At 40.4% G+C, this 71,065-nt stretch overlaps 3 protein-coding genes across 6 annotated transcripts; all 3 read left to right on the plus strand.

The window, feature by feature from the left end:
• The first annotated feature begins 805 nt into the window (after positions 1-805).
• GJA9 (gap junction protein alpha 9) lies at positions 806-5,602 on the plus strand. 2 transcript variants are annotated; one of them, XM_048326781.1, is made up of 3 exons: positions 806-916; positions 1,114-1,226; positions 2,209-5,602. In XM_048326781.1, the coding sequence occupies exon 3, from the start codon at positions 2,230-2,232 to the stop codon at positions 3,757-3,759; it is 1,530 nt and encodes a 509-aa protein (XP_048182738.1). In that variant the 5' UTR covers positions 806-916; positions 1,114-1,226; positions 2,209-2,229; the 3' UTR covers positions 3,760-5,602. The 2 variants fall into 2 exon arrangements, with proteins under 2 accessions (XP_048182738.1, XP_048182737.1); XM_048326780.1 differs by having other exon boundaries at positions 1,114-5,602.
• Positions 5,603-5,954: 352 nt separating this feature from the next.
• Positions 5,955-12,034, plus strand: LOC125337283 (MYC binding protein). Of its 3 annotated transcripts, XM_048326785.1 has the most exons (6): positions 5,955-6,341; positions 6,863-6,935; positions 7,142-7,328; positions 8,671-8,719; positions 9,467-9,596; positions 11,940-12,034. In XM_048326785.1, the coding sequence occupies exons 1-6, from the start codon at positions 6,241-6,243 to the stop codon at positions 11,982-11,984; spliced, it is 585 nt and encodes a 194-aa protein (XP_048182742.1). In that variant the 5' UTR covers positions 5,955-6,240; the 3' UTR covers positions 11,985-12,034. The 3 variants fall into 3 exon arrangements, with proteins under 3 accessions (XP_048182742.1, XP_048182744.1, XP_048182743.1); XM_048326787.1 differs by lacking the exons at positions 5,955-6,341; positions 11,940-12,034 and adding an exon at positions 6,502-6,663 and having other exon boundaries at positions 9,467-9,548; XM_048326786.1 differs by lacking the exons at positions 5,955-6,341; positions 7,142-7,328 and adding an exon at positions 6,565-6,663.
• Positions 12,035-14,039: 2,005 nt separating this feature from the next.
• RRAGC (Ras related GTP binding C) lies at positions 14,040-29,590 on the plus strand. The gene is made up of 8 exons (XM_048326782.1): positions 14,040-14,336; positions 17,828-18,031; positions 18,716-18,915; positions 19,773-19,887; positions 21,375-21,517; positions 22,677-22,825; positions 23,344-27,863; positions 29,038-29,590. The coding sequence occupies exons 1-7, from the start codon at positions 14,070-14,072 to the stop codon at positions 23,493-23,495; spliced, it is 1,230 nt and encodes a 409-aa protein (XP_048182739.1). The 5' UTR covers positions 14,040-14,069; the 3' UTR covers positions 23,496-27,863; positions 29,038-29,590.
• Positions 29,591-71,065: the final 41,475 nt, after the last annotated feature.

The raw sequence follows: 71,065 nt of genomic DNA on the forward strand, positions 1-71,065 counted from the left end.
CTGTTCTCACTATTTTTCCTGCTGCGGTAATGCAGATAGGTAGCTTAAGGTCTGGATTAAAAATGGAACTTGTGTCACCTAGTCAGTTTTTATAGGCTATATGTAAGTCTCACGATCAAGAAGAACAACTGACACCTTTAGTATGTCTGACACTTAAGACAGGAATGATAATGATTTGCTCCTAAAAAGAAATACTGAACTATATGGATGGGGAAAATAGAGTTAAATCATTGTCAAGTTCAGGAGTCTTTTAAAGGTATCAGTATGACAAGTAATATGGCCTCAGAAGAATAAATGAGAAGTGCAGAATCACAGAATATAAGAGATACTGTCTATGAAGAGGGAGTGAGTTTGGAGGGGCCGAAAGTACTGCTATTGATTTGTTTTTACATCAGGAGTGTGGTACTAAGTTTTTGCAGGACAACAGACTGCAGGAATTTACAGTGATACCGTTTGGGAAGATTTACCTTCTTTTGCACAGGCAAGCTCAATGTTTGCTACTACTGAGATATGTAAACTAAAACTTAGTTTGAAAGTTCTGTTTTATTCTGTTTTTCTGAGGCTGAGGCTGTTCTTAAAATTTAGAAGGTGCTATAGAGGCAAAAGAAGATAATCTCAAAGAACTTGAAGTTGCAGATTTTTTATTTCTAGCTTTTTAAAAAGGAGAATCTTTTACCGTTCCTAGTTAAATTATGCTTGGAGCAGTAGTTGAGTGCACAATAGATCGATTTTCCCCTCCCTTCAGCCCTAGCAAATATAAATTCCATGTGCAAAGCTCACACTTATCACTTGCTCCTGTAGCAAAATAAACTGCTTATAATGTGTAAATTTACTCACACAGATGGAAGATGGCAGGGATTGTAACTTTTTACTGGACGTCGCAGATGTTTAGTTTTACACATTTTTGTAAAGAAAGGTATGTTTTATTTTTAATTTACCATTTATTTTTAATTTGTTTCTCTTTAAAAAATGTCTAACTTGCCTATTCATATACTGATTTGCAAAAGTATTTTCATGTTTAGAAGGCTTAACATAAAGATTCCTCTATACACATCAGTATTGCAGCCATAAGATTCCAGCTTCTCGTGACTCATTAGCACTCCTGTTTTACAGGGTGAAAATTAATCCCATTTGAAGAGAAAATGCTATGCTAAAGCACCTTTATCCTAAAAAATATCACAATAAGATACTATTCTACTGAATTGTGCTGTACATACAATGAAAAGGTAAATCTACAGGTGTTTTCTTGTCCCCATACATAAGAAGAATTGTGTTACAATTGTATATGTATACAATGATGTAAATATTGAAAAGGAATTTAAAATCTTGTCCATGATGTAGTATCCTGTTAATGGAGGAAAAAACATATGAAAGAAAGGTGAGTTGTACAATTACACACCTATATTACCAGTTTATCTGTATTCAGAAGACAGTCATTTAGGAAAATGCTGGTAAAGAATTTTTGTGTAAATAATTTATTTTTCAAAGAGTTGTGGCCAAAGATAGTAATGCTTGACACTTAGGCACTCTACTCACTATTTCAAATGCAGGTATCATTGATCAGAGGAAGCTAGACCAATTACAGCAGTTCTATTTGTTTATTGTTGACATCCATAAACAAAAAGGAAATGTCTGCACGAAATGATATGCCTAAACATGTATTTTTAATTAATAATGATATTTTTGTGAGATGATTTATTCCCTCTTGAACTGCTTTATATAACTAATTTTCTCTGTGAAACGGTAATTAGACTGCCATAATTACAGCTGTGACATGGGGCTTGGAATATCCAAAAAAGAGGACAAGGAAATATTCCTGTACCTTGATAAGTGTCCTAAATATAAATGTCCTGCTCTCACACTGCTATTGGATGATGATTCAAATGGATTGCATAATACTCTTAAAATCCTGCTACAAGTCAGGCACTCTAGTTTCCACTGATCTGATGCAGACTGAAGGTGTTTAATATCTTGTAGTGATGTGCTTATCAGGATATTAATAATAAAGTAGACACAGGCAGATGATGCAGCTTTCCATCTCGTAGGTGAAGAAAATAATACCTAGATTGTCAATAAGCAGTTGGTAATGTTGCCATCGTTGCAATGTGAGATACGATAGTTTTTCCCAGTGCTGTTTTTTTCATAATACATTAAGGAAGGAATGCAGCTTTTACAATGTTTGATACTTTTTTATCTCATGCATTTTAGTGTTAATATGGCAGAATAACCATGGGAGACTGGAATTTCCTTGGAGGCATTTTAGAGGAGGTCCACATTCATTCCACTATTATTGGAAAGATTTGGCTAACGATCCTCTTCATATTTCGAATGCTGGTCCTTGGAGTGGCAACTGAGGATGTTTGGAATGATGAACAATCAGAATTTATATGCAATACTGAGCAGCCTGGTTGCAGAAATGTCTGCTATGATGAGGCCTTTCCCATCTCTCTCATAAGATACTGGGTCTTGCAAGTTATATTTGTGTCTTCTCCTTCCTTGGTGTATATGGGTCATGCCTTATACAGACTAAGAGCCTTGGAAAAAGAGAGGCAAAAAAAGAAAGCTCAGGTAAGGGTGGAACTTGAAAGCACTGAATTAGAAATGACTGAAAATCGTAAAAGACTGGAGAGAGAACTCCGGCAATTGGATCAAAAAAAGCTAAACAAAGCACCCCTAAGAGGCTCTTTGCTCTGCACTTATGTGATACATATTTTCACAAGATCTGCAGTGGAAGTTGGCTTTATGATTGGGCAGTATCTTCTTTATGGCTTTCACTTAGATCCTCTTTATAAATGTCAGAGAGACCCATGTCCAAACACAGTTGACTGCTTTGTATCTAGACCAACAGAAAAGACGGTGTTTATATTATTCATGCAATCAATAGCGACTGTATCATTGCTTTTAAATATTCTAGAAATTACCCACCTAGGATTCCGAAAAATTAAAATGGGTCTCTGTGAGCAGAATAAAAACAAGGATGACTCTGACAATTTCTATATAAACAAATCTAAGAAATACTCTTTGATACCGCACTCTTCTTTTGGAATATCCACCACGCCTCAGAAAACGCTTCCTTGTGCACTTAGTAGTTACACCTTTTTGATGGAGAAGCAAACTGACACTATGCTTTACCCAGTTTTAAACTCTCCTTCTATGTTTCGGTCTGCGCAAAATAACCGTACAAAAAGCAGCAGCAATTACACCCATTGCAATCAGGAAAATAAATCTCCAAAGAGGCCAGCTACAAATGCTTTAGACAGTCAGACTCAAAATACTAGCACAAGTAATAACGAAGGCTTTCTTGGTGAGCTTTGGACTGAAACGCATGATGCACAAAAAGAGGCTGAAAAGAAACATTTTCTTTTTGTTACTCAGAATGCAAATACAGCTTCAAACATGTACTTGAGAAGCTTTGCTGAGATGCCATCTCAAACTTCATTGCAACCTGATACAACTTTCTCTAGTACCAGTTTTAGACGACAGGCAATGGTTGGGAGCACAGGAGCACCAACAAATTCTCTTCCAAAGAACAGTGACAGAAGACAAAGCAGTTTCAGTGTAAACAAAGCCAAAATTCCTTACAATGCTGATGTAAAAAATTCCAGCCTACCAGACACTTCTGATTCTATGGGGGAGGTGAGCTCAGAATCTACACAAAGCAGAGTCTGGAACAGTCCTAAGCTTTTCGCACTGTCTAGGCAACTGTCACTGTCAAGTAATGCCAGCAATAAGCGTGCCCCCACTGATCTTCAAATATAGTGTGAGTTAACCCATTAGCTGCACTAACCAATGCTGGGATAATTCCCGAACAGAGACATAACCCAGACCTGTGTGTAAGTGTAGCTAAATTATTCAACTTTAACCAGCTGTTTACACAGATAGGAAAGTTGTGTAACCCTCTGAATAGTAGCTAATTTTAAACAGTCTCTTTATCTTTACTTCTTTTGTAATGAAAACGTGGCATACACTTCAGTGTATAAACTTCTACCCTCCAGCTAAAAAGGAAAACACATATCCTCTCAATCCACATATTAGGAAAAGTCAGGTATAAAATCACAGCTGATACTATTTAAACTGAATGAAAGTAGAAGATAAAATTTACAGTCTAACAATATTTCTTACAAAGACCAGTAAATCAAATTAGGCTAAAGACGGCATTGGTGCTCTCAAAAAAACTTACTGGTAAACATGTTTCCTGTTATCAGTCTGAGAATTCAAACAGACATTTGATAGCTGTCTGAAAGCAGCATGTCAAACATATTCCACTGTTCAAACTGTGTTAAATACAAAAAGAAAAAACACTTGAAAATCAGATCGCTAATTCTTTGACTCCATGGTACACCTTTTTTTTCCAATGTATCGCCACTGATGTCCTCAGCAGAAAAATCAAAGTGAATTTCTCATAGTCTATTATCAGAATTCAATACACCACTACATTTTTAAAACATTGTGAATTACAGACGTTGTGAGCTTTAATTATGACATTTTTCGTAACACTAATGAAATAGCAAAATCAGAAAACAAGTTACTGAAATTTAATAATCAGATATTTTGAATTTCACAAACCAGAAGGCTTACTATGGAAAATAGAAAAAAAACAAAACCAAAAAGAGAGAACAAAAAAAAGCAAATATGGTAGTACCTTCCTGCTTTCAGTTACAAATGTCAAAAGACACATAGGAGGTTTATCAAACAGGAAAACGACTCCTTTCCTGTTTGTCTCTCCCCCAAATTCTGATAAACTTTTAAATCAAACAAAGCTTATACCTGCTTAGGAGGAGCATTTGTGTTTATGCTTTTTATGGGAATAATAAAATATTAGGACATTCATCCACTTGCTGTTCAGGTCCATATAGTGTAAAGGAAGTTCCATGAAACATCTTGAAACAATAAAGGAGGCAAAGATGAACAAAATACTATGGTGCATTGTAATCAAGCTTTCTATGTATGAAATACATTTATTTGAGTTCCACAGCACTGAAACACTGTAAATACTTGGTGAGGTGGTCACAGCTGGAATGCATTAGTATTTTTGTGTGTATTTTTTACTAGCGCATTTGACATACTATACATGTACTGAAAAAATAATTTGTGAGAGGTAGCATCATGATGCTACAGCACAATTAAATTCTTAAAGTGCATTGTCACTATGCTTACCAGACAGCCATGTTTCAGATTGACTGAAAACTGTATAATACTAGCATAAAAGGAGCCATAAAACATAAAAAGCTTTTTGCTTGTAGCAGCAACATTAATTTGGTCCTGTCCATGTAAGAAATACACACTATTAAAACTATTCACTGTAGATTTCTCTCCAGCAAGTATCCTTTTCATCTCTAGTATTGTTCTATGTATATACATAAATACAGCCCTATGTAATTGTGTTTACACTATAAAATTTAAGATTGCATAATGTACTGGAATGTACATAAATATATAGTGTGATTTAGGCAAGTTAGTGCTGCTGCTGTGGCTTTGATTCTTGCATTTCTTGATCTGTAAGATTCTGTGGGCAATAATTGTTAATGCTTGTTTTGCATTTGATCTCTCCATAATAAAAAGCCTAGTATTTAACGCAGTCTGTTCCTGCTGTCTAAATCACAGAAAGTCAGCATTTAGATGTTCATGTATGGGATACGACATTTGTATTTTTGTTGTTCAAGACAAGTTACAAAAGAATTTTTCTGCTGCTTCAAGAGGAATTTTATTAACTTTTTTTATGTCTGGACATGAGTCAAATATTCTGTTTCATCACAGCACCTTGCCAATAGAAGAGTGACTTAATTCCATTGAAAAATATAAACATTTCAGAAGAGCATGGACAAAAAACGTGGAAAGTCTCTAACATCATACATGCAAGATGATTTGGTTGGTTGTTTTTTGTTCTTTTTTTTTTTTATTTCTATAATAAATAATTTTATCTGTCAGTAGGTACCACAGTGTTTCAGAAAAATAAACCGGTATAACTGTTTCTGTTTTTTTAAAACAGGCTAAGGCAAAAGACTTTTCTTTTGATGCGAAGATTTCACCACATATCACTCTTTCACTACTCTCGGGTAGGCACCTCTGCAGGTGCTGCTTGCTGCAACTTTCTCCTGTGATTTCAGTCAGTTGCAACTACTGCTCCAGCGACCAGCAGGACAGCTCGCCGCTCCGACCGAACACCGCGGCACCCGCCGCTCGGAGACACGGCGGCCCCGAGCCCCGCTCACGGCCGCGCTCCGTCGCCCTACGGTCCAGATGATTCCTGCTGCGTCAGCTCGCCTTCTCACCGGGGAGCTCCGGGGGCGTGTGTGGCGGCGTCCCCCGGCCAGCGGGCGGCACAGCCCTTGCAGGCAGAGGTGAGATCCGGAACCGTCGAGTATGAAATGCCGTTCTGTCCCCGGCCAGGACAGCAGGGCAGAGCGGGACAAGGGCCAGAGCCGCGCAAGAAAGGGGGCACAGCGCCGGCTTCGGCTTCCCCTTGGGCAACGAGCGGGACGGTGAGGACGCCCTCAGGACAGCGAGAGCAGCGCGCGGGGTCTCGCGCGCGGGGCGAGGCCGAGGGCGTTGCTGCTGCCCCGTCGCTCCGGTAACTGAGGGGAAGCGGTCGCGCCGTTAAAGCGCAGAGCGCAGGCGCGCAGCTGGGGCAGGCGTGGTGCGGGTTAGATGGCGCACTACAAGGTAGGGGGGAGCGCGCCGGCGTGGGCGCGGTGCCGCTCTCTGTGCCGGCTGCGCGGAGCGGCAGGCCGCGGACCGACACCGGCTCGGCCCTTCGTGCCGCCTCCGCGGCGGAGAGCGGGACCGGCCTGGGCCAAAGGGCCGCCTCCGCAGTCGAGGCGGGGCGCGCCGCCGATCTGACCGTGTGGGCGTCCTCCCTCAGGCCGCGGACTCTAAGCGGGAGCAGTTCCGCCAGTACTTGGAGAAGTCGGGAGTGCTGGACATGCTCACCAAGGGTAAGTCTCCGGCTCGCGTCGCACCGCCCGAGGGGCCAGCGGGCGCTCTTCGGGGGCGTTGCGGGCCGGTGCCGGTCCTCTCAGGGTGTTCCGATCCCTCGGAGCATCTGCCGCCGTGCACGGCAGTGTTGCGATCGTCCCTTGGGCTGCCTTGCCGCTCTCCATTGGCTTCCCGCCTCGCCTCGCCGATCGCTTTTTCTCCTCAGTCGGCGAGGCGGCCGGCAGAAGAACTCGCCTGGAAAACTTGGTGCGGCGTGGCCTGGAAATGGAGTCCGAGCTGGGCGGCGAGGTGGTGCACGCTGGGAGAGGGCAGAGGGCCTCTGGAAACGTGCCCTGTGAGCTGCAAACCGTTCATTCCTCGCACGTTCATCGTGTGGGGGTCGATTGTCAGAGGTGCGTGTAGAACAGGAAGGCGGTTCCTTTCCCCGTACGTGGTGTATTGGAGACCTCTCTTCCTTGACCAAAGTGCTTCTTTCAGTGCGTGCTTTTTGGTTAATTTCTTTTCTTTCAATGCATGCTTTTCATTAAGTTCTGGGGACTGTTATTCTGCCAGAGTTCTACAGAGGAAGTCAATGCTTGAGACGAAATAACAACAAATGTTATCTTAAGAAAACTTTGTTTGTTTAATACCCTTTCTTCGGTGGAGCTTAGTGCTTTTTCTAAAATTAATGAAACTAAGTTCTGGAATAATGACTCCATATCAGACTGGGGAAAATGATGATGCTGAACTTGACACATGTGACTTAGCATCTTTGAAATCCTTCTAAAGTTTTTTTGAGAACCTTCCAATAGTATGTGGCAAAAATCTGTCAATATTTCAGTTAATATTGAAAAAATTAATATTCTGTTAATGTTGAAAATATGCTGTTAAAGAGGGAGCAGCAGATCTAGGATGTCAAGCAAATAGCTGCTGCACTAAGACTCTTGGCCTGGTGTGTGAGTACCGTTTGATTTTTCAATCCCAATCCCACCCTATGGGATGGTGAAACAATTCTTCCAAGCAGAGAGGCATCCTAATTTTGCTTTTAACTTAGGAGGTACTTAGCTTAAAACCAATTTGGCGAGTAGTTCAGATATCTGAAACTGGCACATTGCCCCTGTGAGGAGCAGGGAGTGGTTATGTTTGGGAACTTTCTGGGTATTCATGTGACTGAAGTCTCCAGTTATGTTGCCATGTGTACGGCTAGTTTTATTTAAGTTGTTGGGGTATTGCTGCTTGTATCTGGCGTTTTTGGCCATTAGAGCCCCCATCCATAAAGATTATCCATGTCACCTAGTCTACTGACAGTAGCCAGTTAGTTTTGTAACTGGATGTTCAATAGAGGTTTGCTCTTATGCTGAAAGTTACAGAACTGCTGATGTCTTGTGGTTCAAAGATGTAGCTTAAGTAGAAGTTCTATGAACAATATAGCTAAAATTTCAGTCTTATGGATGAAAGCTATTTTAGGGTGCATGTGTCATATATAAAAATTGTTCAGGCCATTTTGTGTTCTGTGCTAGAATAGCCAAAGACTATGTGGGGTTAGGGATCAAGAAAACTCTATTTAGCTGTTACTAAGTAGAATGCTCTGTCCCCTTCTGTACAGCAAGCCTGTTGCTTATGTAAAAGTATACAGGTGAAAATCTTGTTAAATGGAAAAATGCAACTTGTATGCTTTCTGACTGCTGGTATGTGTTTTAAAAACTTAAGAGTTGCATGAGCTTCTTGCAATTATTGAATATTTTCTATTTGCAGTGTTGGTAGCCTTATATGAAGAACCAGAGAAACCAGATAGTGCACTGGAGTATCCTTTTTCTTTGCTGTGATTTATTTATTGAGACTTCATGCACAGTACTGCTTCTGACTCATGAGTGAACTGGATAGGCTCATTTTGAAGCCTTGCATTGAGAATAAGACTTTATTGATGCATTTTGCCTAATAATTGCCCTTTCACAAGCTAACAGAGTCTGACATGATGCAAGAGAACTGAGTATTTCAGTATGCCAGCAATTATGAAGCTGAGTTATAGGCCATTACAGAGTGTTGTAGACCTGCAGCATTAGATTTGAGTACCTGCAGTGGCTATGGGTTCTGAAGTTTGCTTCTTCACACTTCCTTTTTTTTGTAGTTTTTGGTTGTTTTTTTGGTGTTTTTTTTTTTTAATACAGGAAGAAGGGGGGAGTGAACATGTTTTGTTTCTTGCTGTTTTTAAGTAGCCTCCATTTTTGGGAATTGCTCTTTTTTTCGTTATTTCTTTTAATTCTTCAAAACTTCTGCATTTAAGAAGAGAAAGGAAAAGAAGGGGGTAGTAACACATAAGAATTTGTACTGATATCTTGGTTTTTTCTGTTTGATTTTAAGGAATATAGCTATGAATTTGAAAAGCTCTCTTACTTTGGTAACTTTTTTTCCGTAGGATGAAAAGCACTGTAGTAATCTCAATGGTTTACTGCAATTCTAGTCATGTGTACTGCAGTGTTAACTTCAACATGGGTGTTAAAACTAAAATATGGTTATATAACTCAAGAAATACTTAACATCAAAATACCAGTTTTCTGAAGCATCATCTGGGAGCTTCAGCTCCTGAGAATCCGGAAATAGAGGCACTTCGCTTGGAAGTGGCAGAGATGAAAGAAAAATATGAAGCTGTGATGGAAGAAAATAAAAAACTGAAAATCAAGGTAAAAGTCTGCTTGGTGTTCCTCTATAGTTCCATATTATACAACAAAAAAATATTTTAATACTTAGAATAGAACTAACCTTCTTCCATTAGAGTAACTGATAAATGTTGTTGCATTGTTTAGCCTCATGACTGAGACATGCTGATAGAATTCATTGTAGTAAAGATTATTATTTGTTATGGAACACTTCTTATAGAATATAACATGAAATATTGCTAAACTAGAGATTTTATTTATTTAGGGAAAGTCTATTACCAAGCCTAATACGTTGTCATTCAGTCTTGTCTGGATATGTTTAAGTTGTCTGATATTATGTAGCTCATGCTTTCAAGACAGTTTTGAAAAGCAAGTAAGGTAATGTATCCATTATAAAGGCTTTCAAAAGGCAAATTGAAGGAGGAATATTATGTATTACTTTGTGTCACTTGACACAGACTTACACATGTCAGGATCTTATACAGGCACTTAGATCCGTGTGGAGCAATAATTTGTGCTTTTACCTAAAATGACCCTGGTACTTACCTGCAACAACAGTGAATCTGAAGTGCTAGCTAGAGCAGGGCCATTCTTTAATGGGTCTGCAGGCTGAGAGAGCTCTGAGGTGTGAACAGCTTCCTAACAACACTGAAGAAGGAAACCCGTGAGATGCTTAATATGCTAGTAGCCTCTGTGCCACCACAGGTTTCCATGCATTTGTTGAAAGAGGATGGTGGCCATTACATGTGAATACCCCTGAGTTTTTTACTGGGAGACAACCACCTCGCTTTAGTTCTGTGAGAATATGTTCTTGGTCATTATCCCTTTGTATTTCTTGCCCAGACTGCTGTCTTGCGGTCCTAGTAATTCCACTTCTTCCCCGTTACCCGTTATGAGTCCTCAGCTACATTTGTTATTTCTTACTAGGAAATATGGCAAAGAACAGAATTTAGGCAGAGTAGCAATAGACCAGCCACTTGTTTTAGCAGACTTAAAAATGCAACTGATAGTAAGTAGAAGATGAGAGCAGAGTAATCTGGGCCTTTGTTTAAAGAAGTCTTTTCAAGAAGTCAAAACTTGGTGCAGGAAAGTAAGCCTTTCTGTTATCATGGGTTCATTTGTGCTTCCATGTTCTTTATTCTTTAAATGATAACTCCTTCTTTACATATTTTCCAGTATTAGTGGGTTTTGTTTTTTCCCTTTCTTTCCTCTACGATGTAATGTCCATCATTCTGACATGCTGTGGAAGTTCACACAGGGAGAGAACATGTGTGAGAGATGCAGGGAGAACACCACTATTTAGCTTTCTTGTAGCAGTCCTCTAACATAAAATACGTGCCTTTATCTGTGCATTTATTGGTAACTACTGTTGCATTCATCTGAAGAGCTGTCTTTTTCCTTACGTTTATTACGCAGAATGTCAGATATTTGTGTGTGTGTGTGTGTGTGTGGTGGGAGGAGGACAGGAAGTCAACAGTTAGGCCCTTGGTGGAAAAGAAAACGTGACTGTGGGTTGTGTACTAGTCATCTGCTGTAGTAAAATCTACAACAATGAAAAAAAAAATGTTTTTAGTGGTTCTTGTTAGCAGCAGAGTGATTGCTGCGATTTACTGTTGCTGGTAGGAAGGAACACATCGATATTTTAGTTTATTTTTAATTTTATTCTTTTAAAATTTAATTTATTTGTATGTACTTTGTTTATTTTTAACCCACTCTGCAGTTTGCAGAGGGGAGGAATCTTAATTGAGTAAACGGAACCAGCATATTTCTGAGAGATGCCCCTATTCTTGAACTGGTTTTGAAGCTTGAACTTACCTTCAGTGCCACTGAGGTCAAGTGAACACCTTCGTATCTGTCTTTGGTAGTAACTTTACAAGTAAAGGTTATATTTAAGTGCATAGTTGCCCAGGCTATACTCTCCAGAAAGCATAATGGAAGCTAGAATGATTGCAAGAAATCATTGGGTTGGATACTATTGCAATGAGAATGACTGACTGTTTCATTTAATCATATTTCAGTGAAAGCCTATAGGACACTAGTCACTATCAACTGCTATTTAAGATGAGAAGTACTTAATACTGCTAGAATAAGAAACAGTAAAAAGTTAAGGGCAAGACATACGTGCTTCAAGGTGCATTTAAAATCCACCTTGTTATGGCTACATGGTTATACAGTGTGAGAAATGGATGTTTTGGGAGAAGGGTTACTTTATTGCCTGACTTGAAAATGGACTTGCATAAAGATGAGTGAGTTAAAATGCACAAAGTAAATGGAACGAGTCCAGACCACACATTTTCCTACACTTCTTAATATAAAGTGTTACATGGAATATTGCGACTAACTAAATTGCTTTCTTTAAATCCACAGCTGGCTCAATATGAACCACCTCAAGACGAGAAGCATGGTGAATAAGAGTAGTTTTTCCTTTAATGCCTTGACTTAATAAAGGGCTTCCTGAGAAATTGGTCTTTTGTGTGTGTGTGAGCTCTGCATTGTCTACTTTGTTCCTTCATCATCTTCAAGAAAGAATGCATTACCGTGAGCATGCAGATGCTATGGCAACTGCTGAGTTAAGCATACCTGGCCAACGTTCTTGCTTTCTGTGTTTAAGAAAAGATGACAGTTATGATTAACTTTTAGATAACTGTGCTTGCCAACTTTGTGTAATTTTCACATCATGGTCAATGGTCCTGTTGAACTGCTGATCTGTCTGTTTGTTTTCTTTTGTTTTCTTTTAACTGAAAGGGATGACATGACACTGATGGACCAACTGTAAATTAAAACAGGACCTTCAAATTACTTTCTCTGTTTGTACTCAGCACTGAGGTGAGACTTCTGCTGAAGCTGATTAGGGTAATTCTCTACTCAGAGGGGTATAAAATGAGCAAGTATAGTTAAGTGATGGATTTAGCACAATGTTGAAATGAAGTACCTACTGAACTTACACCTTAATTTGCACAAGGTGTAACTCCTCCCATGCAGTTCATGCCTCTGCTCCTATTTCAGAGACTGAGCTTTGGGAATTGATCCAGGTATTGCCCGTGCAGTTCTGAACATAATACAAAATTCTTACTTGTAATGAAAATCCTGTGTAATAAGAGTGGCACATGTAAGACTATAGTGTGAAGAGTTCTGCTTTCTGATTCATCTAACAGGGAAAATAAAATCCAAGCGGGGTGGCATGTGACTTGTGATCATTAATTTTGCCTATGTTCTCTCTCCCCTTTCCCTGAGTTGGTTTCATGACTCTTCTGAAATGCAAAGTAGACCTTTATTAAAAAAAAAAGAGTGATAATATTTTAAAGAGCTGCATTTGTTTCCTACTCTAAAACTAGGTACTTTAAAGGACAGCTGATGACAGGAAAAATAAAGGAAGGGGGAAATGAAATGCAGTTGTCTTATGTATTAGATTTATTGGCTGTTAGTCTGCAAAACCCATCTTAAAAATAAGGAAGCTAAACTATCTTGAAAATGTGGTAGGATGGATCAGAACTTTGGTTAGTCATTGTAATCAAGGGCCGGTGAGTGTAATAATTGCTTACCTTACTATTGTATCTATTGACCTAAACAGACCAGAAGAGAGGCAAATGAAGGGAAGATACTGTTCTTAGTCTGTAAACCATTCATTAGGAAAAAACCACCCTGAACCAACAAACCAAAGCCAAATGAAAAAAAAAAATTTCCCAACCTCTGGAACAAAGGACAGAAGAAAGCTCACTTGAATGTAAGATAAACAATAGCCCTAGCATTAAGTTACACCATGTGGAAGTAGGGAGAGGTTAATGCTGTGGGAAAGGTATTATACAGCTGAACATGTTTCTGGGTAATGTGACTGACATGTCTTGCTAAAGAAAGCAGCAAGGCAGGTACAGGTGTTAGTCGAGCCCATCACAGGCCATGGACTCCTGACTTGAGCTGCCAGGGAAGTAATGCAAACTTAGTTTTCAAAACTGTATTTGCTTCCCTCTGAAAGCACTTGGATCTTGTGAACCTTAAATTAGGATTGTGATGAAATAAAAAATATGTTAAAACTTCAGTTTGTTTTGTACCAGGGCTGCTAGAAGAAAATTAATGACTATTTAATGAAGAATCTTGCTTTGCGAAAGCTCCCCTGGCCCGGCTGACGGCTGGGTTTGCACTGTGAGCGAAGCAGGAGGGGCGGGACCTGCGGCCTCTCTCCAGAGCAGGGCCAGGGCGCTGGCGTGCCGCGTGCTGGCTGCACCGAGCGCGCAGCGCGCCTCTGGGTGCCCGGTACCGCCGCTCCACCAGGGCCGTGCGCGCCCCGCCTCTCCCGCTCACGTGCGGTAGCGCCGTCAGGTGACTCTGGTCGTCTGACCGGAGCCATCCTGCCTCGCTGCTTTCCTGAGCCAATCGGCGGCACGGAGCTTGACAGCGGCCAATCCGGGACAGGCTGGGCCGTGTCGGGTTGGGTTGGGCGAGCAGAAGGAGGCCCCGGAACGGGCGCTGGCGGCTGTCGGGTGGCGGGCTTGGGCGGACATGGCGCTGCAGTTCGGCGGGGCGGGCGGGCCAGGCACAGCTGAGGAACCGGCGTTGGTGGGGGGGAGCTTCGGGGCTGCGGATTCGTTCCCCAAGGACTTCGGCTACGGGGAGGAGGAGGAGGAGGCGGAGCTGGAGGGAGGCCCAGGGCCCGGTGGGCCCGGGGGCGGCGCGGGCGGGCCTGGCGGCGGCGCGGGCGGGGCAGACTCCAAGCCGCGGATTCTGCTCATGGGGCTGCGGCGCAGCGGGAAGTCTTCCATCCAGAAGGTGAGGGGCAGCCGGCGGCTCCCCGCCTCTGCCTGCCGCGCTGCCTCTCTGGCGCCGAGCTGGTACTCCCTGCTGTGCTGCTGTTCGGGCAATTTCTCCTTTTTATTGTGGGCCCATGTGGCGAAGTTGGAGCGACGGGAGCCTCCTGCTTAAAGACGTTTACTTTCCAGAATGGACTCTGATCATCTGCCCTAGAGAGGAAGGTTGTGTAGCGTAGGTTATATAGCCTTTGTATTTCTTCACTTTTAAGGCTTCAGAAGTAAAAAGTGAAGATACTGGGGTGAAATTTATCATGAGGTATTTTCTTACGTGGTACAGGTGTGTGGTGTTTAGCTGTGCTTCCACTTCGAAGAAGACTTGAGCTGTTGTTCTGCCCTTGGATGCTTTGAAAGAGACTTCTGCTTTTGTGTGAGCAGAAAGACAGCCTCTGGTTTTCATTAGTCTGCTAGACAGAGTAAACGAGAGTCACTTGTCAAGGAGGAAATACAACAGTTTCAGTGCCTTAGGTTTGTTGGTAGCTTTGTGAAGTCACTAGTGTTTCTTAATAAAAATAAGACAAAACTGACTATTTTCATTTGCCACATAGCTCAGTAGAATTGTAGCACTCAGAACAATCCTTGTTCCTCAGTGAGAATTTTATGTTTGCGGTCCCTCTTGTGAACTTTTTAGGTGATACTTTTATGGGAAGATGTTACTAGTGAAATGCGTGAGTCTCAGCTCTAGACTTAAGGGCCTCAAATTTGCTTCAGATGCAAGTGTGAAAACCTACAGAGATTTCTATAAAGGTTTTGTGCAGAGAAGCCTTTTTGGACTTTGCAGTATAGCAGGTATGAATCTGCTTCTTTTAGCAATCTTATGCAGACTGCTTGGTAATCCATAGACTGCAGTAAAGCAATGAGTTCTATGCTGATTTCAGACTCTTGTTAGTGAGAAATCTTTTCCATTGTGCTATGTGGAAATACAGTGGCAGACTGGACTGTTGTTGCTTTGTAGCCTTATCAGTTATTCCCCATTATTTAGGTCAAATGCTCCCACTGTATGTGCAAATGTAGTGCGTTCACTGAAAGCCTTTTTCGAAGTCCTTTTAGTCATGTGAATGGTATTTGTTGAAGACTCTTAGAGATCTTACTGTAGTATCCACTCTTGAAAACAGCGCATCCTAAAAGCTAGAGGAAGACAGGAACTCCAAATTGCAGATAGATTTTAAGATGTTACAAGTCTCTGTACAGATGTAGCTTTTGGACATTTTTATGGCCAGGTTTGGTAGTCTTCAGTTCTTTTGAGGGCCTATTCCAGTAGTCGTATAAGAAAGAGATAGTGTCATGTTGAATATGCAATAAGAGGACATAGAATTTATCTTTTGCCAGTCAGTTACTAATCTTGCTTAGGAATTAGAAGCTGTGATTCTGATACCTAGGGGCTCATTGTGATGCTGCCTGAGCAAATTCTAATATCAAGAAATTTCTTATTAACAGCATCCCTGCTCTTAAATCTCTCTAGTTCAAAAATGGCCATAACTAGACCCAGCCCTTCTATCTGGGCAGTAGCTGTTGATCCCCTTGCCAGAAAATAGGGGTATGTGCAAGATAAACACTGTACTGGGGAAAGTATTGGCTTCGTGATTATCTAGAAATTTCTGTGAAAAACATGAACTAATAAATCATTGCATGCTTCTGTTGAGAGCAGTATTTACAGGAGACCTCTTGCAAAAGAAAAAAACTACGACCCTAGGGAGGGACTCTTTTTTTCCTTAGGACAGTTGGGTTTTATGTACTGCTGTAACCTGTGAATCTTCAGTAGCAGCAGGTAGATTTTGGGAATGCAGTGATTGCTTCAGTTCATAAATAAATTTTTGTGCAGACTTGCATAACTGGACTTACTGTACTGTACTGATATAATAGGAAACTGGAGAGAGTTCTGGTGGAGAACATCAATCTGATGAAATGTGCTACTTTGGGAAAAAAGGAAAAAGGAGGTGACAGTGTTGCTTCCCAGAGAGTATCAGCTTTAAACTGAATTTACTAATTCTGGCTTGCTCTTGTGGGAGATGCTCAGTTCCAAAAGAAATGTTGATTTCAGAATGCTTTAAACTATGCTGCAAACCCAGAAGAATGCAGTACAGCTGCTATGTATATTCTGTTCTTACTTCTCCATACAAATGTCCTGCTGTTTAAAACCTTATTTAGACCGTGGCCTCCTAAGATGTTTGCCCCAAGGAAATAAATTCTTTCCCTTGGCCTTAAAAATGTAGGCTGAAGTATTAGTTTGAACCTCACTAAACAATCCATTAACTGTACTGGGTATGGAGCTGTTTGTCTTGGAAGTTTTTTGACAGTTTGCTGCACCAGGTCTCTAATGGATGATTTCTGTAACTGTATGAAACATCTGAAGAAACCAAAATTATCAGGGTTGCAGTCCCTATTATGAAGTTTTTAGGTTTACCAAGTGCTGTATATGAAACTTCTTTATTTTTGCAGTCCTAGTGTTTGACTGCATTATTTGGAGTACATTGTTTGGAGTAACTTTTATATTGTCCAGTTGAGTTACATTAGCACAATGTTCACTGTTGACACTGACTGCTTTTGCTAAAGGCTGCTTTGCTGTGGAGTTACACGCTAGTTCTGTACAAGGAAAGGCTAAAATCCCAGTGGGGCTTTTTGAGTTCTAGCAGTGAGTATGGCTGTCATCCTGCAGCTAAACTGTTTACCATCTAGTGTGAAATCTTTTATCCTTTCTTTAGTGAACTTTCACAGGAAGTTTCACCTGCATATGAGGAAGTATTTATTTAATTTACTGTGTGGGTGACTGAGCCCTGGAACAGGCTATCCCGAGAGGGTGTGGAGTCTCCCTCACTGGAGCTACTCAAGAGCCGTCTGCATGCAATCCTGTGTCGCGTGTTCTGGGATGACCCTGCTTGAGCAGGGAGGTTGGATCAGATGACCCCACTACGGTCCCTTCCAGCCTTACCCATTCTGTGACTCTCTACTCAAAAGGAATTGTTAATAGATGGCAAACTACCTAGCTATTCGGATCTCTGAAACAGAGATGTTATTTTTGTACACTTCTATTGTAGTTTAGGAACCATCTGATTATATTGTGTTACAACACCTGACACCGGACTAAAAGCGAAGTTTCCTTTAGGAATTTCTAAGACTGGAAAGGAAAGGTTCTTAAAAGCTTGCAATTATTTCATTAACTGGCTTTATACCAGATCTGAATATAACAGAATTGAAAACACTGTGCTAGCCTTGCAGGGAAAGAAACAGTAACTTGGACGTCTGTGTCTTCAGCCAGTAGTGTTATTTGGACTTGTGAAAATGTTTAACTGTATTCAGTTGCTTGGTTCTTTTAGGGGGTAGGTAATTTTCTTACCTAATGCAGGAAGCTATTTCAGAATGGATAAATCTATTTGTAGAATTCCAATCACAAATCTTTCACTAATTTCTTCTAATAAGGTAAAATCTAGACTATTATTTGTGTTCTTTTAACAGGTGGTGTTTCACAAAATGTCTCCCAATGAGACTCTGTTCTTGGAAAGTACCAACAAAATCTACAAGGATGATATTTCCAACAGTTCATTTGTGAACTTCCAGATATGGGATTTTCCTGGACAGATGGACTTTTTTGATCCAACATTTGATTATGAGATGATCTTCAGAGGAACAGGTGCTCTAATATATGTTATTGATGCCCAGGTAAATATAAATCACGAGGAAGCTTTACTTTTGCTTTTTTTGTGAAAGGAATGATCGAGAGGCCTGTCATTTATATTTTTAGATAGGTTTGTAAGACTTTTGCTGTGTATGAAGAGATGTATTGGCAATCTTACTTTTGGTGTGTGGTTTTATTTTGGTAAAGTGATTGGCACATATGCTACTGGTGGAGAGAGGAAAAGGACTCATACTCTGAACTTACACGTTCTGCAATAATAGCGAGAACCTCTCGGTTAGGTGGTCTGAATTATCCCTTTTTTCTGCTGTGGAGTTCAAATAATAACAGCCCACTTCTGACCTCAGTTTCTAGTATTGGTACTACTGGGTATCTGGTAGCTTCTAATAAACCTAGGAATTGCTCCATGGGCGCTTACCTGGTTATTTGGACCATCTTGGAGATCACTGCTGCCTTGTGCTGAAGTGTAACCCACTTTTGCTCTGAAGTCTAGTTTTGTGTAGCTGAGCCTTGAGCTAATGAACCTTAACTGACATAAAGAATCTAAGCTGCTAGGATTTATGATGTGTCAAGGTATTCTCTTCTCCTATATTACTTCTGTTTAGTTACAGAAGTGAAGTTCTTGCACTGAAATATTTTGTCTTTGTGCAGAATGGAATAGTTATCAGACAGAAACTTTGTCATTCATTCCTGCCAAAACTGATTTACAGGATGACTACATGGAAGCTTTAACAAGACTCCACATTACAGTTTCAAAAGCCTACAAGGTCAACCCAGAAATGAACTTTGAAGTTTTTATTCATAAAGTTGATGGTTTATCAGATGACCATAAAATAGAAACTCAGAGGGATATTCATCAGAGGGCTAATGATGATCTTACGGATGCTGGGCTTGAAAAACTTCACCTTAGGTGAGTTAAAGACTCTGGCATATGTGATTCTACTGTTGCTGATATGCATACAGATTAAAGGCTTTTAGATGTAATACTGGAACTGGAGCAAGGTCTGGGTAGTTTCTTAATATTGAGCCAACTTGTGTTAATAAAATAACACCTCTGAATTTATGGACAAACCTCAGCTGTTAGGCTGACTGAAAAAAGGCAGGCTACTTTATCAGATTCCAATCAACAGATTTATTCATACTTGGTGATAATTCAAAGTCTTTCTTATTCAGCGTAACAGGCCAAATTTGTACATGTAGGCTGGAGGGGCAGGGAAAAGAAAGGGGAAGCTCTCTGCCTTCTAGTCCTGACTTGCACTGACTTTTCAGTGTGATTGGTTCTAAAAGCTCAGTCTGTTACTTGAGATTTGGCTCACTTTAAGGTATCTTCTACAGACACCTTTAAAACAAGCTATCTTTTCTCTAGTTTTATTGTTCTTTTGATTCTTGTGGAGCCAGTATCTCTTGATGTTAGTGTGAACAAAGTGGAAGGCCAGGAACGGGACTTGAAGAAATCTAATCAAGTATTTTTACACCTTTGTGATAAGCATTCTGTGGGCTAAGTGTGTTCTAACAATGTTCAAATTTTTATCTTTGGTCTCCCATCTCTCGAGGATGGGGAAAATCTGCTTAATGTGTACTCCAGCTGCTCAGAACTTAGATTCTTTGTGCAGTGTCCAGACATATTTGTGATAAAGGCATCCCAGGCAAAATAGCAGGCGTGAATGTTAGAAAACATAACTTTACATTTCTACTGCAATTCTGAAATACTCTTGAATCTTCTTTTTCTTTTTTTTATTCTCTCTTTGCCCTCTCTCCTCATCTCAGCTTTTATTTGACCAGTATCTATGACCATTCAATATTTGAAGCCTTCAGTAAAGTGGTACAGAAGCTCATTCCGCAACTGCCAACCCTGGAAAATCTACTTAATATCTTCATATCAGTAAGTGTTCATCTAACAGAACTTTGAGTGAAATATGCAGAATGGTAAATCAACTCCTTCTGCTAAAGATTGCTGGCTAGATCTGCCCTTTGAGAGATTTTGGTGGCACTCATGTAGGTGTACTATGCTGACTTGGTTTTCTGTATTAAAAGCTCTTTACCACAGCTAAATTGTACTGGTGTGTGCTTTGTGGGGTTTCTCTAAATATTGACAAAGTGTAGTTTGCCTGGTTATAACAGCTGATACAGAAGTTTCCTGCCAGCAGGGTCTACTGATTACTTTGCAAGGCACTTAGTAGTCTAATATAGCTGTACTGGCAAGAGACTTTTTTGATAATATGAACTTGGCCTTGAACTTAGCTGTCTAATTTCATATGATCTGTGAGACTTTTGCCCTTATTCTTTTAGTGTTTGCATTTCTTATGGAATTAGTGTCACAGAAAGTTGCTGCTCTATACTTTTAATCAAATAAAATATCACCCTAGAGACAAGACAGTCTCATATAAGTTGTCTATGAGGCTGTTGCCGGCATGTGGACAACAAAGAAAAAACCATTTATATCCAAGAGGAGCTGTACACTTAGACATGTCGCCCCACACTACCATATAATGCTTGTTTGCTGCGTTTGGTAGAGGACTAAAATAACCTGGCCCGGTAGATAAAGGGCATATTGACCTTGCTCTCAGTACCATGAGGATGTGGAGTGTAATCCTGATGCCAGAATGACTGTCTGTATGTCCTCAGGACACTGTCCTGGGTATTCAGACTAGGTAGGAAGAAGAGGTAAGGAATGCGTCTGGTGCATAAATAGAATAGAAACTTTGCCAGTAGTGTGTATGTGGTAGTTTGAACTTCAGAAGAAGGCTTCTGAACTTTGTATGAGCACATGCACTTTGCCAAAGTGCTCAGTTCAAATGGTATTGTGCTTTTCCATACTCATAACTTCATAATGTGGTACTTTTCAGGATTTTTAAGTTCAGAAGCTGACTTAGTTGCTCTGCAGGTTAAACTGCATGGCAAATGCTTTGCACAGAAATTGAATTGCCAAGACACTACCAGCATAAAATTTAAGTGTCAGCATACCACTATGAAATATCTTGTCTCTGAGCCCAATCCCTTAGGTGGATGTGAGTTATGACTCTTCTGGAGTTAACAGAAGCACAGAAAAGGTAAATTGCTGAATATGGATTCTGGAAGCATAGTAAAATGTAACCTTAACAATGATCAGTTAAATAATAAACTAAAAAGAACTGTAACAGAGTCCCCAGTTTTATTTTTGTCAGCTATGTGATGTTGATATGTACGATGGCAACAAGGGTATTGTATTTATAAAGTATATGCTCTAAATCTTGAATGTCTTAAGCCTCTAAATTGCTTATATTTAAACCATTTTCTGCTACTAAGAATGTGAAAATGTATGAATTCTACTTGAGATTTTAAAAATTCAGTTATTTTAACAATTCATCCAAATTCTTTCTCTTTCTGAAGAACTCAGGCATTGAAAAAGCTTTTCTCTTCGATGTAGTCAGCAAAATCTACATTGCAACAGACAGTTCCCCTGTGGACATGCAGTCATACGAGTTGTGCTGTGACATGATTGATGTAGTGATAGATGTTTCCTGTATATATGGGTAAGTGATGAATAATCTTAGGAAAAAAAGTCTTCAGAAGTTGTAGAATAGGTTGCAAACTGTGTAAGTGGTGCTGGCTTTGTCATGCAGCAAAATGCTATCAATTGGTCTTTAGAGCACATTGGTTTTGTAAGTAAGTAAAACAAATCCAAATGATTTGGCAGCATTTATACTTGGTTTGTTTCCCTCCACTCATGGCCCTAGACAGCTATCTAACATTTGTAGAAGTCGTGTTTCATATAAAATATGAATACTGCTGTGTCTTGTTTGGCATGGTAGATGCAAGTATATAAATACCTGCAAATGACTGGGGTCAATAGCATGCCATAGCTCGTAAGTGTAACTTGCGGTGACATTGTTTTGAGACTTGCTGCAGTCTGAACAGAATAATGTTTGCGAGGTCAACTCGTCTTCTGCTGACTTTCTATGAGGGATGCATACAGTGTTTATATCTCACAATTTACAGCAGAATTATACTTCACACTGGATTTTTGAAGTGGTTCTGGAGAAGTGGTAACTTATCTTAGAACTGTGGTTGTAGCCTGGAAAATGCATTGCTACCAAGAAAATACCACAGCATTTAATGGTCTGTCTCCTAATGGGTTGATCCACAGCTGTATAACTGTTTGTTTGGGGGTTTTTTTCAGGAGTGCTTAGAATTAACTTGTGATACATTGTTTGTTTCTATAGTAATTTAACACTAATCACTTGAAGATAGAGAACAGCATGCTCATCTTTTCTTGTAAATGCAGGCTGGTTTAGCTTAAGACCAAAAAGTGTCTTGTTCCGTGTTGCATCCTCTGCCCCAGCCTCACTAAGGAAGCCTTTGTATTCATTTACCAAAAATAATTTCACTGAGATGTCACTCCATTGACATCAAAAGAATGCACACTGGTAGCTTGCTCTTACTGTCTATCGTAGATGAGCAGTTATCTGATGAAGGCCTCTGCTCTGCTTAGATCTAGCTTTCCTGAGAAACTTAAGGTCTGATAATGGTCTTACTCACTGATAGTATTAAGACCTCCACTGCAGGTTCTCCATTTGCTTAATGTTCAATATGAGTAATACTCTTCTAACTGCATTTAACAGCTATTTGTCTCAGAAGTCACGTATGTATGCCTATTTAGATTATGCCTTGGGTTAACTTGTTCTTTTTTAGGTTAAAAGAAGATGGCACTGGAAGTGCTTATGATAAAGAGTCAATGGCAATTATCAAGCTCAATAACACAACAGTCCTGTACTTAAAGGAAGTAACAAAGTTTTTGGCATTAGTTTGCATTCTTAGAGAAGAGAGTTTTGAGCGCAAAGGTAAGGACCTCCCTGCCATTGAACAGCTTTTATCTAATATTTTTATGAGCTGTAAAATATTAATATGACTTTACAAGTCGGTTTGATTTTCAGTGACTCAATTTGTGTAATTTCTTATGGGAGGAATTTTTTTATTTCTTGGAGATAGACATAATGAGGTCTTATTTTTAAATTTGTGGATCATCACTTTAATCACTGTCCTCCTGCCAAAATGACTTGTGTAGCTAATGTGAGCTCTGTCACTACCATCTGTTCTAGTGGAATCAGTAGTATGGAGTAATGGTCCCCTTACCTACTGTTTGATCATAGATATACACCTTGCATTCCAAATGAGTACCTTGTTTTCAAAAAAAATGAGACAGTCCAAATAAATACTAGCATCAGTAAAACTCGGTTAAATCTTCTGAGTCCAAGCTCATACTAAATAAGTAGCAAAACTGGTTAAATTTTATATTGATTTTGAAGCTCTGTTTACACAAATATGCCAGTCTGAACAGAGTTTTTCCTCTCCTTGACAGGTTTGATAGACTACAATTTTCATTGCTTCCGCAAAGCCATTCATGAAGTTTTTGAAGTAGGTGTTGCCTCCCACAGGATCTGCAACCATCAATCGAGCACCTCAAATATGAAAGCAGTGACTCACAATGGCACACCTAGGAATGCAGTCTAGAGGAAAGCTAAAGACCTTGGATATACTTGTCAGCTCTTCACTCCAAAGTTTTGTGGAACAAGAGAAGAGTAGTCTGAAAGCCTGAAGTATGTTTCAGAGGAGAAGAGTGGTCCTAACTGTGGAACAGCAGATAGTAACTCATGTTGGGCAACTGAAACCACTGTGAAAATACTTTGAGGCCAGTGGAGTTAGAAATACCAGTTTGAAATCAGCTATATTGCAAATGCAGTAGGTTTTCAGTTTGGAGTCCTCTTTTAACAGTCTCTGTCTGACTGATTGCTTGGTCAAAACTTACAAACAATTGAGTTGAGTTTTGTGTGAAACACTGAGTAGTCACTTGCTTAACTTTTAAATTTTTTTAAAAAATTAATCTGTAGAATATCCTCTTTTGCTTAAGTTTACCTCCTGTCACGCAAAAAAAAAAAGTTCGTGTTATTAAGGCTTGTGAAACTCAGGCTTTTTGCTTGCTGAGGCCAGTCTCACAAATCATTCCATTAAGTAGTTCTTGCTGGTGTGCTCATAGTTCTCATGAATTCTGTGCTTGTTAAGTGGATGCAAGATAGAGCTCTGTTCTAGTGATCATGTGTTTGTTTAGAGAACTGACCTGGAGCGCCATTTTAAGAGATTGTGATACTTTGCTTTCAGACCACACTTCTTGGTATGTCGCCTTTGATGGAAGGGAAGGATTAAAATCAGAAATAAACTACCTGTTCTCTTTTGCAAAAAAATGGATGTCATAAATCTGTGTGATTAATCCTATTCATGAAACAGCTGCATGGCTAACTAAACTGAAATGTCTGCCATCTGTTGGAATAAAGCAACCACTTTCAGCTATTCCCAAGCAAAGAAATGACAAAGTTACTGACTTTTGATGGTGGATTTTTCTCCACTCTCTGACTGATAATCAAGACAATTCCTAGCAAAATGTCTGAGGGTGTTATCTGTGCATGACAATTAAGTTCACTGTGCCATAATTTACTAATAGTACTGGACTTCGAAAGTACACTGATTCTGTACTATGACAAACACCTTCTTGTTTATTGCTGTGCAATCTGACTAGTGATTTTTCTGATTTTGTGAATTCTGCTGACCTTCATACTACGGGCAGTATATCTGAAGTCTTTAATTTACTGATATTAGTACTGCAGATGTCATACTGTACACCAGCCTCGCTGTGCAGTAAGCCCAGCCAGTGGCCCATAAAGACCTTGCCTCCTTTTACCTGTCTCTATGTGTGTGTAGGTGTTGCAAAGCCATTGGACCAACTACACAAGTCCCACTATAAAAGTTCCTGCAAGATGAACTAATTGAAGTGATCCCCACAACTGGTGTATTTATGTGGTCAGAAATAACCATGGGATTGCTTCTGTGCTTATAGAATGAAATTCCATTGAACTATGTAGAAATGAATATACTTGCAGTAACACTGGGGTGTATGCACATACTGCGTAGATGTTTTTTTTACAGCAGGAAACTGGAATTCAAGTGCTCTAGGTCTGTTCTCTTAAATCTAGGCTGAGCCCCTTTTTGCTAATGAAACTGCAGAGCTTTTTTTAAGGAAGTGCTGCAGGCTCATAAGATTGTTTTGTAGTTTGCAACCACTATCACAGTTCAGATTCTAAAGGTAAGAGGAGAAGTAATTGGCAAAATAACAGGAAGAAAGAATCTCCATTTGTGCAGTGAGTTTTCCATGTTTTAAGTACGTGCATATATTCTCTTTCTTTTCACCTACTACAGGATTTTGTGCTAATAAAATGAAAAAAAAAAGTCAAACTGTAACACTATTATTCTTGTGTTTATAGAGAAAAGTCTGTAAAGGCCTATGTGGTTAAGCAAACTTTTAAAAGCTATGTTATCTTTATGGTATACTTAAAAACAGTTAAATACCACATTCCCATTTAGTCAGCCTTAGCTTTTCCTCTTGATTAAAGGCTGACTCAAAATTGAATACTCAATTTTCAGTCAATGACTTTAGACAGTAAAGGCATATAAGTGATAGAGTGACTTGTCCTTTTCATTAATAGTGAGCTTTAGACTCTGTTCTGACATTCTGCCTTCTGGTGTGCATGTTGTGGTGTTTTGATTTGTTGGGGGTTTTTTGGTAATTTACCTTTTTCTTGAATGGTTGCATCTACAAAGGGAAATGGTAGCATCTCAAAAAACAATACTGTCGTTTTCACTATTACCTGCACAATATTAGCTTTAAAAGTTAAATTTGTCTCTAGTATGGAGTACAGTATTTCTTTAGTTTACTGGAACTAGTCTTCTGAACTAAGTCAGATGCTGTTATACAAGGAGAGTGTCACTAACCTGTTGCTGCTTTAGTGAGACAGTTTTTGGCTTCTGAAATTTTTATGGTGCCAAGAAGGAGGAAGGATAGGAATAAGGTTTTATTTTCTCCCTTGTGAAGGAACTTGTCTTTCCTTCCTGTGGTGACCCGTGGCAGGGAGAGATCCTGTTAGAGAAAAGGGAAAGCAGTATCACAGTATCTCCAATAAAAGAACTGAAATTGTAGAGGAAACCATAAATTTGGGCTTCACCTTTCTGCCTTTTTTTTTTTCCTTTTTCCTCCTCTGAACCTGTTGTGGTGTGGATGTTCTGCAATTTTTTTTGCAAACAACTAAGGACATGTCCTTTTAAGGAGAAAACCAGTGCTGACAGGGGAGGGAATAGGGAAAATGGTAACCCACCTGCCAAGAGAAGGAATAAAATTTCTTTCTGTTGATGCTCTAAAGATAGGGTGGAAATAAATCCCCATAGACTGATATCTATAGAGCAGGTACTTGTTTATTGCAGCGCTGGTGGTGAGGGGGATTTTTCCTCTTAACTCACCCACCTTTGTCAAGTGCTGTGGTATATTTATACAGTAAATTTTGCTTAATGTTGCTATGTCATTACAGCATCATCACATATGCGCTGGAACTAATTTATATAGCATGATCTCATGGTTATCAGATAATTCTTTGCACTGCGCATGCAATTCCCCAATTCGGGGGTCTTCGGGGGTCTTTGATGAAGGCTTCTAAAGTCTTCTTCACACTTGAACTTTTCAACTTTGTCTTCGGGGCACGTGCAGTTATGATGCTCTTTGGTCCATCTCGTCTTAACTGGCCTAAATTCTTTGTTTTGTGGCTAATTGGCTTTGGCTTGCCAATTTCTCATTAGTACTACACTTATCTATCTCTAAAACTATACACTTGGTAAGTTGTTTTTGTTTTTTTCTGTCTCTTTTTCTGTATTCTGCATACAAGCAACTAGTTACTATATACTAGCCATTACATTGTATAAAAAAGTTATTCATATCAGATTATATGGGTATCAAAAATTATGATTCAGGTTATATAACCGTCAGGTTATAGGTATAGAAGTTATGATTCAGGCTACACAAGTAAAAGCTATGATTCAGGCTATATATGTATAGAAAGCTATGCTTCAGGTTATATTGATAGAAGTCATGATTTAGGTTATATTGATATTAAGGTTACATAGATAACCCAAGCTACATAAGCACTTTCTTACTTTGACCTAAGTTATATAGACATCACTGTTGAAGAATAAAGCAATCCCTTGCAAGGTACCCTTCAAAGCTTTGCATTGTTTGGCACCAGGGAGCTGCTGATGACTGGCTGAATTTCCCGCTGACAATTACACCAGCTGTAGCACAGGAGAGGAATGGAGGGAAAAGCCAAACCTGGGAAGAGGGGGCAGAGTAACCAAAGGTGGTATCTCTCTGCTGTCCTGAAGGTCTAAATACGCCCATCGTTTGGCTGGAAGACAGAGCCGTCTTTCTCCCCTCTCAGACCTCCCCAAAAATCCCTCCTCACTGAGTCTCTTGCTCTCTACCTCACGGACAGCTGTCCGCGTGGGCCTGCACAGAGCGGGATCCTGCCTTCACGCAGCGGGAAGCGAAGCGTGGGGGAAGCTCTGGTCGGCTGGCGGCCTGCGGCGAACGCCTCCCGCCGAAGCGCCCAGTGCGGCCGCTGCCAGAGTGCCGCCCGTCGGCTGCGGCTGGCGCAGCCGCGGCTGGCCCGGAGCACCGGTCTCCCCCGCCGCGGCGGCCCCAGGCAACGCAGGTCGCGCATGTGGGGCCGGAGCGGAGTTTAGATCGGCCGCTGCTGTTGCTGTGCGTGGTGGCGCGGGCAGGTTCTGGGCGGGCTCGGGGCGAGCGGCCGCGGCGGGTGGGCTCAAGACCGGCGACCCTTGGCCGTCACTTACCTGAGGTAAAACGCCCACGGAAGCTCTGCGTGTTGGCGCTTGTACCGGCGTGGCCCGAAGTGCCGGAGGCTGGGAATACGCCGTCTGGCCCTGGCAGTGGCTGTTGTGACTTGGGAGTTGTCGGTCAGTTGGAGCGAGTACGGCCGGACACCTGTGAGTGCGTGGTCTTTTCTCATTTAGGAAAGATTTTGTGTTCCCTTTGGTGCGGAATAGCGGGTTTGAGTTTTGGGCTTTGAGCACCTACTCGTGGTAAGACAGCGCTGTGGTAACGTGTCTGCAAGAAGACTTCAAAAACGCGTTTCCACTGACTCCTGCTGCTGTGCATATGGCCATCTTCTCCCCTCCTTTCCTTATCTTGCTATGCTTTGCCTTCCCAGCACTGTTTTCTACCCTGACAGTTGTGGAAACGGGTAGCAGAAGAAACATAGCCTTTAAAACAAGAGTTCTAGAGGTGCCTTTTCTGAATGCTTGTGTTTTTTGAGGTTTAGATTTGGTAAAAATCTCTTGCACTGTCTGTATAAACAAGCTGGACACGGGCCTTCAGGGGATACTAATTAAGTTTGCTTATGATACTAAATTTGGAGGAGATGTCAACTCCCCCAAAGGCAGAGGCCCTGCATCAAAATCTTGACAAATTAGAGGATGGGGCACTCACCAACTGGGTGAAATGCAACAACGTATCGGATTTTGCACCTGGGACGGGTAACCCTGGACATCCAGACTGGGAAACAAAAGGCTGGAAAGTGAAAGTTGCTGCTCATAATATATAGTTAAATCTGTAATTAACTAACAAAACGTTTTAAAAACATTTTACCCTACGATATAACAAAGATAAAGGGAATAATGTTTCAAAAACATTAAAAATTGTGTTTAACCAGGAACTGACAACTGTTCAGGAAATGTAGTTGAATGAGCATGATGCCTTAGGTTTTAACTTTCGTATTTTTCAAATCCTGTACTGCCTAGTGCATAACTCTGAAGTGTTGTGTGGCCTCTTAACTATTGTTCTCTCGTGCTGGTTAGACATAACAAAGCCTCTCTAGGTCTGCTTTCCAAGGCACTTTGATTGTCCCAGGCCCCAAAATGTGTAAACTAAAAACCTTTAAAGAGGAGGGGCAAACTTGGGGTAATTAAATCATTAACTGGAGTTATAATTGGAGAATTAACCCTGATATGCAAATGGACCAAACTTATAAAAATGTGAAGAACCTGTGACGCAGTGTCCATCTTGGGTGTAGCCTTTTGACTGCCCAGGGTGTACCTTTGAAGGGCCTTCAAATAAATGCCTACTTTTATTCTCTTATTCTTGTCTATCCTCTGTTTTCAGGTAGCCACTTCAAGGCATCAAGCATATGGTGAAAAATTTCTTTGCATTGTTTAAAAAAGGATCTATAAATTATGCCTAACCAGGGCCCAACAGATGTTCAAGAAAATGTAACCGAATAGGTAATGCCTTTCTAAGTATAAAGGGTACATATCACTTAAAATAAATAAGCAGCCAATCAAAAACCAACCTTCAAAGCTGTGAAGCAGGCCATCCAAGATGATAGGAAAATAACACCAGAAAGAATCAGCTTTGCAATTTGAATACAAGATAACAGAGACTGAGCGTGTGACCAGAAGAAGTAAACAACCACTATAGAGACTGTGTTCTTGAATCTTGAATCAGTAAATAGCAGCAAAACACCATAAATGACAGCAAATGAATAACTATGGAAATAGGTGTATTTAAGTAAAATATATCCAAAACCTGTCATGAATATGTAATAACCTTTGTAAATATAAACTACTTGAAGTCACTATTTCAAGGGGAGCACTCATAGAAGGAAAATCCCCAGTGCTTCCCTGGGGCCTCTAATAAAGAACGCCTGCTTAAAGCTGATCAAATCTCGGTGTAGAATTGTTTCTTTGTTTCAAAGGGGACCTGGGAGTCCTTGGTTGATGGCAAATCAAATGTGAGTCAACAGTGCCCTGGCAGCCAGAAGGGGGCCACTCATGTCCTGGGAGGTATCAGGCCATCACTGGATGGGTGAGGGAGGGGATTGTCCTGCTTGGCTCTGGACTGGGGTGGCCTCACCTCAGGGGCTATTAGAAAATGTCCAAGAGGAGGGCTATGAAAATGGTGAAGGGTCTAGAGGTGAAACCGTATGAGGAGTAGCAGAGGTTACTTGGCTTCTTCAGCTGGAGAAGGGGAGATTGAGGCCAAACCTCATCAGGGTCTGCAGCTTGTGACAAGGTGCAGCAGAGGGACATCTCCAATCTCTGCTCTCTTTCACCAGGGACAGGATCTGGGGGAATGGCTGGAGCTGTGTCAGGGGAGAGTTAGGCTCAATATTAGGAAAAGATTCTTCACCCAAAGGGTGGTTGGTCACTGGAATGGGCTCCCCAGGGCAGTGATCATGACCCCAACCCTGCTAGAGCTCAAGAGAGCATTTGGACAATGCGTTTGGACAGAGGGTGGGATTGTTGAGGTGTCCTGTGCAGCACAGGAGTTGGACTTTGATTATCCTTGTGGGTCCCTTCCAACTCAGGTTATTCTATGATTCTATAAATAGGATTTTGTCCTCCTCTCTATTCATTCAAGCAGAGAGTAAATGTTCTTTTTTGACCAAGATCCATTGTGTTAGGAATTTCTCATTTGTGTTATGAGCAGAGAATTTTTCCATATCTAGAACTATTATTATATTTCCTTATTTTCAGTATAAGTGTTCACTCATTTTTGCAACCACGTGATATCCTTTTTACCTTCAATGTTTGTGCCGGTTTGAGACAAATTTGGAGGAAAATATCCTGATAGAAAGCAGGTTACAACCACCCCTGCCCCACCAGGTTTGGGAAAAAAAATTTCCTTGGACGAAAGTGAAGGAAAAAAACGCTATTTATTTAACAAACAGGGAAAAGAATAATAGTGCTAAATAAAACCTCTCGCTGTGGAGAGAAACGTGGGAAGATTTCAGTCCTTTCTGTGGGTGTGGTCTCTTTCTCTCTCTCCCTCTCTTCTCTGGAGCTGGATTCAACGTAGGCCCCTCCAGGCCTTGGTGGGAAGCTCTCCCAGTGAGTTCTGGTGTTCTCAACAGTTCCAGAAGAGAAGAAGAAGAAACCAAAGTCCCAGGGAAAAAAAAAGTTATTTAACTCTCGGTCTCTCTCTGGAGAAAACTGAGCTGGAAGCTGGCTGAAAAGCAAGCAGGGTGGTTCCTCTGCTCTGCCGCAGAAGCAGCTACCTCTGTGTCCTTGAACACAAACTGCTTTGAAAAGTCCACTCTTTTTTTTTCTTTCTCTCGCACCCAGTTTTAAAGACACAGGCACAAAATTAATTTGTGGGTTTAGAGCGGCGATAGGGGATATAGTCATAAAGTCATATATAGTCATAAAGTCACCCCAAGACAATATTTGTTCTTGCCATGTGAATGGACCATCAAAAGGGAGGTACAGAGATTACAGAGCCAAACTATTTTTGATAATGGCTGATGGTGTGAAGAAGGAGAGGGGCATGAAGCTGCAGCATGGGCAGTTCAGATTTATGTAGCAATGGGGAACAAAGGTACATGGACCTCCTTGCTTGCTCCAAAGAAGGTCATTTTTATTGCAACAAACCAAGGCTCTGAACTTAAGCAAAACAAGCATGCATTGGCTGACTGCCACTGCTGTGTCCTGCATCCCTCCAACCACCTCCTTGATCACATAGTGTCCACACATCTCGCCAACCAGTCACTGCCCCACGCATGAGGCGACCACATGCCAGCCATGCAACTTGTTCTCTAGTTACGGCTGAACCTTTCCCAGAGTGCTTTTTGGTGAACAAGAGTGAACAGAAGTGAACAGGATTTAACAAAGGTGAAAAAGGTTTTTCTTATCTCCCACAGATTTAGATAGTAAGTAAAAAGGTCTTCATTGTGAGAAGGTGATGCAGTACTTGAAACAGGTTACCTAAAGAGTTGTGGGTCTCCATCCTCACGTGTTTTCAAGTTTCAGCTGGGAAAATCTAGGGCTGACCTGACCTAGTGTTGGTGAAAGTTTTGAGAAGGTGGTTAGACATCATGACATTCAGGAGTTCCATACATCCAACAGTTCTCTGAGGCTGCAAAATATTTTTACCTCTGCTAGTATAAGTAACACAGGATACCTTTTCTAAATTGCGGCTTATGTGCAATTCAAAATACAGTATCACTGAAGAGAGATCAGTGGCAGGGCCACCAGGCATAGATGTGTGGTTTGTAGCATGCACTGTGTTTAAAAGTAATGAAATGTTTGGGGTTTTTTTCTCAAAGTGTTTTAGTATTATTCCCCAAGGAGCAAGCAAATGTTTGATTACTGTTAGGAATAGAGCTTTCTATTAATGTTAACATTGTACAGGATTAAGCAGTAAAGGCAAAATAAAGAATATACAATATTTTTAAAATTAAAATAAAGTGTACATCTGAATCTTTATATCTATTTCTTTACATGCTAACTGCACTTATATCTGGATTTAAGAATCCAGATACTTCACTGCTCCTGAGCTTTAAAGCTGTATGTTGCTGCCCAGTTTGGTCTTAATGTGTGAAGAAGTATCTCTTAAGCATGATTGTGGAAGGTATCTTTTCAGCTTTTTACCAGCTAAGCTAGTGGTTTAATGCCTTAGAAAGCCTTGAGCAGCCTAGAGAGGTAGCACGGGCAATTTAGCACTTTAGTAGCTCTAAAATCGGTACCTGTATCAGCTGAAAAGCAAATACCACCAGCAGAAGCAAAGAGGGAGAAATATAACTCCCTGCTCGCTCAATTTCCTGCAGTTAGAAGCTTTCAAAACAAACAGACAGCAAGAGATGTTCACAGGAAGGTAGCTGAGCCAAGAGAGGGAGGGGCCTCCCTTGATCATCTCTTTTATTAGGAGAAGGGGACAGGGGAGGACTGGGGGCAGACCCGGGGTGACTGGCCAATCAGACACTGCTAAAGAGTTTGAGTTACATTTGGTTTTGCCCGCGCTTAGAACAAAGGAGCTCGGAGCACATGGCAGGAGCTAGTGTCTTTGGGAGGGGGAGGGGAAGCTCAGAACAGGCAGCAACACATGATACCTATTTCTTTGGTTTTAATTAACTCTGAATTAACCCTAGCTTGTTTTCTGTGTGCATTTTGAAACCCATGTAAATACGGTGCTAGTGGGTGTTTATGTACAGCTTTATTAATGGCACCATTATAAGAATGTAGGCTTTGTAAAACTAGGAGGGAAAGCCATATAACAGAGAAGATTCCTTAGTCTTGGTATGATTTTATTTGAACTTTTAAATTCTTCCCAGTTTTAGTCAGGAAGCAGATGGCTTTATGAGTATAGGAGTTTGTTTTAAATACAAGCATTTTTGTAATTCTAAATAGAAGCTGAAGTTGCTACTTTTCAGTTTGGATATTTTCCTCCTTTGCACTCTGCTCTGATACTTGTTTTGAAAGATGTAAATTTTTTGGGCATAAGCAGCTACTGTTTTGTTTCGGTGATTTGTCTTCCAGATGGTCGTGTTTGGGGAGAAATATTGACTGAAGGTGTCCTGGGTTGCAGTGTATTCTATTACCATCCTCATGAGCTGTTGAAATCAGGTGGGGCAGTGTTTCCTTGCCTCTCCCCCCAGACTATCTTCTGTTAATGAGCCTTATCAACACTTGGCCTCATGACTCATTACCCCATTGTGAGATGCTCCACCCAGAGGGAGGAACCAAGCATCCCATCCTGGATATAATCTGAGATTCTGAACACCAGACACAACTCTTCCACTGGATTTCCAGAGGACAGGAGCTACATAGCCACCACTGGACTTTCTGAGGAAGAGCAGACCCTTTTCTACAGGATCACTGCTTCAGAGGACTGCAGCCACCATTCTACCAGACTGCTACCACCACCCTGACTAACAGGGACTCAGGTTGTATCTTTACTCTGTCAGTTTGAACCAGTGTTTTCTTTTACTTTTTTTTTCCCTTTTCTTTAATTTCCATTAAATTGTTATTCTGACTTGGTGCCTCCCACTGGTTTGTTTTCAAACTAGTACAGAAGGATTTATAATAACATATTTGTCATGAAAAGAAAGGTCACTGAAACAAGAAGTAGCTTATAATCTGCTTTTTAAAACCTCAAATTTCATTATTTCACAGATGAATAGATCAATATCCCATCATTTACCTTTGAGTTTCAAAACCTGCTGTGAACTGAAGTAATGGATCCTATACTGGATGTAGGCTACTTTGGTGTTAGTTCGTGCTTTTATGTCACTTAGGGGCAAATAGAAGCTATTCCAGTCTGTCCACATCTTGCTTCTGACTTTGATTTTTATGATAGTGTTTTTATTGCTGATGTTGTGCCCATCCTTCTCTCCCACCATCAATCCCCCTGCCCCCAGATATTTTTCAGGCTGCTAACTGATTATTCTTTACCTGAAATCTGTAAGAGAAAAACAAAGAGGAAATATTTGCATTTATAAGCCAATCAATTGCAAGTGTTTTGAGAGATTGATAATTTTGATTTCCATTGAAAGCAAGGGAAAAATCTCACTTCTCCATATGCATGTTCACTCTTAAAAAATTCTGTGAGGCTCCAAGTGTCACCCTTCTTGTGCCCTGGATCGCAGGGCTGTTGCTGTTGTCACAGGTCACATATGTGTTAGCTTGCGTTCACTGAGCTGGTATGAAAACACGCTCCCAGGCTGGTCCTGTTCATTGCTCAGAGTCATCCTATGAGCTGCTGCAGTCACTCAGGGTTTCAAATTTCGTTTGAAGATCAACCACGTGTGAGGCCAGATACTTTTTGACCTGGAAGGTGATCTGATTTGCAGTCTTTCCTCCCCTTCACCCCTTCCCTGTTTGTTGTTGGTTTGGTTTTTGTTGTGTGGATTTTTTTTAAAATACACCTTTTGATATATTCGCTACATATACTGTTTGATATAAATACTGATGTTAGTGGCTCTTGAAAAATGACACTGTATAGAGCAGAGGTTTTATTACAATTTGGAGCTACTGAGTAATGAGCAGATGGGTTTTTATCCCTTTGAAGGATGACCTAAATGTTAAACAGATAATTATTTTTAGACAGTGTCTTGGTTTGAGCTTATCATTTCAGTTCACTACTTTTAAAATTCTGTTCAAAGACTAATAAGAGATTAAGGAAAAAAAGACCAACACCAAAATCAGAACAACAGAGGAACCCCTAAAAGGGTACTGTTTAAAATGAAAGAATTTATTTAAAAAAAATTAATTGGCAATATCTATCTTTCTTTTGTCATCCAAGTACAAGGCACACACTTTATCAGACTGTCTGCTGAAGGAGTGACTCTGTAGCAACCTACTATTGGCTGATAGATGCAAACCCCAACTTTTATGGTTCCTGAGGGAGTTTAACTTCTTCCCGATAAAAATTAATAATAAAATTTAAAGCTATTATCAGGACGAGGTGGTTTACTTTTTATAGCTATACCAGTGATGAAAAAAGCCAGTTGAAACTGTTGAAAATTCAGGGAAGATGTCATAATTAGAGGACCAGTGTAAATAATATTCTAAAGAACTCTTTTGGATGTAATTCAAAGACTATTTCTTGCTGGTCATTAAGCAATGGTGTGAAATGTCTCAGGCTCATCCAGCAATTCAGGGGATGAAGTACCTCAGTGTGAATAGTCGTCTGTAGACTTTTTCCTAATCAGTATACAGTAGAATTAAATATTCTTCCACACCCCATGCACTCCCCTATCCCCCCAATTCTTGAGTGACAACTCAAGACCTTTACTCCATACGGTGTAAATAACAAGAGAGGTGAGAGAATTTTCTATGTGTTTGTCTGTACACAATGAAAAACAATACCAGGTACCTGTAATAGACTTAAGAGATGCCTGCAGTGTCACAGTGGGCTGGATACACTAAGAACTTTTAGATCTCTGGCAGGGTAGAATATGAAACTAGCAGAAAGGAAACTGGTCCAGACAGAGAGAAAAGCATTACTGATTAATTATTTGTTTTATTCCACCATCTTCCCTTTCCCTATTCTGAATCAAAACTCTAGAAGTATTTTTCTCTGTACTTTGTTCTGATAATTCTGAACTGATAATTTGGCTCTTCTGCACATTTTTCTTCATCCATAACATCTGTTCCAAACCAGCCAATTAGAACTGTACTAAGCTTTCTCACTGCCAGGAGGAAACAGTAAGAATTATTTAGAATCCTTTCCCACTGGCCTATAGTCCCCATATTTATCCTATTTTCTGATGTATCAAGAAATAACTACTTGCGAAGATGCTTTACTTGGAAATCCCAATTCTCTTTCTTCCTGTGTGTCTCAGTTTGAGACAAATTAGGAGGAAACATCCTGAGATGAAATGTATCCTCTAATGGAAAGTAGGTTTCGGCAGCCCCTCCCCAACAGGTTTGAAAGGAATGCCTTGGAGGAAAGTGAAAAAAACCATGTTTATTTAACAAGCAGGGTGCACACAGGCACAAGAAGGAAAAAAAATGAATAATGTTAGATAATAAACCTCTTGCTGTGGAGAAGACCTAGTAGATTCAGAGTACTTTCTATAGGTGTGGCTCTTCTCTCTCCAGAGCTGGGATGCAGCATGGGCCCCTCTGGACCACGGTGTCGGGCCTCCCGGTGATGGTGTTCTGGACTGGAGCAAAGCTGAACAGTTCCAGGAGAAGAAGAAGCCACAGTCCCAGGAAAACTTCTTGCCTCAGCTAATGAACGAGAAGCTAGCTAAAAAAGCAAAAGAATGCAACTCTCTTCCCTGCTGCAGAGCTGAGAGCTGGGGAGAGAGCGAACGAATTATCTGTGGTTTTGAACACAGGCCTTCAAAATAATTCCACCGGCTTCCCCCCACCTCTCCCAGACCTAGCTTAAAGGTGCAGGATTCATGTCTGGGCAATAAGCACACAATAGGGAATACAGTATCATACAGTCACCCCAGGACACTGTGAAAGTTCACAAACTTAGAAGTTGCAAACTCTTAGGGGCAGTATGGTCATAAATGCTGGTTTACAATACTGCTGCAAGGAAACTTACTTCTTTTGCCGCCTTTTTGTGCTGTGTTTTGTTCTGTACCAGAGTCAGTACAGAAGCCGGAAATGACGAGTACCTACTCACTGTAGGTATGAAACTAGACAGAACTGACATGTCTATCCCTAATTATGGATCAGTGCTTTTAATTTTTTAGATGTCTGTATCATATAGTGAAGATCATTTTGCTTTAGAAAAATCCGTACTTTCTGTGTAAGTTATCACCCTAAAAGTAAAAAAAATGTCACTTTTGGAGTTCAGGGTTTTTGAGTAACCAACTCATGTTGAAATACCAAGTGAAATTAAACCCCTGGTAGATAAAAGTAGTCTGGATCCATTTAACTCTTTCTGGTTTGCAGTTTGTTAATTGGTTATTCAGTGCTCTGCTGTGATCTAAAGATAGTTTATCTTTCATGCCCTCTAGATGGCTGTATTGGTCTCTTTGAAAGAATATTACACAGTCCAGTATAGCTGTAAGAGAGAAAGTTTATCTAATTAGTCTCAGTTTTTACACATTTGTGTATTTGCAATTTACTTTCATGTTTATGAACAAAAATTATGATATGTGACTATTGAAAATTTGTTGTGAGCAACTGTCAGCTGATATGTCTTCTACTTCCGGGCAGGAGATGGATAAGCACTAACTTGTTTCAGAGAATTGAAAGTATTTCCTAATAAACTTTCCATTATATCAATAAGCACAAGAAAACTTATGTAAATGATAATATAATTGCCAAACAACAGCTTAATAAAACCACATTTTGAATCACCCATCAGCAGTGCAGAGTAAAAACTTCCTGAGGTTTTCAGTTTTTCCTTGTTAAAAAACCCTGAAATTTTTGGTTCTTGAAGTCCTTCATTTATTTTGTTAGATAAACTGCTTAGTACAGGAAGGAGCGAGTCCAGTGTTAGCTATTCATCTGACATCATCACCTGTAAGTAAATCAACTTAGAATGGGACCCTGTATTTGCTGTGAGTAAGTACAGAGAGGCATAAGCATCTATTGCCCAGTTTTCTGAATTGTGATTGTCTTGGTTTGAAAGACAGGTGTCTGCCAAGGAATGCAGTTAACCTTGGAATGGAAAATATGACCCCCTTCCCTCCAAACTATTATAACCTTGAAATTATGGGGCTTTCAGGCAAAGATATGGGAAAAGGAATGAAATGTTTTAGTAGTGTGTATGTGTGTGTGTGTATATATATGTATAACAAGGCAAACAAGCAACAACAGCAGCAACAACAAGCAGAAACAGACACCCAGTAGCAACCTTCTCTCAGCAGTCAAGCACTTTTCCCTTCGGTGTAGTTACGGTCACAGCCGGCAGGGGCGCTGTTCGCTCCCGGCCAGGTTGGGCAGGTGTGATGGCTCCCCCGCGGCTGCAGGGGGCGCTGTGGCGCGAGCTTGGTCATCTCTCTCCATGCAGTAATGGCAGGTGAGCTGGCAGAAGAGATGAAAAAGAGGCTTCCTTTGCAAACCCACAGGGGCAGCTGGTCCCAGTGCCCCTCCGGATGGTGAGATGGGCTGTAGCAGGGATTTCGGAGCAGCAGGCTGGAATGGCAGAGGCGAGCGGACCCCAGGGTGGCAAACAAAATGTAGCAGAAACTCCGTGGCCATAGCAGGAGCCAGAGGGGATCCGGCGGACACAAAAACCCTGAAGCAGCAACAGAAAACAGCGAGGCTGGACAGCGGCAAAGAGCCGGGAGATGCTCTGTTGGAGGTGAATCGCACCGAAACCGGGCCAGGAGACACTTCAGAGACAGAGTCAGAGAAGTGGGTATTTGCTTTATTCGGTGTGCCGGGTGTGTGGGGATTGCTTCTCCAAAACACACACACCGGTGCTCCCTACAACACAGTATTAAGGGTTAAATTATGAATATTCATCACATTCTGTGGGACAGGTGTTGTTACACAAATTATTTCTTGGAAGTCATTAATATCATTAGCATACAGGTCACACATGCGCTGTGTGTCCTGGTGGTCGCACTGAGGAAGCTCCTCTTCTTCCTCAGGGGTCTTTCTGATGAAGACCAGTAGTCTTCCTCACACTGCACTTTTCACCTTTCTCCCTGGGCATGCGTAGTCCTTTGAGGAATGATTCAGCAGTCTCTGAGATAATCCTTGTCCCCTCTATCTTGACAAGATTAGGGTGAATTCAGCTTCTTAGGTTTTTTAATTAACATCTGCTGTCTGAACTAACATTTGCTGTCTCCCAATAGTTAACTTGTGCTTACATGAATTAGCTATTGACTGCCCTTTCCTCAGAGGGCTGGGGAGGGTGTCAGGGTCCCGGGTTTTCCCTTGAAGCACCTGAGTAGATGGTGAGGGTCCTTTCCAGTGAGATCGGGTGTTAATAAGGTCCCAGTTCAACAGCTGCTCTTAGGAGCAAAGCCTCACCCACAGTAAGGAAGAAGTAGTAAAGGACGGAACTCCACGGTGGTGGCAAATTCTCCCCACAGCAGCAACTGTCTCCTCCAGTTCCGAGAGCAAGAGAAAGCTAAGAGCTGAGCCCAGTCCCTCACCCCTCAGCCAAAATCTCACGGTATCTCTGCACTTCCCAAGAGAAAGCCCCTGAGCTAAGAGACTGTAGCCAGCTGCATCCTTCTCCTCACCTTGGCCACTTTTTTTGTCTCTTTAAGTACCGGTCGTTATCGTCTCTTAGGCAACAAATGCGAGAAAATTCCCTGAGAGAAAGGGAAAAAAGGAAAAAATCCTAACCTCCAACAGTGATGAAGAAAATTTCACAGTTTCTTTTGTTTCTTAATGTCTTTACATATATATTCTTTTCTGCTTCTGAACTACTGAAAATGGAATTTTCTCAGTAAGTGTCACACTGAATAGGAAGTGCCCTCCTTTTTACTGCAGCACTGATCTTAGGGTGTTTAGAAACTACTGTCTAGTTAATTGCTGTTAAAGACAATTGTTAAGGGATGATAACTTACATGATTTATCATTGATTAAAATAATTGCTTTCTGGAAAAGACTCCCTAATAAATTAATGCTTCTGAAGGGGAGATCATAAGATTATTAAACATCCTTCTGTGGTCACAAAGAAAGATGTAATTTTCCGTAAGTGACAGTCTGATATCACAGTCTGATAGCAACTTCGGTTAGAAAGTGACTGCCTTGCTCTGCCTCTCCTGCATTCAACAAAGGCAAATGCAGGGTTCTGCACCTGGGGAAGAATAATCCCATGGACCAGTAAGGGCTGAGGGCTGACCTGCTGAAGAGTAGCTCTGTGAAGAAGGATCTGGTAGTCCTGGTGGACAATGAGCTGTCCGTGAGCCAGCAGTGTGGCCTTGTTGCTAGGTAGGCCAATGGGATCTTGGGGCATATGAAAAAGAACATTGCCAGGTGGTTGAGGGAAGTGATCCTGCTTTGCTGTTCAGCCTTACTGAGGCGTATCTGCATGACTGTGTCCAGTTCTGGACTCCTCAGTTCAAGAGAAGCCTGGAGCTCCTGGAGCAGATCCAACAAAGGGCAATAAAGATGATGAAGGGAGTGAAGCATCTCTCTTATGAGGAAAGGCTGAGGCAGCTGGAGCTGTTCAGCCCCAAGAAGAGACGACTGAGAGGGGGTCTTATCAATGTCTGTCGGTATCTGAAGGAAGGTGTCAGAGGCTAGAGCCAGCCTTTGCCTGGTGGTGACCAGCAGCAGGACACAAGGCAATGGGCAGAAACTGATGTACAGGAAGTTCCACTGGAAGAACTTCTTTCCTGGGAGTTTGACTGAACACTGGAACAAGTTGCCCTGATCTGTTGTAGAGACTCTCACTGAAGAGACTCCAGAACCATCTGGAGGCAGTGTTTTCTAGGATGACACAGCTTGAACAGGGAGGTTGGACCAGACAACCCATTGTGGTCCCTTCAAACCTTATCCATTCTGTGATTCTGTGAAGGATAAGCAGTTATCCTTACTGCACGACTAAGATGAATCATGGTTGAAAAACATGATGTAAAGCATTAAGTGATCTTATCAATCATTCATAACAACTCCTTTATCAAACATATTTTTTATTAAAAAAAACGCGAAATAATTGGTATCCATCACATGCACTTTGTGCATCACAGTTTCCATGACAGTAATGTGCATTAAATAGAGTCTGTCAGCTTAGCCTGGCTGGTAATGGCTCACAGCACATCAGTCTTAAAGAATACCTGCATCTATTAGTGAAAAAGTTAACTGCATTTTTACACAGAATTATATCACAGAACTCTCTTAGGGACAAAAAGTTGTAGTGTAATTAGGTCACCCAGCTTCTCAGGTAGTAGGATAAGGATAAATGGTCAGTTCACTTAAAATCAAAAGTCACGTAAGAGTCTTTTGAGGTTAAGAAAAAAATATCACGAGGTTTACATTTGACGTTATTAAATGATTTGTTTTTATAGAATTTTCAAACCTACCTTATTTAAATATATTTCCAATGAAGTAGATATTGAAGTGAAGAAAAAAAGGGAAACATTGCGGGTACAGAACTGCAGTTTAAATGGCTTGGTAATATTATTAAATTCAAATAATAGGTATATTCAAAATAGGTAATATTCAAAACCTACATTTGTTTTGACTTTCAGAAATGCTTGATAACCTGAGCTGCTTATTATAAAAGAAAATAAATCAGAAAACTCAAGGAGCGGGAGAAAGTTTAAGGTTTACTCATTGCGCAGCTGTGTTTGTGAGAATGATGTGTCACCAGGCGTAGTGACAATGAAAGCAGTAGTGTTTGAAGAGAGGATGATCCCTGAAATATGTCAAAAGTAAATGAATGTAAGAGTTGTTGGGGGATGTCTTGTCTTTGGAAAAAATGTTTTCAACACACAAAAAAGGTGATTTTTTACTTCAGTGTCTGCAGCAAATTCCTTCAGTCAAAAATTGGGTAATCATTTTTCTCTGTGTTGCATTCTTTCTGTTTTTTCTGATAGTGCCTTTTGCAGAATATACTTGTTCAAAATGACAAGAGATAGACGAGACAATATCCTTTACTCAAAACTTAATTGAAAATACCATGAGGACAGTATAAATTTAAATGAAGCTCTGAATTTCATGGTCCAGCTGTGCACCTTTCAGACCAACAGATAGGAGAAGACATACCAAGCTGATCACGTATTTTCCAAGTTTTTGCGTTATTCCTTCCTTTTAATGCCGTATAGATAATGTGAGAAAAATCATGCTGAAAATATCAGTGTTGTAAGACTTTCAGTGTAAGGTAAGCACACTAGGCAATGGTTAACTTTTTCACAGCCTCATTGTTTCAAGGCTTTTCTCCCCATGCATATTTCATTCTGCTTTCTTATGTTTTCTGTCTGTGAAGCTTACTCCTTTGCACCCACCATGTGATTCTAGTGTGAAAGTATGCTTGATACTGAAGTGAAGAAAAAAGGGAAATGTGGGTATAGAATTGCAGTTTTAATGGCTTCTGTGACTGCAGCTTATGTAGATCCACCAGAGCCATCTTTAAATGAGTTCACTTGGATGACACTAACGTTTTGACAGTGTAGTGGAATTGCAGTACATGTTAGAGAAGTGCAGAAAATAATAATGTATTTGGAACATGCTAAGATCCATCTGAACTATACAGTGCGCTTGATTGATTTGAAGGTAGCTATGTCCCAAGGAAAGATGTATGATTAAAACACCTGAGGTTTACAGTTATGTAAAATTAAGGGAAATGTGAGGTTGTGCTGTCATATTCAGTGTTTCTCTAGTGCTGCTGTTCTCTGATTACACACAGATGCTGTTCAAGATCATTGCTAATTTAAGTGTTTTTTTTCTTTAACACTCTGCTCTTACTCTTTCTAATGACAGTGCTGTTAGGGTCTGTGTATGAGAAAATATGCAAATTCTAGTGTGTGCTCTCTTTAATTTTTTCCCCCTGCTTAGCTGGAAAGTCAAAGGAAAGATTTGCAGCGTTTGCTGTTATTGTAAGGGAACTGAGTGGTTTTTGACTTACTCTTGCCTAATTGCCAGGACACACAAAAAAAGCAACTGTAAAAAAGAGAGGAGAATGATCAAAGTCAGACACCACACATGAATGTTCCATATGTCCTGTACATGTATAGCTCTAAAAAACTTGGTTTTCAGAAAATTTTGTTATAAAAGTTGGAAGTGAACTTTAAAAGTTTCACTTTTTTTTTTCAGATTAGTGGTATACTTTACATGGATATTTGACTCTGCAATGTGTTGGAACACATGTCCCTTGTGGGTCTTGCAGTCAGCCAGTTGGGTTTTCACGTTATGCTAACCCTGTACAGAAGCTACTATGTTTAACTCTTGATAAAATAGGATAAAATGTGTGTATGTATATACATAAAAGTATGTAGTTCTGTAGAAGATTGGTGGTAGCTCCTCTTTCTGTTTAGTTTTAAACATGTAGATGGCATATCTGTAAGGCAACTTCAACATTCCTCATATGATACTCTAGTCATGCTATCTATTTACTGTCTGCTCTATAATCACTTCTTTATTTCCTGGTTTTGCTTGGGGATTCAGTCAATCAGAACTATATGTGTGTATTCTAAATCTTTCATTTTTTTTACCGTCATGCTTCCTCTCTAGAAAAGTAATTATGAAGTGTGCTAGTACTCAAACAAATCTAGATCTTACATAAAGAACATTAAAATAACAAGAGTTTTCTAATTACACAACGAATGAACCAGAAAAAATAGTATCATCATCACATGACACTGCATGTAATCCAGGTATATCCTGAAATAGTGGGACATTTTATTAGAGTGGCATAACAGCATGAAATATTTAAAGTCTGGTGTCGAGTTTGTCCAGAATGTTTGCTGAGTTGATGCTGCCAAACGATTAATAAATGGAAAATTAGTACCACTCTGTGTGTGTGTGTGAGATGTAACTGGTACAACCACATTTTGGTTTAAGTAACGTTCATCAAGTTCCAAAGGAATTCCTGTTCCAACAGTGCATAAGAAAATAGGTAGGGGGATAAAAAGATCTGGTTTTTATCCTAGCTGCTAAGGTGCAGCTAAATAAGTGAGTCACCTTTCTTTGTTTGTTTTATTTTTAATTCTGCATAATTCCATTAACAAAAGAGAAATGTGTAAAGTAACAGAGGTTGTAACCTCTGTTGCTTGGAAGGAGGATGTCTACATCTATTTATTAGGATGTGACAGAAGACTGTATCTTTATTTATTCTTCCACATATTATTCTGTGTAAAGTTGTGCGACTACCTTACACCAAAAGGTTATTAAACATGAGCATATGGTTTCTGTCCTGGTGGTAGCACTTAGTACTCTCACTGCAATGCACCAAGCATTTGGAGGAAGGAACAGGAATACAAAAGAATAAAGAAAGATAAGTAATAGACAGAGCACTGTAAAATGATAATGAGGGAGTATTCAGTCCCTCTCAGCAAGCAGCTCACCAGAGCAGAAGTGTGGCCTCAGTCACGGCACTGTGACTCATTATTAGAATCCTTTGCCTAAAGGCTTGGAGCAGTGATGCAGGAGAACTTCACGCTGAGAAGCTGATAGCTCGTTGGAGTGACTGTGAAACTAATCAGGCAGGCACGGCTGCTGAAGGCTTGCGTTTGTTTCCTGACAGACATATTCAGAATCAAACATTAAGACTATCAGGTTCCATGCATTTCTGTGAGAACACAAAGCATCCCAGCTTACTGAGTATGAAATAGTGTTGTTGTTGTAGCAATAATAAAAATTATTATCATTTTTACCAGCTTCAGTTCTCTGGGGAATAAGAAAATGTCCCTCTGGAACTGCTGCAAATCTGACATTTTATTTTGTAAATTATTTGTCTGATTTGGACAGGGCAGGATGCTCATTTTCAACATTAGAATAATATTTTTCTATTCGCCTAGGAAAGGCATTACTAGAATAAATATTCTTCTAGTGCTGCTCTCCATCATTATAGTGACAGCACAGGAATTATATATAATATTAGCCTAATTCTAAAAATTTTCTACCTTGTGCTCATTTTCTCTTCCTGATTGTTTCAGCATCTTTGCATAATGTGGCTGCCACACAACTCCTCTTGTGTAATGATAAAGGTGTTCATCCTTGGTCACTTAATAACGCTTCAGATTCTTTACTGTTATATCTAAAAGCCTCTTGAAATTTGAATAGAGTTCCTGCTTCTTTATGGTCTTTACCATGTTGTGCCTTCTTAGCTAGCTATCTGTATCTATAATGATTCATAAAGAGAACAGGATTTGATGTTAATTGGAAGCATGGGAAGCCTTCGGGGATGGAAGACTAAAGCCTGAGAAAGCCAAAAAAGGTGGGTTTACAGTAGGCTGTTATTTCAGCATTGTAGTTCTCATATCTTATGTTTTATGGCACAACATATAGTCTGTCCTTTTTCCAATGATGATACTGGAAAGGCCTTGCATTTCTTTACTTTGACGTGGGGAGTCCAGTCTTAAATATCTTATGTCCATTGTACCATATAAAGAAAATGCCCACTGACCAGAACTGGGCTTTGCAAACAGCTTGTTTACCAAATTGCATTAATCAGCAAAGAAAATTATGGGCTTAAGATTCCACTTTGTTAAGGATTTGGGTGTCTTACTTCATTAAGCAGCTGAGGCAGGCTAGTCTTTTTTTCGTACAGAATACAGCAAGGAGAAGGTTCACTTATACCCATTATTGATAGGCAGAGAATTCAGAGCTGACTGGCAATTGAGTGGAGCATTTGGGAATTAGGCTGATAGGTCCCACTTACAAATGTATTGCCAAATGGTTCTTTTGTGAGTTCTGTATTTCCTTTTTCTGAAGATCTGAGAGAGGAGCATGTGGTTCTTTGTGCCTGTGTACATGACTAAACCAATAAAACTTATTGATGCTAGGAACAACAGTTATGGGTTCCCACCATTTTTAATTGTCTACTTTGGAAACATGAACTCTCAAGACTGAGTATATTGTTTTCTAAACCAAATGGTCAAGACACATGCATTTCCTATCTCATCTCCTCTATTGCTTGCATTTGAAATATATTGAATCCAGGAATGGTTTGAAGAAAAGCACTGTAGGTTGAAAGGTGATTAAACCAGAGAGAGTATAAAGGAGAGAGTGTTGGAGGCTTTGGTTTGCCTTGTCTGGCTGAAATTAATTTGAAATGTAGGATAAACTCCACCCTCATACATTCCTGTGACAACCTACTTGACATAAACAGCAGTTATACAGAATTATGAATTTAACCTTCTTGTGGCTGGGTTTAAAATCTGAGCAGAATGAAGAGCTAGATTTGGATGCATTTGTGTGAATTTTTATCATTCCTTTATAACTCTGCTGAAGCACGTGGACTGCATATGCTGATTCAGATGCATATAATTTTGAACTTTAAGTATTTAAAATAGTGTTGGGTAATCATTTAATTGTTTGGAGTTTGGAAAACATTATTTCTGCATGTGTGTACTTTGTTTGCTTTGAAAACTTTGTTGTGGTTTAGAATGGTAACTTACCAGAGCACTGTACTTGGCTAGAAACTTATTTGTGTATCTGGACTTACTGAGTGCTAAATAATAATTCGTGAGCTGTATGGCCAGAATACTTGCCAATGATTTGCAGGTTTCAATACACAAACTTAAGAAGTTTATAGAAAACTTTAAATTTGAGGATTTTGGCTTTGTCTCTGCTTTGGTTTTAGTGAAGCTGCTAGTTCAAATGACATGTTGATAGCACCAAATAACAGCAGTAATTGGAATATTTTGCTCATCAGTGAATACTTTCAAATAGTGCCCTAAGTAAACTTAATCAAGGAACATAAATACAGTTTAAAGACTAGGCTTAATGCAAATACAAAGAAACTGTAATTCAGTATAACTTAGGACTACAATATCTATCAATTGTGGTATTTCTAGTTGATGTGAGGCTCTTGTCAAGTCTTGCATTTCAGTGACAGTCATCTGATCTAATCTCTGTATCTTGATAATGTTTTAGTGACTTGATAGAGTCTGATCAGTGCTGACCACAGCACGTAACGTAAGTGACAGGTTTTGCTCTTCTTATCTGCACCATTCTTCCTGGGCATATCTTGCTTGATTTCTGTTTGTATTTGTTTTAATTCTCTAATCATTAAGAGAACAGTATAGACAATGTAATTATTGTCTGTGCTGCTGTTCTCCTTTCATTTTTGTTGGTTTTTTTTTTTTTTTTCATGAAGAATTGCACTACAGTATTTGTTTGTTTCTTTTGCTTTTGTTTTTTTTACTGGCTTCTCACAGCAGGAGATATGGTAAATGCTTTATTTTCTGCCATCTCTTCACTGTGTTCCCTCTCTGAAATTTCTACTCAGTCTTTCTGAAGAATTTCTAGTTTTATGTCTTAAAAATGGATTCATAAAAGATGGTTTAAATGTGTTTACAGTGCATGTCTTAAACATCTAAGTGGCCAAAGCATTTGTTAGGGCTTTTAGACTTTTCTTCTGCTCTACTTACTGCTTTGGGCAAATAATTTGAGAGAAAATATGGATGCTTTAGTGAAGGGCAATAAGTTGAAAGAACTTTATTTCTTAGTTTTAAATATATACTGAACACAGGTAGAATGTTATGTTTAACATATATTCCAGTTTAGTTATTGTATAACAGAGTAAGAAATCCCAGAGGAATTTTTTTAGCAAGGTAAAATAGAATCACATACATTCCTCACTATTGCAAAAGTTTCCTTAATCACATTGTTTAAACTCTGCAATACATTGTGATGCTTATTAGTGGCTTTTCATTTTCAACTGTCAAATCATTCCTTTTGCTAACTCTGGATAAATAGCACTCTCAATACTTTCTGTTTTAGTTACAGATGATTTATATATGACCAGACAGTTGATAAAATAAAGAACTACTGTGTTTTCCACTGTGTTGCATTTAGAGGTTCAGATGTGTTAATGTAATTTATTTGATTTGTAAAATTTTATAAAAGTTTCTTCAACTAAAATTCTGTTAGTGATTCTTGTTCTCAAAAGTAATGAAAGGAAATTAAATATTCTTTGACCTGTAATGACAGCAAATGGTCAGGGTCTAAACCAGAAGAAATAGAAATAGTCTCATGGTCTCTTTTTGTTCCTATTTTCCAAAGAAAACTCTACATTATCAGAAGTCTCTATAATTAGAGGCAGTGAAAGGTACGTTCTTTTCAATGGGCTTGTGCAAGGAAATAAATTTGGAATATCAGTTTGCTATGCCATTTCCAATAATGGTTCCCCTTTTCAGATTTTCCTTGTTATTCCTTTGTTTACCAGTTTGAAATCTGATTTGTTTTCAAGTCAGAAGTATTCTGAGAAAAGTGGAGAAGGATCTTCAAGAGACCTATCAAGACAAAAATGAGTGTTTAAAAGGAAATATATAAATAAGTCTATTTTTTTGTTGTTTGCTTACTGGTTGTTTTTTTTTTGTTAGGAGAGAGGGAAGCACTAAACCTGGGGCTGGTTAGGATCCATATCCTTTGGTATGGAAAAGTCTTTAAGCTTTAAACTTTATTGGTTACTTTTTTTTTTTCTTTCTTTTTTTTTCATTTGAGGCAAAGGAAATAAACTGGCATAGCTAATTATTAAGATATAGTCAGGTTAAGTGGTATTGGGTAAAGGAGTTAATAGAATTTAATATGAGAACAAAATCTTAGCAATTCTGAACTACTTGAATTTTTAAAACCTTGAAGTTTAATGTTTTAGGAGACTTCAAGACAGATAACAATGGAAATGTGACACACTAATACTGTATTTCGACCATTAATGCCTTCTTGAACCCATTAACTTTTAAAATGTGCCCTGTACTCAGCTAAATTGGGTTGTCTGGAGAGGAAAATGTTCAAAAGTATCAAGAGACTGTGGACAATGCACTGTTGAAAACAGATCACCTCTACTATTAAAAAGTGCTGATGCAGGGCATTTGTGTTTTTTCACCATGTCTAATTCGCACATATTTAGTCCTGTCTCTTTTCTTTTCAGACCAGTCTTCAAAAGCCTGCAGAATGTTTGTCATTTTCTTTTCTTTCCATGATGATCCTTGTACATGATGAAATTAATTCTCCAAGTCTTTTCATAAAGTACTGAATTCGGCAAGTCTATTGTAATGGTGAAGTTATTTCTGCAATTCTTTGTTGGTCCTTTTAAATAGGAAAACCTATTTGTGTTCCATTTGTTTTGATTAATTGATGCAGACTGCAATAACAGAGTAGTTTCCTGTTGTCTTCTCTATTCTTATGTGCACCCAGTTATTGTCTTCATCCATTTTTCCACAACATCGCAATGGAAGCTTAAACTGGTCTTCTTCCCTAAGTGTCCCCTAATCTGTATCTGTATCTGTATCTGTATCAATCCCTTTTTGATATCCACATTTTTACAGTTTGTTGTATTAGAGTAGAATAAAATAGAATATAGGGGTGATACTTTTTAAAAAATCCACACCACTTTTTATGCCTGAGTGAATGTCTTCATTATAAATGATTTTGCTGGTACTATAAACAATGGAGAGAGACAAGCTGCAGAGAGGTGTTTTTATTTAAATAGTTTTGTGCATAAGACTTTTCCCAAAGTAGAGGTGCTTGAAGAGAAATTGTGAAGTCTTATACTTTTATAAAAAGTGTTTGAAGCCTCCTGGATTGATGGAATTTTAAGTACTGAAAGTATTATGATTTATTTTATATCATAAACTCTGTATAATAAATGTTATGGATCAACCTTGGGATACTGCATTGGATTTGGCTAAGTAGAGTTTCTAGAGCTATATCAAGTGCTTACTTGAATACGTAAAGAAAGACAGAATATGCTTTTCCTTCAGCGATATATTTCAGTTATTGATCCTTTTCCTTTAGTGAGTACGGCCAGTGTTGTTACTTGGAACTTTAATAAAAGTGCCCATGATTCGAAGATAGAAAAAGCAGATAAACATAAGATCAATCAGAAATCACTGCTTATAATTTCTTATACTTGTTTTGGCCAGTGAAAAAGGAAGGGGTGATCCTTATTGTCTGTCCTACCTCCCTTAACCTTGTTAGTGGTTGTCTCGGTTTTGAAAGACAGGTGTCTGCTAAGGAAGGCAGAAGCCCCCCCTTGAAGTGGCAGATATAACCCCTTTTCCCTCCAAGTTATTATATTTTGAAATCAAGGGCCTTTAGGCGAAGATGTGGGAAATAGGAATAACAGTTCTTTACTATATATATATATATATATATATATGTATATATATATGTATATAACCAGTCAAACAAAACAACAACAACTATGGCAGTAACAGCAAACACAAACCCAATCCCAGCCTTCTCGGCTGTCGGGCCCTTTCCCCTCGGGTGCAGTTCCGCTCGCAGCCGGCAGGGGCGCTGGCGGCTCCCGGTGAGCAGGGCAGGTGCGATGGTTCCCCCGCGGCTGAAGGGGGCGCTCCGGAGCGAGCTCGGGAAACCCGCGGCACCGGTGCCCTGGGATCCCGGGAAGGGATGGGACAAAGGCTTCACAAACCCCTGGGCAGCCGATCCCGGACTCTCAGGAACAGCAGGCTGGAACGGCAGGCTAGAACGGCAGGCTGGAGCGGCAGGGACGAACGCAAATCCCGGGTGGCAGGCGAGATGTATCCAGATGGGAAAACCCCACGGAGGCCCAGGCAGGCAGGGCGAGCAGGGCTACAGCGTAGCGAAAGCTCGAAGCAGCAGCGGAGCAGGGCAGCCACAGCTCGGTCTCCAGCAGGGCAGGGAAAAGCGGCTTTTAGGGTCCCGGCGTTGTTTCCAGCAGGAAGAAAGAACGGCCAAAAAGAAAGAAGCAGCAGCTCCTTTCTCTGCAGCTTCTCTCTCCGGATGCTCAGAGCGAACTGACCCCACACCCAGGTGTAGACAAAGGAGTAGCCAGGCCCGCCCCACCCCCCTTTTTGTCTTTCTTAAGTACAGCTATTTGTCCCCTAGCAACATGCATATGGGAGAAAATTCCTTTAACAGAAAAAAAACTAAGACTAAACTAAAACCCCAACATTATCCACCCCGAATTTTTTCCCATACTAACATGTTACATGAAACTTAACTTTTTTTAACCATATGAATCTATGCATCACCCAGATTATATACAAATATACATGCTGATACTGATACAAGTACAGAGCCATGGGTAGTTCACCCTAAAACAAGGTCCCCTTGAGGTAAGCATCGGGTCTCTCCATCCTTTTGCATCACCCACCAGGTGCAACCTGGTCCCTGAGCAAAAACAACCCCACGGATGGGTTTGTCTTTGCTCAAGGCAGACTTTACCCAAACAGTTTTTCCAAGCATACCTCTCATGTGCACCACTGGAACCTTATCTCCGTCTGTTGTTTGTAGGGGTTCGGATTGGGCAGGGCCTGCTCGGCTGGTGGAGCCTCGAGTGTTAACTAACCAGGTGGCTCTTGCTAAATGCATCTCCCAGTTTTTGAAAGTCCCCCCACCCAGTGCCTTCAAGGTGGTTTTAAGCAGTCCATTACACCGCTCAACCTTCCCAGCTGCTGGTGCATAGTAAGGGATGTGGTACACCCACTCAATGCCATGTTCTCTAGCCCAGGTGTTTATAAGGCTGTTCTTGAAATGAGTCCCATTGTCAGACTCGATTCTCTCAGGGGTGCCATGCCTCCAAAGGACTTGCTTTTCCAGGCCCAGGATGGTGTTCCGGGCAGTAGCGTGAGGCACAGGGTAGGTCTCCAGCCATCCAGTGGTGGCTTCTACCATTGTGAGCACATAGCGCTTGCCTTGGCGGGTTTGAGGCAGTGTGATGTAATCAATCTGCCAGGCCTCCCCATACTTGTATTTGGACCATCGCCCACCATACCACAGAGGCTTCACCCGCTTGGCCTGCTTGATCGCAGCGCATGTCTCACAATCATGGATAACCTGGGAGATAACTGTCCATGGTTAGATCCACCCCTCGGTCTCGTGCCCACTTATAGGTGGCATCTCTGCCCTGATGGCCTGAGGCATCATGGGCCCATCGAGCTAGGAACAGTTCTCCTTTATGTTGCCAATCCAAGTCTATCTGGGACACCTCTATTTTCGCAGCCTGATCTACCTGTTTGTTGTTACGATGTTCTTCATTAGCCCGGCTCTTGGGGATGTGAGCATCTACATGACGGACCTTCACGGATAGCTTCTCTACCCGAGTGGCAATGTCTTTCCACTCCTCAGCAGCCCAGATTGGTTTTCCTCTGCGCTGCCAGTTTGCCTTATTCCACCTTTCCAGCCAACCCCACAGAGCATTGGCTACCATCCATGAATCAGTGTAGAGGTAGAGCTTTGGCTGCTTCTCTCTTTCAGCTATGTCCAGAGCTAATTGGACAGCTTTGAGCTCAGCAAATTGGCTCGATCCACCTTCTCCTTCAGTAGCCTGTGCAACTTGTCGTGTGGGGCTCCATACAGCGGCTTTCCATTTCCGGCTAGCACCTACAATTCGGCAGGAACCATCAGTGAAGAGGGCGTATTGTCTTTCACTCTCTGGTAGCTCGTTATATGGTGGGGCTTCTTTGGCACGTGTCACCTGCTCCTCCTCTTCTTCTTCAGAAGATAACCCAAAAGTCTCACCTTCTGGCCAGTTCGTAATTATTTCCAAGATCCCAGGGCGACTTGGGTTTCCAATTCGGGCGCGCTGCGTGATGAGGGCAATCCATTTGCTCCAAGTAGCGTCGGTGGCATGATGCGTGGAGGGAACCTTTCCTTTGAACACCCACCCCAGCACCGGTAGTCGGGGTGCCAGGAGGAGTTGTGCCTCTGTGCCGATTACTTCTGAGGCAGCCTGGACTCCTTCATAAGCTGCCAGGATTTCCTTCTCTGTGGGAGTGTAGTTGGCTTCAGATCCTCTGTAGCTTCGGCTCCAGAATCCCAGTGGTTGGCCCCGAGTCTCACCAGGCACCTTCTGCCAGGGGCTCCAGGACAGACCATTGTTCCCGGCTGCAGAGTAGAGCACGTTCTTCACCTCTGGTCCTGTCCTGACTGGGCCAAGGGCTACGGCGTGAGCAATTTCCTGTTTGATCTGGGCGAAGGCTTGCTGCTGTTCAGGGCCCCAGTGGAAATCATTCTTCTTGCGGGTAACCAGGTAGAGAGGACTCACGATCTGGCTGTACTCGGGAATGTGCATCCTCCAGAAACCTATAGCACCTAGGAAAGCTTGTGTTTCCTTCTTGTTGGTCGGCGGAGACATTGCTGTGATCTTATTGATGACCTCAATGAGAATCTGACGTCGTCCATCTTGCCACTTTACTCCCAGGAACTGGATCTCTCGGGCAGGTCCCTTGACCTTGCTCTTCTTGATGGCAAAACCAGCTTGCAGGAGAATTTGAATTATTCTCTCTCCTTTCTCAAACACTTCGGTTGCGGTGTTCCCCCACACAATGATGTCATCAATGTACTGCAGATGTTCTGGAGCCTCACCCTTTTCTAGTGCAGTCTGGATCAGTCCATGACAGATGGTGGGACTGTGCTTCCACCCCTGGGGCAGCCGGTTCCAGGTGTACTGCACGCCCCTCCAGGTGAAGCCAAACTGAGGCCTGCACTCTGCTGCCAGAGGAATGGAGAAGAATGCATTGGCAATGTCAATAGTGGCGTACCACTTTGCTGCTTTGGACTCCAGCTCGTACTGGAGCTCCAACATGTCTGGCACGGCAGCGCTCAACGGTGGAGTCACTTCATTCAGGGCACGATAGTCCACAGTCAATCTCCATTCCCTGTCAGACTTGCTCACAGGCCAGATGGGGCTGTTGAAGGGTGGGTGGGTCTTGCTGACCACCCCTTGACTCTCCAGCTCGCAGATCATCTTGTGGATGGGGATCACAGCATCTCGATTTGTCCGATACTGCCGGCGGTGCACTGTCGAGGTGACAATTGGCACTCGTTGCTCTTCCACTTTCAGGAGCCCAACTGCAGAAGGATTCTCAGATAGTCCAGGCAGGGTGTTCAATTGCCTAATGCCCTCTGCCTCCACAGCAGCAATCCCAAATGCCCACCTGAGTCCTTTTGGGTCTTTGTAATAGCCATTCCGGAGGAAGTCTATGCCCAGAATACACGGGGCCTCTGGGCCGGTCACAATCGGATGCTTTTGCCACTCCTTCCCAGTCAGGCTCACCTCAGCTTCCAAAAGGGTCAACTGCTGTGATCCCCCGGTCACCCCAGCGATGGATACAGGTTCTGCCCCCACATGTCCCGATGGCATTAAAGTACACTGTGCCCCAGTATCAACCAATGCATCATATCTTTGTGGCTCTGATGTGCCAGGCCATCGGATCCACACCGTCCAGAAAACTCGGTTCTCCCGTGCCTCTTCCTGGCTAGAGGCAGGGCCCCTCTAGCCCTGGTTATCATTCTTTCCCTGGGCGTACATGCTCGAGGTACCTTCAAGGGGATCCGACATATCATCCTCCCTTCTGTAATACCTGGCAGCTCGGTCACGGGAGGCTGAGGCTACCTTCACCTTAGCGGAACCCCCTCGGTTAGTGCCTCCCTCCTTGAGTTCACGCACCCGCGCTGCCAGGGCAGAGGTGGGTTTCCCATCCCACCTTCTCATGTCTTCCCCATGCTCACGCAGGAAAAACCACAGCTCAGCTCGTGGGGTGTACCCTCTCTCTCTAGCAGGGGGACGACGGGCTCTGACTTGGGGGCCTGTGACTCGCACTGGTGCCACACTGACCCTCCTCATCTCCTCCCTCATCTCCTCCCTCATCTCCTTCCTCATCTCCTTCATCTCCTCTTTGAGGTCCTGGACCACAGCAGAGACATGAGCTTTCAGCGGGCCATTGATCATGCTGTCATAATGCCTGAGCTTGTTGGCAACAGAGCCCACTGTTTCTCGGGTATTGTCAGCATCAATCGTTGCAATGAAGGTGGTGTATTGCGATGGCCCTAGCCTTGCCAGGTTCCACATCATCTGTCCTGTGCACCTGACCTTATCGGGGTCATTATCATGCTGTCCATCCTTCCCAAAGAGTACCTCTAATATTGCCACCTCTCTTAGCTGTTGGATCCCTTGCTCGAGTGTCTTCCACTGCATTCTATGATGATACTCCTGCATTCTTTCTTTGTGAATGAACCTTTCTCTCACACTCGTTAAGAGCCGCTCCCAGAGAGAGAGAGGCCCTGGCTCCCTCACAAATATCTGGTCCACACCCGGGTCCTGGGTCAACGATCCCAGATACCTTGCCTCACCACTATCCAGTTGCACACTTGTGCCCATAAGGTCCCAAACCTGAAGCAGCCAGGTGGTATAAGGCTCACGCCCCCTTCGCACAATGTCGTTTCACATAGCACGGAGACTGTCATGCGACAGGGACTCAGTGATGATTTCTGGCTCTGGCTCTCCTGCTGGTTGTGAGGGCCCTGGTTGCCCATCATCATTAACTGGTCGTACTGATTTGGTCTTACACTTCCTCCTTTGCACAGGGGCGACTGCTGCTGGCTGTGGTTGTCCTTGTGGTTCAGCTGAAGCCTGGACGGTTGTAACATGCGTGGGTTCCACTGCTGCACCATCGGACTCACCCTCTTTGGGGCAGGGAGAGGGTTTTTCACTAGCTGAGGAGGTGTATTCCCTTAGCAATTGGCATATCTCCTGGCGCACCTGGCCCATCTCCTGGCACATCTCCTTGCGCACCTGGCCCATCTCCTGACATATCTCCTGGCACATCTCCTGCATCCCTTTTGCCAGTACTCCCACCCAGTTTGGGTAGTCCATTTCTGAGGTGGACTGTTGGGCGGCATCAGGCTGTGGGGCAGGGTCTCTAGTGTCTGGGGCTGTGTCAGGCTCTGGGGCAGGATGGGGCTCTGGGGTAGGATCTCTAGTGTCTGGGGCCGTGTCAGGTTCTGGGGCAGGATCAGGCTCTGGGGTAGGAACTCTACTCTCTGGGGCCATGTCAAGTTCTGGGGCAGGATCAGGCTCTGGAGTAGGATCTCTAGTCTCTGGGGCTGGTGTCTGGGTAGTTATCCAAGCTGATCTCAACTTATTTTTGAGTGCTAAGTAGAGTAGGCCTATCAGCAGCAGATGGTTAGTATTCAGAGGGAATTTAAACCCTTCGAAAATTGATGGGGTGGGCCCGAAGAACTGGTTGAGGGGTTGGGGGAAAACTTCCCCTGGTGTCATTTCCTCACAGAAGGTACCATTGTTAACATAACCCCAAAAACGTGCTCAGTGTGTGATAGCTGTTTATCCATGTGCCCACATTCCGGAGGAAGTTAAAAACCCATGAATTCCTCACCTTCTTGACCCATAGCGCAAGCTGGATAACAGCAATGGTAGCCTTAGTCAGAGGACCCATATTCAAGTAAGGAGCTGCAAAGGGGAAGAATATAGCCACGGCCACATGCCACCCGAACCAGGGTAAACTAGACCACATAATGCTGCCTAACAAGGTTCCAATATCCAGCTCACAAAATTAAGTTATCCAGGAATTGTTATTCCTCTTTCACCTCTCTCTCTTAATGCCCTCAGGGCCCACGTTGGGCGCCAAGATCTGTCTCGGTTTTGAAAGACAGGTGTCTGCTAAGGAAGGCAGAAGCCCCCCTTGAAGTGGCAGATACAACCCCTTTTCCCTCTAAGTTATTATATTTTGAAATCAAGGGCCTTTAGGCGAAGATGTGGGAAATAGGAATAACAGTTCTTTACTATATATATATATGTATATAACCAGTCAAACAAAACAACAACAACTATGGCAGTAATAGCAAACACAAACCCAATCCCAGCCTTCTCGGCAGTCAGGCCCTTTCCCCTCGGGTGCAGTTCCGCTCGCAGCCGGCAGGGGCGCTGGCGGCTCCCGGTGAGCAGGGCAGGTGCGATGGTTCCCCCGCGGCTGAAGGGGGCGCTCCGGAGCGAGCTCGGGAAACACGCGGCACCGGTGCCCCGGGATCCCGGGAAGGGATGGGACAAAGGCTTCACAAACCCCTGGGCAGCCGATCCCGGACTCTCAGGAACAGCAGGCTGGAACGGCAGGCTAGAACGGCAGGCTGGAGCGGCAGGGACGAACGCAAATCCCGGGTGGCAGGCGAGATGTATCCAGATGGGAAAACCCCACGGAGGCCCAGGCAGGCAGGGCGAGCAGGGCTACAGCGTAGCGAAAGCTCGAAGCAGCAGCGGGGCAGGGCAGCCACAGCTCGGCCTCCAGCAGGGCAGGGAAAGCGGCTTTTAGGGTCCCGGCGTTGTTTCCAGCAGGAAGAAAGAACGGCCAAAAAGAAAGAAGCAGCAGCTCCTTTCTCTGCAGCTTCTCTCTCCAGATGCTCAGAGCGAACTGACCCCACACCCAGGTGTAGACAAAGGAGTAGCCAGGCCCGCCCCACCCCCCTTTTTGTCTTTCTTAAGTACAGCTATTTGTCCCCTAGCAACATGCATATGGGAGAAAATTCCTTTAACAGAAAAAAAACTAAGACTAAACTGAAACCCCAACAGTGGTTTTAAATTATTGCCATTAAGAGAAGGTGGTTCTTTTAAGGGTAACTCTTCTGAGATCAGAAAATTAACATTTTAGTAAATTAGAGTGGACAACTTATCATGTGAAAATCTGAGTTACTTGGCTTATATTTAGATGATATTTCTTCCCGTTTTTTGAAACTTAGGGCACTGGTATTTCTGTGCTTCCCTACCTTCAAAATGCTTACAGAAAATGAGTGACCACTGTATTTTAACACAGAACATGTCCTTCATTCCAGCCTCTCTCTGTAATGTTTGGTGGCTAAAACAGAATTCTGCTGGAGCACTGAGTCAGGAGGGCTGACCCAGCAGAGCGTTATGTGTGTGACATGTAATGAAAGGTTGAACTGTCTGTCTCTGGGGTGGCGTAGCAGATCAAATCACAGAGGATCAGGCAGAGATATGTTGCCTTGCTCTGAGTGACAGAAGTTAATAATTAGTGACAATGATTGACAGATACTCTCCATCTGCCGCTCTGACGCCTAGGAGCAGTTATTCCACAACTGTCTGCAGGCACAATGAACTCCTCTGGGAGAGAAGGATGAGCTGTGATTGACAGCTGCCTCCAAGAGAGACAGGCCACTGACAGTAAAGTCACTGTCAGCAAAAGTGTTGAAGTCTCCTCCTGTTCCCTGGAAGTTTCACTAGCTGTATACATTTATTCTGTTTCATTTATCATGTCAGGTGGGGTTTTAAATATATTATTAGCCAGTCATTTTCTTAACTGCAGGGGGTTTTTTTCCAGTAGTAATGTAGAGATCCATACACAGTGAGATGATTTCACCTATCTGTGGCTGAGTGAAAGAATGTAGACCAGCATACTGACATAACTCTATCTAATTAATCTGTCTTTCTGTCTGTTGGGAAAGAAGAAATGTTGCATTACTTTCTCTCTATATTGAAATTTTGAATGGTAATGTACCAGTGTTGCACTTTTTATATTTCCAAATTCAGAAAAAATATTTGGAAATGTTTTATAATTTAAGTCTGTATTTTGGGTTGGTTTTGACAGAGATAGCAATCTGTAGGAGTTTTTTTTTACCACCATTCATAGCACTGATTTGTAATGTAAAATTGTACTTAAAACAACAAAGACAAGACAACTAGATCCTGCATTCAGTAAGGTAGATATATGTAAGAGAATTATTGTAGCATGCTTAACATATTCATTTCATCACTTTACCTAATTATATATTATTTGTTCTGTGAAAGCAGGTGCAAATAGAATTAATTTTTTGTGAGTCTCATTTCATAATACTAAGAGCCTTCAATGTTTGGGAAGATTTAAGAGTATAATTCTTTTTAGGTTTTCTCTTGTTTTATTTTCTTTTCCTCTAAGTTACATTAGTATAAGCAGAATACATTTATCCAAACCCTATATCAAATTGCAGATGTGAAACATCACATACCAAGGCATTTCCATTTAACAGGAAGTAAGACTTACTCTACCATGCATATAAAAAGAAATTCTGTGATCCATTCATAATTGCCTACTTTCTTCCCTCTAGCATATGAGACCACAGAAAAGAATAGAATTGCTGCTCCAACGAATTCCCGCAGATGCTGTAGTAGTACTTTGAGGATGTTATTTTTGCACTGTTTTGTGAAGCTTTAAGGTGAGGTCTTTCATTAATCAAATATTGTATACTTAATAGAGGAGATCTTTTATTCCTGTTTCCTTTTTCATTTTGAACCCCTCTCTACATTTTCTCTAGCTATACGTTTTAGATTGCCTGGCTATATAGAAAGCTATCAGATGTAGAATGAACAAAACACTGGAAGAAACTTCATTTTTGATGTCTTCATAACAACCCTTACTATATTTATAGTGATAAATACAATGCTTTAAATTTGAGTTTGCTACTTTTAAAAAAATTCAATCCATTTCTATAGGTTTTTTTTAAGTGATCAGCTAATCTTCATGCACAGGTGGTTCACTGTGATAGACAAAGAGGAAATCAGAACGGATTCAGTCACAATAGAGAGTTTGTCTGTAGAAAGGCTTGGTTAGCTTCCATATTTCTGTTATAGTTCTCTTGCTATATTATGGTGCTAAGATCTCTGCTGCTTCTCCTGTCAGGCCAGGAAGGAAAATACAACCCTACAAGTCTGAGTGGAGCTATTCTGTTTGGAAGAGCCCCACCATTGCAATGTTCGAAGTAAAGGGTCCCAAAATCACTGTGATCCCATTGGTGGGCATTCATTTACTCTAGATTTAAGCATCTTCAAACTGTATTTTAGCATAGCTTCTATACAAAATACATGTTGGGTTATTGATGTGTTTGAATATGGTTGCAGTATTGTTAAATACCAGTTATGACAAAGAAAGGCTTTTTGTTTATACCCGATTTTATTGTGTGCAGTTTCCCTCTGATAAGTCTTTTCTATGACTGGTTTCTCCAGTTCTCATTCCCTTTCATAAAATGAAGAATGAATAGACTGACTTTTTTACTATGCGGTCCTTTAAAAATAAAGCTTAAGGAAATTTGTGCTTGACGTGTACACTTTTACGGAAAAAGTAAGACTGGGATTTTGAGGGTTCAAATGTTCATCTGTCAAATTGCAGCATATCTTGCCATGGTTTTGAAGTATATTTTTCAAAGAAGTGGGTTTAAAATTACTTTTGAGTTTTCCTATGAGTGTAAATTGAAGGGTTAGAGAGAATCAAACTTTCTGACATTTCTGCATAGCTGTGGAAGTGATCTGTTACACAATGACACTTTTTTGGTCTATGTTTATGGCAACACAAAGCTAACAAACCTACTTTTGTAGCAAAAATACAAGCAAATTGAAGGCAAAATAAATAACTTGTCTAACCTCTATAATTTTTTCTTTCTAAAATCTGGTTTAAATCTTATCTAGTTTTGGATTTACTGTCAAAAAACTTTGTTCATCTTTTTTTCTCTTTGTAATTTTACTGATTATGTGAGATTTATCACCATCTTTGAAGATCATGTCATGTAGATTTTTACTTTTCTAACCTGTTGCAATAGGAAAGCAACACAAATGGAAAGTTAGCTATCTTTTGTAGTAAAATAATTCAAAATGTTCATTTTAGTGTTTGCTGGGAACATACGGAATTATAGGACACAAGTGTTCACTCCTGCACTGTCCCTGTAGGCCAAAGGTGTTTGCTGCTCTGCTGATTTTCTGCTTCAACCTAAATCAAAAACCTGTTGAGTACATCTGATATAGTCAAACACTTTGATTTTTGTAGGAATGCAGTAATTTGAAGTCCTTAGAATGTTAAACTGTCACATCTACAGCAGGTAAATATGTTACAAGTTGGGTTTGTTTATAATTGACTTGTAATTTCTTCCTTCCTAAGTCCAGATGTTTGGATTAAATTTTCATTTTAAGATTTAATGATGTGTTTAATTATTTGCCTATGGCTAAACATTGTAATTGTTGGACTTTCTTGTCTTAGCCGCTGTTTGCATCTGAAATACATATAGATATGATGATACTGTTAAGGGAAGATTACAGCTCCTGTTCATCAGCATGAAATGAAACATCAGCTAACACAAAATTATTAAGGTATCTGTATAAAAAAAAGCGCCTCAACTTCAGACTTCCCAAATAATAGCAATCTTTTGGTTTTAAGTCAGGAAAAATAGAGGGCAATCCTAAATTGTTGCTTGTTTGTTAGTAGCACCAGAACACAGAAACAATATGAATTTCTAACTCTGAAGTGTAAAAACAGTCTGGAAAAGATAACTGTTTGTATGACTATATAAGCTTTCCTCAGTTTGTTTAAAACTTCATCTTGGTCTTCACATTTGGAGACCTGTAAACCTTGAAAAATTTGGTTACGAGAAGGGATATTTTTTCCTTCCTGTCTTGCACGAGCTTGTAGTGCTCTTTAGCTTTCTGCAAGAGAAAGAGATTTTATGATTAATCATAGAGATAAAGATAGAAGGTAAACTGAGCTGGAGAGTGGTAATATCTTCATAACCCAAAGCTGTACAAAACAATGACTAAAGGTAACAAAATACGTTAAGAAAATAGGTGAAATCCTTTCACTTATGACAGTTAAAATGTATTTGCATGAGGGATTTGGGAATCTGATAGTTGTGAGACAATACAATTTTAAATAGGCAGAATGCAGAGATTTATAGTGTCATCTAAATCTAACTAACTCAAGATATCCTGTACCTTGAGTTAGTTATAATTAGTAGTTACTAGATTGGATTTTATTATTTAGAGCAATCACAAGTCTATACAATTTTCATGTATTTTGCATATTGACTCTATCATGCATTTAAGGAAAGCAATTAGACTATAATTGCCTCTATTCTATTAATTCCTTTCAAAATCCCAGAATTTGTGGAGCAACTGTGTTCCTGAACTCCCACTTTACTTTTTATGATAGATGAAATGTTTGTTTTCCTCCAAGTATAGAGTTTGTCAGCCTGAAAAAAGGTGAAGAATTATATCAATCTCTGTCAATAACACATAGATTAGAGCTGTGAACCCGATATATTGTCTGTAAAAGAGAAGTGCGTTCTCTAGTAAGAACCATCCTTTTTTTATTTAAAGTGTTGTTGTGTTATCATCAGGTAAATTTTGACTTAGATTTCCTTTACAACGTATTCTGTTCTCAGGAATCCCATAACCAGCGCATCAAAGAAAAAATGGACACTAACTGGAACTGTAATAGATGTTGTTTCATTTTCAGTATTGAATTCAAGCCTAATGGCAGCATTCTAACAACCCAAGTATTCTGGATAGCAAATAGAAAAAACCACTCCCTTTTATTTCTGGTTTTGGTCACTAGTATTAGTTTCCTAATACCTCAATCAGAAACACACCATATTTTGTAGTGATATGCTAAAGAAAAGCAGACTCATCGGTTTGCCAGAGAATGGGAAAAATGAAAGAAAACTCATCTGTCTGTGAATGTTAAAAAGAGAAAGTCATTTTTATGAAAACATAGAGATCATAATTTATTGCTTGTCTTGTTCTTTGTTGCTTTCAGTTGTGCTTTTTTTGTGGTGTGATTATAATAAGTCTAAATGAAGATTTGCACTAGCTTTTAAATCAGCTGTGATTTATTATTTGTCTGTGAGAATATGGAGGCTGCCATGCTGTTTTACAGAATTCTTAATTTTGAGAAGTCTGTCTTGGCAATGTGCATGTATGTTCTTTTTTGTTTATTTCTAATGCAAATCCCATAGGAAAAGACTTATATCCAAGAGCGACTAAGTTCTAAGCAAGTCAATATGCAAGAAAATAGTCCTCACTTCTTACTGGTGATAACTAGTTCTGAATGCCCTAAGCTCTTCCTCTGCCTGCACCTATCATTTACATCATTTAGCTAATATTAGGCTGTGGCAGAACAGTATCGTGACCAAATCCAAAGATACCATATGTAGATTTGCTGCCGAAGGAAGACCAATTACTGAGTTTACAGCACAGTTTACTTCAATGGGGCAATAAATTGAATGCTTTCCCTCTATTTATCTGTTAGTTTTTTGGGAGATGTTTTTTCTCTTTCCTGTTTTGTTTGGGGGGGATTTTGTTTGGTTGGCTGATGTGGTTAGGCATGGTTTTGGTTTTTTGCTGGGTTTTGTTTGGTAGGGTTTTTTAACAAATTAGATTGAAAAGAGCTTTGTGTTTTAATTCTTCTGCCGAATTTGCTTGCAGTTAATTAACCAGATGAAAGCAATCATTGGGCAGGGATAAATGACTACTGTCATTTATAAATCTGTAAAACTCTGTTGAAAGGAAAAATACCATCATCGTTCTCCCTCTGCCCTTCTCAAATGGCTCTATTCACTTCCAAACTTAAACTAGTTTACAGTTGAATATCTGCACTGGATTCCTCTGACGTGCTCTTGCTTTGTGTTGTGGTAAATAGCAGACCCCAATACTGTTTCTCTATGTTTTGTGCTCTGAAGGTATTTTTAAGATACAAACATTTATTGATGTATTTTTTTTATTTTAATGGTAGCAATTTCAGGTAATTGCTGACTAAAAAAATCCCAGCATGCTTTTATACATTTATTATTGAATAGTTTTGACTAAAGAACATACTCAGATTTCCTTAAAGCTACTAAGCATAATAGAAGTCTTCCTTGAGGTATCAAGAATGTTGTTCTGCTTTCTCCTGCTTGCTTTTTCGGAATAAGTCTTTTACCATATGCTATTAGAAATGTGGTGAGAAGGTTCTTCCTTATGTGACGTGAGTGTTCAAAAGTACCAAACATTAATGCTTTTTTTGATTACCATAAACATCAAGAAAGTGCATACCTAAAGGATAGAATTGGCTGCTGGCATTTGAAAAGAACTTCCATGCTTTAGCTTCTTGGGTATTCTTTCATTTTGTTTTAAGAATGTCTTGTCAGTCATCAGGCTACAATTATTTTAAGTAATGCAGATATAAGTGCACAATCACTGTCATCCTGTGATAGGAAAGAGTCCTGGATGGTCTCCCTGCTTGCCTTCCAAGTAATTATTTAGGTAAATTAACTAGAAAATTCTGTGTTACTATAGTGAAATAAAGTTCAGCATACAAAGTTATTTCAGTTACTGCAAAGTCTATAAGAAAAAGCTCTTATGCAAAATAATGGTATAATATTTCAAAACTAAAGCAAATTTGTTGTTTTATTTTAAGGGGAAAATCACATTATCCTTCTATTAAACTATGTTGATTTTCCAGAATGTTTTATTTTGGACTGTCACTAGGCCAGTTGTGTGTATCTTTTCCCATTTCAAATATTTCCTTGATTCACAATTTGTTTAAAAGATCCGGAAAGAACGAGGCAAACTGAGAGAGCTGCTTTGATCAAGCTGAGGGGCAAAGACTACAGCTTGGAGACTGAAGCTTTGGGCTTTTTGGACACATTCTTTCAGTCTGAGGCTTCATTTGCAAAGTTCACTGTTCATGCCTGTTAGCAGTGAAAGTCAAGTCTTGTTGAGTGTCTGTTTGCTAGCACAGCAGGAGGTACATCATCTGTCTTTGAATAGGGCTGCTGTCGTTTCAGCTGACATGTACAAGAGGCAGCATGCCTCAGAGAAATAAGTGTGTGATAACTATACAGTGAACAAAATATTCTTAAGGCATTAGGAAACTAAACATATCTCACTGTGTTATACTTCATCTTCACAATTCAAAATGACACATTTTTATAAGTTCAACTGTTATAATGGAATACATGTGAATGTGACTCTTTAAAACTCCTGAAGTTTTATGGACTGCTTTGCAACACAGACCTCTATAGAGACAGTTTTTAAAAGAGAAGGGGGGGAAAAACCCTTCATCTGCCGAAAGTGTGATTAGAAAGAAACTCCCCCGACCACTATGTTTGACTCACATTACTTAGTGGAATGAGTAAGTATCAGCTGAGAGCACCTTTTTTCCATCTTCGTAATTTTCTTTCCTTCTCTTTTTTTTGGTTTACATTCTAGTATGTGCTGCCTCATTATTACTACGCCTGAGCTGATTACCTTACCAGAAAGATGTATCTAGCTGTAATCTTCATCTCATCATTAACAGCCTGCCGTGAATGTGTTCTTCAGTTAATGGCCATTGATCCAGTAATGCACATTTCCTCAGTGATACCTTCCCCTCAGAGTGTTACTTTTTCTCCTTCCCGTTGTACAGTAATTAATCCTTTTGGCCAGTATACTGAGATCATCTCAAAGCCCTGCACATAAGATCACCTCTACACGTAAGCCCTGCAGGGATATGACGAAACAGATGCTGCCAGCATTTTATTGTTTAATTATGATTACAGATGTTTTTGCACTCAGGAGACTTGTCTGTCTTGGCAGTACATTTCCCATCCAGTCAGTCAACAGAATGTGAAATAGGTTTCTCAGTTGTTTTTGCAATAAAATATTGAATTACCTCCTAATAGGAAGAAGCAGATAAGGTGTTTTTTTCTGAAGTCAGAGCAGTGTTAAATTACCTAACTCTGTGTAGGTTGATTTCAGACCTAAATTATTATTATTATTTTGAAGCCCCAAGTTACATGTGAATGACTATATAGAAATATAGGTGTAGCACTTACATTTTGGACAGCATGGGATGTGCTGAGCGATAGTTTGGTTCTTTCCTCGCAAGGCTTTTTCTCCTCTGATTTTGTCCCTTTAAAGCACACTTTATATTGGTCTATGCTTTTGGTTTGTTTTCTCAAATTAAGTTGAATGAGTTATTTCTTGTGAAGAGTGGAAATAAGCGTGTGATAAGGAAAATCACAGGAATAGTGAACATATGAAATGTGTCGGTTTAAACTGAGAGACAGCAAAACAAGTGGGCAAATTTCACCATAGTTTGCCCTTCTAAAACGTGTACGTGATTAAGCTGTTTCTAATCTTATTTCTTCAAGATGCTAAGTATCAATTTGAAAACCATTTAAGTACTTTAGTGGAATTTCATTCTTTGCTACCTTGAGATACCAAACAATATCGTATCTATGCTTGACTTGGCAAGGTGGGGTTTCAGAAGACGAGAACTCTGCTGATGAGGTTACAGCTCTGCAGCCAAATCTATCCCTGGCAGAAATCAGCTTCCGTTTTTCACTTGACTTCCATAGTGTGTGATCACGTGGTAATGTTTACACTTTGTTGTTTCACCAGTGAGAAAGCATTAAGAGAATAAAAATTATTACAACAACACTAAATAGTCTGACAAGGCATGTTCTTAAATGCATTAGTACAAATATTTGCTGGTTTATTGCTTTTGCTTATGTACATTTAATATTTTATGAAGATACTTCCAGTTTCTCAAGATAACTTAGTGGCACACTACAAAATCTTTATTTTCATTTTTACAGGCACTATGTCAGATCTTCATTGAAGAGAAGGGTTTTCCATTTTGGTTCAAGTTTGGTTAAATTTCAAGTAGTATATTTGGAAGTAAAGCAGATAGTTCAGAGAGTGTCATTAAGTTTTGTTTAAGGTAATTCAGGAATTCATAAGTATCCTTTTACTTGTCATGCTTATAGCTGAAGAATGGATCAAAGGGTTTCAAGGATGGAGGCTGAAGTCTACAAATATTCTGATTTTTTTAAAAAATATTTTGAGAAGACTTTTGGTAACTCTTCACATCACAATAAAATTTTTTCTGACCTGAGGTATATTTTCTTCAAATGCTTACGTTTGCAAAAAGCACATGGCTGCATAATAGAATCAGTTGTGAAGTCTGTATTTTCTCAGCTGTTTAAGGAAGGGAAATGAACAAAGATCTCATTCAGACTAAGGTTTTTTAGTGATCAGCATGAGAGTAAAAGAAGAACCATTTATTTACCTAGTCAGATGAACTGGGAATGCCTATTAAAACCCCCCTTTTGTCAGGTCAGATATGTTAGATTTTTCTGTGAGATGAAAGGGAAAGGGCCTGCAACAAAGCTGCTCCAATTGAAAATAAAGATGCATATGAACCACGTCAAAGACACTTCTCTGTTGTTAGCTTCTCCCATGAAGGGGAAAATTGTCTCATTAGAACAAGGAAGAGCACACAGTTTACCTGAGAAGAGCCTGATTTATGGCATACAATGGCTGACATGTTTATACCTCCTTGAGTTCTTCTGCCACAGAAAAACAATTCAGCTATCATGTGCACACCTATCAAGGTGTGCTCCCTTGCAAAAGAATTATTGTGCCCTTGATCAGTTTCCGTTCAGTTTCCATTCAGTTTCCTTCTCTAATTATGTGGCTATAGACAGATTGTAAACCAACATAATTCTGGCTGCAAAATTAGCTTCATGGTTAAACTGTGCATTAGAAACATTTAGAAGCATTGTCATACTCACAATATATACTGTCATTCAAACCTTGTTCTTGTGGGACTTTCACACTTCCAATCTTTAAGCCAATGTTTGCCTAACTGCCAGGCATATTTTTAAACAAACTACATGAAAGTAATTATAGTTTTAATTACTACAGATTTTTGGAAAGGGCAAAATATTTATACATGAGAAATATTCTTTGTCTGGGAAACAGAAATCTAAATGACATCTGATGTTGGTTTTTTTCATTGTTGTTGTGTTTCTGGTTGGTTAGTTAGTTTGGTCCCTTAAACTCTCTTGCATACAACTGTTAAAGGGAAGTGCATGGATCTATTTTTTTTCATTACTATGTCAATGCAGGCTCAAAATTTGGAGGTAGAGAGGAAAACAGTGGTGTCTCCAATATCATGTAAACTAACTAGTTGTTAATGAGTTCACAAAGCTTCTTGAAGAAAAATATATCACCATTTTGGTGTTTATAATAGACAAGACTTGTGTTGTTTAGCAGGTAAGATTTCTGGTATGTTTGTTAAACCCCTGTATTACTGGGGTGTTAAACTGCTTATTTTAAGAAGTAATATATTGTAGGATCATTCCATCTTTCTCCCTTTACTGTAAAAACACATTTTTTCTGGTTTAGTGACTTGAAAGCCATAGAAGTAGACTTTACTAATTTAAAAAATAATTCTTTTCAGCAGCTCTTTTAATCAAGAAGAGAGTGTCTGGTTAGGGTTCCTGTTTCATTTGCGAGGTATTGGCCCTGCTTCAGTATAAACCATAATGCAAAGGTCATGGAGATGAAATAACATTTAAAAATTATAATGATGTAGATAGGATAGTAGGGTTATATCAGATTTTTGCAATCTAAAATTTGTGACTAATGTAATGAATCAAGAATTGTGTTTGTTAGAAGATAGAGGTCTCTGACCTTTCTTTGACTTGTTTAACTGAGAGTGAGATGGTAATTTTGAAAGTGATGGGATTGATACTTAATTTCTTCCAATGTTTTGTTTATAATTAAACATTAACACTTTTAATGACTATTTTAATCAGCCCAATCTAAAAATCTCTTATTGTACTTCTTCCACAATATTTGTCAAATATTGGCACTTGTGGTGCCAGAAATATTTTTTACTTTGCCCCTTGTGGACCTAATTGTTTTGTTGTTGAATGAATGAAGACTTTGGCCTAAGGCCAAAGAAGGAAGGTAGGTGAACAAAGATTCTAAGCTTTGATTAGAAGGGCTTAGTATTGACAGGCAGAATATTCAAAAGTGGCATCCATGAAGGCATTGTCCACAGTACTGGCTGCTTTCTAATTTTAAAAAACCTTTTGGAACATGAGAGATTGATTTGTTAGGAATCAGGATGAATCAATAGCATGCAAGATGTGCATGTACAGTTCCTTTTTTTCAAAACAAAACACGTAGATATGAACAGTTGGATTCAGTTACTTGAATGCCAGACCCTAATACAGTTTTAGGTGCTGCCAGTAGCTTATCCAGAAGAGTATGAATCACAGAATCAACTGGGTTGGAAAAGACCTTGAGATCATTGAGTCCAATCTGTGACCTAACACTACCTTGTCAAGTAAACCATGGCACTGAGCACCACACCCAGTCTGTTTTTAAACTCCTCCAGGGAGTGACTCCACCACCTCCCCGGGCAGCCTGTTCCAATGCCCAATCACCCTTTCTGTGAAGAACTTCTTCCTGAAGTCCAACTTCAACCTCCCCTGGCTTGGCTTAAGACTCTGTCCTCTTGTCCTATTGCTAGTTGTCTGGGAGAACACAGAATCATACAGTGGCTCTCTTCCATCCTGTATTACATGTGGTTACAGAGGGAGCCTAAAAAGTTCAGGGCTTAGACCATTTGGTATCAGAAGTTAGTTACTTTTTCATGATGACTATCTTATTTTTATGATGTAACCTGCTAAATTTGATACACATTAATGACATTTCCTGGGTAATGCTTTAATTCCCCTGAAATTGTCTGGATGCAATTGCCTGTTGCAGCTCCAAAGACCGGTAACTTTCCGCTTACCTGCTTGGGGTGATTGTGAAGAAATAGTCTGCCAGTTCTGAGATGGGTGCAATGTGCTTCTAGTTCCAGAGTGGTCATATCATCTTGCCTGGCGCTCTTGTGTGTTGAGAGCCTAAACCAGCAGGAGGTTGAAAGATGCTGTTGGACCAGTTTCTTGCTGTGGTTCAGTAAAGGTTCTATGTATACAACAAGGCAGGTTTGCTTTGCTGCAGGCCCTCCTCACCTCCCTCATAAGAATGCATTAAGTGTGTTTGCCCTTACGGTTCCCCTAGAGGAGCCATCTGCTCACCTCTGCTCTCTGCCTTCAGTCACCCCTCGGTGGCTGTGAGGAATGTTGTTAAAAAGAACGTTTCGCCCTCTGCTGCTACAATCCACTTAGTGACATAAGAAATGTCACATATGATGATTAACATTTTAAAGCAGTAAATCTTGAAGGTCAGTCTGAAACAGAGGACAGGGAAAGCTCATGGCTTTCCTTCCCTGTCTGTCTTCCATGAGGAAATGTATTGCATGGAAGCAGTGCTGACAGGGTAACAATGACACCTTGCTTTTCCATTATTTTCCATCAATAAAAAGGCAGAAATTATTTTAGACAGATTTTAGGTAAATATAAAATAAATAAACAATTTTATTTATCATATAGAAAAAGTATTGCCTTGACATATTCTCATATTCTCCGGAAAAAGCTTCTGCATAAACCAATGCATGTTCTTCTAACACTGTCATATTGCTCTGTAGGACTTATTAATTAGACTATTTAAATGATATAGTAACCATAAAACTCAGTAACATAAGAACAGGTGATTTTTTTTTAATAGCAAAAGATGGATGCCCCCTCTATAGAACCACCATATTACAGAACTCCTCCTCAGAGTGCATATCTCACTGCCCACCCCATGTTTCTTGCTAAGTGCATTCTGATGCCACACTGAAACATAAAATAGGTAAAATCAAGCAGCCACCAATGGCTATTTATATGCTAATATATATCCTCTAAGCTGAAGTAGGCACCTAAAGCCTATTGCTGCTACTAATGATGGCTATGTTTTAACCTTCATGGAAAAAAAGTATTTTTCCTTAAGAAAACAACTCAGTTGCTGTGAGATGAAATGTAATTATCTGTTATCAGATGTCTTTTAAAAATGGAAGGCGTATTTAGGCTGCTCAAAATATCAAAACCCTAATTCCACCATAAAAGCATTTCAATTTCAGCAAATCAAATCTCTATTGTTCCAGGACACTTTGCTGTAGGAATGGGGTAAGAGGTCCATCTTAGCTTTTTAAAGAAGCATTTTCCTTTCTTTTAGACATTCAATTAGATCTTTGCAATCATCTAACCTTTTGTGGCACAAAATTTACTAAGTAAGAAAACAATGGCCATTAGCATCTAAAAGACTTTGTTTAAAAAAGTGGTTAAAGTTTAATTCTGATGTATTCTCATCAGAATATGTTTTGGCTGTTAAATTACCCATTTATGTTAGAAAGCTAGAGTTTCATTCACTACTGCTTTCCATTCAAAATACTTAATCTAAATGCTGGACAAAGTTGGTGTGAAGTCCTTCTGTATACTGGGTCTGTGATTTGATTCTGACAGACATTTAAAGAGAAATGTCAAAGGCAGATGAATGCAAGGGTTACTGTTTTCTGTTATCAACAAGTACATTTACTTTTCTAATTAAAATTGCTTACTTACCAGCACTTCTATTGTTACAGTTCACATACATGACTGGTACAATTTTAGCATCCTCATTTATATTGGTGGTTTTGTACTGTCATGAGAGCAGGTGGCTTATACAAAGCTATTTTGCCAATAGGTATCTCGTATTTCTTTTTAAAATGATGAGCTTTGCTTCACCTTTTCTACTGTGTGCTACTTTTGCTTATCTTTAGAATTTTTGTTCCACAGGATCAGATGAAAAACTTTAGTGTACTAGCTTCATTATGATGTCCAGTGTGATTATAAGGGCTATTTTTATCCATCATTCAGTAGCCTAGGGTCTTCTGCTACTGCGAAACAGTTTCAGTAGCCCTGGAGCTGAACCTTATTGGCACTTGCATTTGAATGCTAAAACCTGAAAAAAATATAGCTTTCTCTCACATCAGAAAAAACAATACATAATGCTATTTCCCCATCTGTTTTTCTCATCTGAACTTTACCTTGGAGTAAGATCTTTAACTTCAGGTAGTCTGTCCTGCTTTAGTACTGAATTCTAAATTTAACGTATT

This window comes from Corvus hawaiiensis, chromosome 23 (genome assembly GCF_020740725.1).
Source record: "Corvus hawaiiensis isolate bCorHaw1 chromosome 23, bCorHaw1.pri.cur, whole genome shotgun sequence".
Taxonomy (NCBI): Eukaryota; Metazoa; Chordata; class Aves; order Passeriformes; family Corvidae; genus Corvus; species Corvus hawaiiensis.

Bases quoted from the DNA above. Each gene is read 5' to 3' on its own strand.
- GJA9 (XM_048326780.1), top strand. From the start codon at position 2,230: ATGGGAGACTGGAATTTCCTTGGAGGCATTTTAGAGGAGGTCCACATT.
- LOC125337283 (XM_048326785.1), top strand. From the start codon at position 6,241: ATGATTCCTGCTGCGTCAGCTCGCCTTCTCACCGGGGAGCTCCGGGGG. The intron at 6,342-6,862 runs GTGAGATCCGGA...GTCCTCCCTCAG, and splicing joins CACAGCCCTTGCAGGCAGAG to GCCGCGGACTCTAAGCGGGA. The intron at 9,597-11,939 runs GTAAAAGTCTGC...TTAAATCCACAG, and splicing joins ATAAAAAACTGAAAATCAAG to CTGGCTCAATATGAACCACC.
- RRAGC (XM_048326782.1), top strand. From the start codon at position 14,070: ATGGCGCTGCAGTTCGGCGGGGCGGGCGGGCCAGGCACAGCTGAGGAA. The intron at 18,916-19,772 runs GTGAGTTAAAGA...TCCTCATCTCAG, and splicing joins CTTGAAAAACTTCACCTTAG to CTTTTATTTGACCAGTATCT. The intron at 19,888-21,374 runs GTAAGTGTTCAT...CTCTTTCTGAAG, and splicing joins TACTTAATATCTTCATATCA to AACTCAGGCATTGAAAAAGC.